General features: G+C 37.1%; 1 protein-coding gene across 1 annotated transcript; it reads right to left on the bottom strand.

The window, feature by feature from the left end:
- Positions 1–24,582: 24,582 nt before the first annotated feature.
- TUBB3 (tubulin beta 3 class III) lies at positions 24,583–45,141 on the bottom strand. The gene is made up of 4 exons (XM_053692166.1): positions 45,063–45,141; positions 31,668–31,776; positions 28,120–28,230; positions 24,583–26,252 (listed from the first exon to the last, which is right to left on the bottom strand). Exons 1-4 carry the CDS (start codon positions 45,117–45,119, stop codon positions 25,180–25,182), a joined length of 1,350 nt encoding a protein of 449 aa, XP_053548141.1. The 5' UTR covers positions 45,120–45,141; the 3' UTR covers positions 24,583–25,179.
- Positions 45,142–72,089: the final 26,948 nt, after the last annotated feature.

The following is a 72,089-nucleotide window of genomic DNA, read 5'->3' on the forward strand; positions in this document are numbered from 1 at the left end:
TATTTTGTGTATACCAGTATATTTAAGATTCTGCAGTACTAAGGCAGACCTTGTTACACCTTGCTGGTATGGAAACAGGTGCGCTAATTCAATGGAGTCACAGTGATTTCTTTTTTTTACACTTCTGCCTCCCCACACACATTGCCAATATATAAAGCACCTCTTATAGCCCTACACGAGCTATTGACTGGCTTTCTTTATACTAGATAGCACTTCAGAACTCTACATAAAGTTGCTATATATTCCATAACATGTGAAATGGCTGATGGTTCTTTATATTCTTTGTGACCCTAAATTCCTGTGAGGTACGTTCACTAATAGTTCCTATATTGTTATGCTTCGTGGCTATACTCTTTCCAATTTGTTACTGTTCTGTATATTTTTTCATTAGGAAAAACACCCCCCCCCCACCCCCATTGAATGAACCTCCTAATTTAGGAGGGCTACATATGCGGTTTCTCTTGTCCATACCGCAATCTCACCTACTCCTTTGATACTTCTTATTCTTACATAATATCATAGTGTTGACTTTACCTACCCTACTTAGGTCAGCAGGACTGATTAACATTACTTGCCAACTGAGTCTATCATTTTTAAATGTCTTTCAGTTGCCTTCTTTAAAGCTACTAGGATCAAGGTAGGGCCAATAAGTGTCCTAATGTGCCAGTTTGAAGGCTTTGCTACAGATTTGATTTGTAATCAACTATGTAATTGACTATACTGTTCTCCTCCTCTACATAGCATTCCATTAAAGTGTTGCGGCTAAAGAGTAGCCTCTTTGATTGGAGGAGTATGAATATATCCACCTCTACATATAAATAAAAATGAGGATAATAGAGTTATTGAGTACAATCTATATCTAGTTGCTCCTTGAGTAGGTGAATATCTGTAATACTGTCGAGAAATATTATTGTTTACCTTTTTTTTTTTATTTGCTTTTCCGTTTGTACATCTATATGAACCTATAGTCTTATATGTATACAATTTACTGCGATATGCAAGTTGATATCTATGTAAACTTATTTGTACTGCATTATACTTGTAATATAAGATAATCCTCAATAAAAATAATTTAAAAAAAAACTCCTGCAATGCCACATTTTATTGAGATACCCTAATTTGTACTATTTTGTATTTTAATGGCTTGCAGAAAACAATACCACCAATTGAAATGCTGTTTTACTATGTTTTCATTACACCCATTTCCATTCTGGTCCAGGCAAACTAACATTGGGATCTGAAAATGGACAAGTTGTTTTGGATTTACAAATTAGATATCTCAATGTTACAGGTTCATTTCTAGGACAACTTTTAACTTTAATTAAATTATATATCTCTAATATCAAATACTTACTACTGTTTCAAACATCTTTGTCCATGTTCTAACACACTCATTGCAGCAGTAATATCTGCTTTGCACAACCCTATAAAGATTTAAACCAATGAAAGAAAATAAAAAAGAAATGATAACCAATGTAAACTTAACTGATATCTCCTAATTCTTGTGGGGATAGAAAGAAACCGTATGTTACAGGCTCAAGAACTAGTGAATGCAGTGAGATTATAGGAGCGCCTAAAAGGCTAAGGTAAACTACAGGTTCCTTAACAATATCAGGTTCCTTAACCCCTTAATGACCACAGCACTTTTCCATTTTCTGTCCGTTTGGGACCAAGGCTATTTTTACATTTTTGCAGTGTTTGTGTTTAGCTGTAATTTTCTTCTTACTCATTTACTGTAGCCACACATATTATATACCGTTTTTCTCGCCATTAAATGGACTTTCTAAAGATACCATTATTTTCATCATATCTTATAATTTACTATAAAAAAAATGATAAAATATGAGGAAAAATTGAAAAAAACACACTTTTTCTAACTTTGACCCCCAAAATCTGTTACATATCTAAAACCACCAAAAAACACCCATGCTAAATAGTTTCTAAATTTCGTCCTGAGTTTAGAAATACCCAATGTTTACATGTTCTTTGCTTTTTTTGCAAGTTATAGGGCCATAAATACAAGTAGCACTTTGCTATTTCCAAACCATTTTTTTCCAAAATTAGCGCTAGTTACATTAGAACACTAATATCTTTCAGGAATCCCTGAATATCCCTTGACATGTATATATTTTTTTTTAGTAGACATCCCAAAGTATTGATCTAGGCCAATTTTGGTATATTTCATACCACCATTTCACCGCCAAATGCGATCAAATCCAAAAAATCGTTCACTTTTTCACAAATTTTTTCACAAACTTTCGGTTTCTCACTGAAATTATTTACAAACAACTTGTGCAATTATGGCATAAATGGTTGTAAATTCTTCTCTGGGATCCCCTTTGTTCAGAAATAGCAGACATATATGGCTTTGGCGTTGCTTTTTGGTAATTAGAAGGCCGCTAAATGCCACTGCGCACCACAAGTGTATTATGCCCAGCAAAAAAAAAAATGATAAAATATGAGGAAAAATGGAAAAAAACACACTTTTTCTAACTTTGACCCCCAAAATCTGTTACATATCTAAAACCACCAAAAAACACCCATGCTAAATAGTTTCTAAATTTTGTCCTGAGTTTAGAAATACCCAATGTTTACATGTTCTTTGCTTTTTTTGCAAGTTATAGGGCCATAAATACAAGTAGCACTTTGCTATTTCCAAACCATTTTTTTCCAAAATTAGCGCTAGTTACATTAGAGCACTAATATCTTTCAGGAATCCCTGAATATCCCTTGACATGTATATATTTTTTTTTAGTAGACATCCCAAAGTATTGATCTAGGCCAATTTTGGTATATTTCATACCACCATTTCACCGCCAAATGCGATCAAATCCAAAAAATCATTCACTTTTTCACAAATTTTTTCACAAACTTTCGGTTTCTCACTGAAATTATTTACAAACAACTTGTGCAATTATGGCATAAATGGTTGTAAATTCTTCTCTGGGATCCCCTTTGTTCAGAAATAGCAGACATATATGGCTTTGGCGTTGCTTTTTGGTAATTAGAAGGCCGCTAAATGCCACTGCGCACCACAAGTGTATTATGCCCAGCAGTTAAGGGGTTAATTAGGGAGCTTTTAGGGAGCTTGTAGGGTTAATTTTAGCTTTAGTGTAGTAGACAACCCCAAGTATTGATCTAGGCACATTTTGGTATATTTCATGCCACCATTTCACCGCCAAATGCGATCAAAGTAAAAAAAACTTAAAATTTTTCACAATGTTAGGTTTCTCACTGAAATCATTTACAAACAGCTTGTGCAATTATGGCACAAATGGTTGTAAATGCTTGTCTGGGATCCCCTTTGTTCAGAAATAGCAGACATATATGACTTTGGCGTTGCTTTCTGGTAATTAGAAGGCCGCTAAATCCTGCTGCGCCTCACACGTGTATTATGGCTAGCAGTGAAGGGGTTAATTAGGGAGTTTGTAGGGAGCTTGCAGGGTTAATTTTAGCTTTAGTGTAGAGATCAGCCTCCCATCTGACACATCCCACCCCCTGATCCCTCCCAAACAGCTCCCTTCCCTTCCCTCCCCCACAATTGTCCCCGCCATCTCAAGTACTGGCAGAAAGTCTGCCAGTACTAAAATAAAAGGGTTTTTAAAAAAAAAAAAAAAAACCGCTCTCTAACCCTCCCCTCTGCCTTATTGGGGGCCATCTTGGGTACTGGCAGCTGTCTGCCAGTACCCAGTTTGCAATAAAAAGTGCAATAAAAAGTGCTTTTTTGTTTTGTTTTTCTTTTCTGTAGTGTAGCTTCCCCCACCCCCACACAGACAAACCCCCACCACCTTGCTGATCGTTTTTTTTTTTTTAAATTTTTGACTTTAAACATTTTTAATTTTCAACATTTTCTGTAGTGTAGCGGTTCCCACCCGCTCCCTCCCCGTGCACGCGCCCGCCCCCACCCTCCCGTGCACGTGCGCGCCCCCAGCCGCCCACGATCCCGCCCCCCTTCACATAACCAGGGCCATCAATGGCCGCCACCCGCCTCCCGGTCCGGCTCCCACCCACCAACGCAGTAAGCCACCGATCTCCGGTGCAGAGAGGGCCACAGAGTGGCTCTCTCTGCACCGGATGGCTTACAAAGGTTATTGCAGGATGCCTCCATATCGAGGCATCACTGCAATAACCGGAAAGCAGCTGGAAGCGAGCAGGATCGCTTCCAGCTGCTTTCCACACTGAGGATGTGCAGGGTACATCTCAGGCGTTAACTGCCTTTTTTCTGAGGACGTACCCTGCACGTCCTCAGTCGTTAAGGGGTTAAACAATATCACCAATATTCTAAGGTGTGTGAAAAGTTAAGATGTGATCCAATGAGTACAACAATACGTAAAAACTTCTTTTAATAACAGAAATCAGATTTTTAAAATTACAAAGTTTAGATCAATATATCTCCAAGTGTAACTGGATACTAACAATACTCCAGCAATATTACAGAACTAGAACTACGTCTTAAGACGATAAACCAGATATGGCTGATGGTGGGAATTAGACCACAATATCAGATCTATTACTCAATCGTAATGGAGTGTACACAAAAAACACGGAGATCAGTATGAGCCCCAATGTTATAAGTGTGTATTTATTATTTTAGCTGGTCAATGTGGTCTCCTATTAATAACACAAAGGAACTAGATATGTGATGATATCACAACTGGTTAACAGCAACTCAGTGAATTACTAAATCACAAAAAACTGATTGTAGTCAGAAAAATTAAATTAAAAAAAAAATATATATATAAAGGATGTGTACTACCGGTGTACAGTGACAGTGAAATAAATCAAAAATCATTCATATACACACACAAAAAGCTAAATCTTAAATTACTAAGAGTGGATCAAAATGAAAAAGCAACAAAGTGAAAGAAGCATATGCATAGTACCTTGAAAGAAAAAAAAAAATTAACAACACGATCGAATACCGGTATGATCTGTTGGGGATTAATCAATTAGGTGAAAATTATTGGTGTCAAAAAACAAAGGAGTTTCAATAGATAACCAGAGCAGTCCTTTGGCTGTGTTATCTAAGATTAAGGTATTGGTCTTTAAAAAACAATAATTTTGTCCTAAAACATATTCTCGGTTATGCTAAACCTTGTAAATAAAAACACAATAATTATCTAACAGTTATAAAATCAACTCAGTGAGAATGAACATAGTCCAATGTCCAGTAAGGAAATAATCCGGGTAAAGGCCAAATGGTGTAGATAAAAAATGGTGTAGATAAAAAACAGATCTTTGAATCCAATGGTCTTCGAAAACCTGTGAAAAAAGATGTAAAGTGCACTAAACAATGGGCTTAAGGGAACTGAGTCTACTGGTAATCAACTCACCCAAATAGCCTTGGTCCTGGTAGTATATGAGCCTCACAAATCTCTCCAATTGTCTACGCGTTTCGGCCCTGTAGTGGGGCCTTTTTCAAGACTGTCTTGAAAAATTATTTTTTTTCAAGGTACTATGCATATGCTTCTTTCACTTTGTTGCTTTTTCATTTTGATCCACTCTTAGTAATTTAAGATTTAGCTTTTTGTGTGTGTATATGAATGATTTTTGATTTATTTCACTGTCACTGTACACCGGTAGTACACATCCTTTATATAAATATTTTTTTTATTTAATTTTTCTGACTACAATCAGTTTGTTGTGATTTAGTAATTCACTAGTGGTCGATTGGCCGTGAATCTGCAGGGGGCGGCATTGCACCAGCAGTTCACATGAACTACTGGTGCAATGATAAATGCCAACAGCATATGCTGTCGGCATTTATCGAAGTGCAGCGGACATGATACTCTACTTTGTATCATGTTCGCTCGCACATTAATAAATTGACCCCATAGACTTTAATGGAGATAAATGTTTTTACCACCAGTTTCTAAACTTTACTACCTCAATGGAAACTAGCCCTTCATTTTATTTGGAATTGGATAATGCACATTTTACTAGTCTAACCCTGACAGTTGTTTGTCTATAATTGGCATCAGCATGGATTTTCAGGTAAAAAACAAAAACTGCAAGTTCTCCTGACTGACGCCTCTAAATAACGCAAGTGGTGTAAGGAGTTTGACTATTGAAAAGAAAGTGTTAATGCATTCAAATGTTGTTCTGTCAAGCATGTTAATTTATTATAAAGATATTGTAATTATAACGTTTTTTTTTTGTTTTTATGTTTTTTTGATGTGTACATAACAATAATAAAAATTACAAGGTATACATTGGTAGAGACATATTGTTTGGTGAATATTCTGGAAAGTACATGTTTTCACAATGTCTTTTTGTTTCATGGCTATGACATCATGTACAGTATGTCCAGGCCTGATTGCCCAAATTTATAAGTTCAAAAAGTCCATGTGTTGTTAGACATGTACTGATTAATCAATTTCAGGAAGATTCACTCTAATATTACAACATATTTGTGTTAAACAACAATAGATAACAATAAAACAACAACAGCAAAAAAACAAATAAACGTGTTTGGTGAGAGTCTACTGAGAGAGAGAGTTTGGTGAGGTCTACTGCTACTACTATACTAGTTAATGTATGGGTGAAGAAACAGCCGCTATTCCTCGCGGTCACTTGGTACACGCGGTGTCGAGGAGTGATGACGTCACCTGTCAATAAGCAATCCTCACCATAGCCCATGAATAGCAATAGTCCATCCGAGCAATGTGCAAAGCCATGGATGCGGGACTCAACTGCCGGTAGCAACGTGTATGAAGAAAAAGGTTGCACAACGTATCCTAATAAACAATACTCAGGTTTATTCTGAAGATACAACCTAGACAGACATGGACAAGTAAGATAGTCTGATGCGTTTCACGCCCTCTAGTGGCGCTTCATCAGAGACTCAATGTCCTTGTCTGTCTAGGTTGTATCTTCAGAATAAACCTGAGTATTGTTTATTAGGATACGTTGTGCAGCCTATACTAATTAATGGTTGGTTATATATATATATATATATTTTTACATTTCTTACTTAAAATAAATCTTTATTACTTCTTCCCATGCAGCTTATATGCTTTGATACTTGTTTTGAGAATAGGGGTGCAGGGATATGGAGTGCATTTGCACTTTTATGTTCAAAATTGTCTTTCTAATTTATTACATTAATATTTAAAAATTGAAAAGATATGGACAGAATTTTACATTTACAGGGGCCGATTTATCAAAGCTTCAACTGATAATGTGCTTGAAGTCCGCATAAAATTTGACGCAAAGTTGATCCGCCATAGTTAACAAAGTGGCAAGATCGTCAAACGTTGAAATATAATATACACTCCCGCGATATCAAACCGACGCAGATCGATGCCTGTGTTATACGAGCGGAATACTGATCATCTGCCATCACATTCAACTCCATTTGACCCTCTTGACAATTTATTAAACATTCAACAGGTACGGTTGCGATGCAGCGTACCTATCGTTTAAACCGCCATCTTTGAGGCTGCAAATGCCATAGAAATCAATGGGAGTCTGTAAACTCAGAAAGGTTATGTTCAATGCTGCAAGAGAATGAAGCATATTAGATAATAAAAGTAATAAAATTGTATAGTCTTTCTAAATCAAACAATATTATTGCTCCAGATTTGGTTCGAAGTAAAAAAAGGAAGTTAGCTATATTATGTTATGTATTTATTTCAATTTTATCTCTATATCTACAAGTGCACCAAATTTGGAGCAATTCTTTGAACCAAATTTGCAGCAATAATATTGTCCCCTTGCTTTGTAATGAGAGACAAAGATGTAACATAATCCATAAGTAGTAATGTATTTCAAAGCAAGGGGACAATATTATTGCTCCAAATTTGGTGCGAAGTATTGCTCCAAATTTGGTGCACTAGTAAATATAGAGATAAAAATGAAATAAATACATAACATAATATAGCTAAATTCCTTTTATTTTTATTTTTTTGTGATAAATATATTTACAATATGTTTAAGGCATGTCTCACTCTCCACTTCGCATCAAATTTAACGCAACACTTTTTGTACCAAATTTGACGCAGTACTTAAAAACAACCCACAAACTAGTTAAATTGTCCACCCCTTTTGATTGGGAAATGCATAATCACATGATTTATAACATCAGCCAATCTAATTAAAATAAACATTTTCTACTATCACTAACAAATCAAATTGCTCGATACTTGTGTCATTGATCACTCATCAGAACTGGTAAGTGCCATTAGTTACATTGTGTATTATACTTTAAATGTGAAATTAGTATTAAAGTTAAACATTGATGATGACATTAGGACACACAGTGTAATATTTTAGACAATGATTTTAAAATTCGAATGATGTTTGATTCAATATAATCTTAAGATGATAGCTCAAAGGGATAGTCTACCTTGCATTAAACTGTCATGAATCAGATACAGCAGAAATTAAAATCCCCTCTTTACTGTCATGCTATTTTCAGTGTTTTTCTCCCTTCTCTTGAATTGAATTTTCATTAAGAAATGTCATCTTATATGCCAGACCATTTTTTAACACCTGTGTAGGGGTGGTGTTTAAAACTAGACTGCAATCAGGAGGGGTTACACAGGTGCAGAGAGCTCTTAAAATATTCATTGATTGCCAATAAATACATACGATACCCTGATTACGTTATATTCACAATTATTCCTGCTCAGAATAATAATACATTTACACTATATACATATAGTGGTATAAATAAACACAGAGATATGAAAGACAACATTGTTTAGAACAAAAAAAGGAATTTAGGGACATGTAAATATGTTTGCAAAAGATTTCTGACATAATACATATATATATACACAAGTATGTGCAAAGATATATGTACAAATTCTAGCATTAATAATAATTTCATAAAACAAAAAAACATGAGATAGGCATATCATGATTTCTAGAAATACAAATACACATTAATTTATTTGGAAATATCATATATCAGTTTTTTTATAACAGATACATAGAAAATAACTTTATATGAGATATTATTGTTTGTCCAGGTATAAATATCGCTATTTCTTGGACATTAAAAGATGAAAAATAAAAGATTAGCTTTAGAGAAATGTGCTTGTTCATGGATAGTAATGAAATGGTATAAATAAAGTTGGAAAAAACAGAGGCCTAGATTTGGAGTTCGGCGGTAGCCGTCAAAACCAGCGTTAGAGGCTCCTAACGCTGGTTTTTACCGCCCGCTGGTATTTGGAGTCAGTGATTAAAGGGTCTAACGCTCACTTTTCAGCCGCGACTTTTCCATACCGCAGATCCCCCTACGCCATTTGCGTATCCTATCTTTTCAATGGGATCTTTCTAACGCCGGTATTTAGAGTCGTTTCTGAAGTGAGCGTTAGAGTTCTAACGACAATATTCCAGCCGCCTGAAAATAGCAGGAGTTAAGAGCTTTCTGGCTAACGCCGGTTCATAAAGCTCTTAACTACTGTACCCTAAAGTACACTAACACCCATAAACTACCTATGTACCCCTAAACCGAGCTCCCCCCACATCGCCGCCACTCGATTAAAATTTTTAACCCCTAATCTGCCGACCGCCACCTACGTTATACTTATGTACCCCTAATCTGCTGCCCCTAACCCCGCCGACCCCTGTATTATATTTATTAACCCCTAACCTGCCCCCCACAACATCGCCGCCAGCTACTTAAAATAATTAACCCCTAATCTTCCGACCGCAAAGCGCCGCCACCTACGTTATCCCTATGTACCCCTAATCTGCTACCCCTAACACCGCCGACCCCTATATTATATTTATTAACCCCTAATCTGCCCCCCTCAACGTCGCCTCCACCTGCCTACACTTATTAACCCCTAATCTGCCGAGCGGACCTGAGCGCTACTATAATAAAGTTATTAACCCCTAACCCGCCTCACTAACCCTATCATAAATAGTATTAACCCCTAATCTGCCCTCCCTAACATCGCCGACACCTAACTTCAATTATTAACCCCTAATCTGACGACCGGAGCTCACCGCTATTCTAATAAATGTATTAACCCCTAAAGCTAAGTCTAACCCTAACACTAACACCCCCATAACTTAAATATAATTTACATCTAACGAAATAAATTAACTCTTATTAAATAAATGATTCCTATTTAAATCTAAATACTTACCTGTAAAATAAATCCTAATATAGCTACAATATAAATTATAATTACATTGTAGCTATTTTAGGATTAATATTTATTTTACAGGCAACTTTGTAATTATTTTAACCAGGTACAATAGCTATTAAATAGTTAAGAACTATTTAATAGCTAAAATAGTTAAAATAATAACAAATTTACCTGTAAAATAAATCCTAACCTAAGATATAATTAAACCTAACACTACCCTATCAATAAAATAATTAAATAAACTACCTACAATTACCTACAATTAACCTAACACTACACTATCAATAAATTAATTAAACACAATTGCTACAAATAAATACAATTAAATAAACTAGCTAAAGTACCAAAAATAAAAAAGAACTAAGTTACAAAAAATAAAAAAATATTTACAAACATAAGAAAAATATTACAACAATTTTAAACTAATTACACCTACTCTAAGCCCCCTAATAAAATAACAAAGCCCCCCAAAATAAAAAATTCCCTACCCTATTCTAAATTAAAAAAGTTACAAGCTCTTATACCTTACCAGCCCTGAACAGGGCCCTTTGCGGGGCATGCCCCAAGAATTTCAGCTCTTTTGCCTGTAAAAGAATAAATACAATACCCCCCCCCAACATTACAACCCACCACCCACATACCCCTAATCTAACCCAAACCCCCCTTAAATAAACCTAACACTAAGCCCCTGAAGATCTTCCTACCTTGTCTTCACCATCCAGGTATCACCGATCCGTCCTGGTTCCAACATCTTCATCCAACCCAAGCGGGGGTTGGCGATCCATAATCCGGTGCTGAAGAGGTCCAGAAGAGGCTCCAAAGTCTTCCTCCTATCCGGCAAGAAGAGGACATCCGGACCGGCAAACATCTTCTCCAAGCGGCATCTTCGATCTTCTTCCATCCGGAGCGAAGCGGCAGGATCCTGAAGACCTCCAGCGCGGAACATCCATCCGGCCCGACGACTGAACGACGAATGACGGTTCCTTTAAGGGATGTCATCCAAGATGGCGTCCCTCGAATTCCGATTGGCTGATAGGATTCTATCAGCCAATCGGAATTAAGGTAGGAATTTTCTGATTGGCTGATGGAATCAGCCAATCAGAATCAAGTTCAATCCGATTGGCCGATCCAATCAGCCAATCAGATTGAGCTCGCATTCTATTGGCTGATCGGAACAGCCAATAGAATGCGAGCTCAATCTGATTGGCTGATTGGATCAGCCAATCGGATTGAACTTGATTCTGATTGGCTGATTCCATCAGCCAATCAGAAAATTCCTACCTTAATTCCGATTGGCTGATAGAATCCTATCAGCCAATCGGAATTCGAGGGACGCCATCTTGGATGACGTCCCTTAAAGGAACCGTCATTCGTCGTTCAGTCGTCGGGCCGGATGGATGTTCCGCGCTGGAGGTCTTCAGGATCCTGCCGCTTCGCTCCGGATGGAAGAAGATCGAAGATGCCGCTTGGAGAAGATGTTTGCCGGTCCGGATGTCCTCTTCTTGCCGGATAGGAGGAAGACTTTGGAGCCTCTTCTGGACCTCTTCAGCACCGGATTATGGATCGCCAACCCCCGCTTGGGTTGGATGAAGATGTTGGAGCCAGGACGGATCGGTGATACCTGGATGGTGAAGACAAGGTAGGAAGATCTTCAGGGGCTTAGTGTTAGGTTTATTTAAGGGGGGTTTGGGTTAGATTAGGGGTATGTGGGTGGTGGGTTGTAATGTTGGGGGGGGGGGTATTGTATTTATTCTTTTACAGGCAAAAGAGCTGAAATTCTTGGGGCATGCCCCGCAAAGGGCCCTGTTCAGGGCTGGTAAGGTATAAGAGCTTGTAACTTTTTTAATTTAGAATAGGGTAGGGAATTTTTTATTTTGGGGGGCTTTGTTATTTTATTAGGGGGCTTAGAGTAGGTGTAATTAGTTTAAAATTGTTGTAATATTTTTCTTATGTTTGTAAATATTTTTTTATTTTTTGTAACTTAGTTCTTTTTTATTTTTGGTACTTTAGCTAGTTTATTTAATTGTATTTATTTGTAGCAATTGTGTTTAATTAATTTATTGATAGTGTAGTGTTAGGATAATTGTAGGTAATTGTAGGTAGTTTATTTAATTATTTTATTGATAGGGTAGTGTTAGGTTTAATTATATCTTAGGTTAGGATTTATTTTACAGGTAAATTTGTTATTATTTTAACTAGGTAACTATTAAATAGTTCTTAACTATTTAATAGCTATTGTACCTGGTTAAAATAAATACAAAGTTACCTGTAAAATAAATATTAATCCTAAAATAGCTATAATATAATTATAATTTATATTGTAGCTATATTAGGATTTATTTTACAGGTAAGTATTTATCTTTAAATAGGAATCATTTATTTAATAAGAGTTAATTTATTTCGTTAGATGTAAATTATATTTAAGTTAGGGGGGTGTTAGTGTTAGGGTTAGACTTAGCTTTAGGGGTTAATACATTTATTAGAATAGCGGTGAGGTCCGCTCGGCAGATTAGGGGTTAATACATTTATTAGAATAGCGGTGAGCTCCGCTCGGAAGATTAGGGGTTAATAATTGAAGGTAGGTGTCGGCGATGTTAGGGAGGGCAGATTAGGGGTTAATACTATTTATGATAGGGTTAGTGAGGCGGATTAGGGGTTAATAACTTTATTATAGTAGCGCTCAGGTCCGCTCGGCAGATTAGGGGTTAATAATTGTAGGTAGGTGTCGGCGACGTTGAGGGGGGCAGATTAGGGGTTAATAAATATAATATAGGGGTCGGCGATGTTAGGGCAGCAGATTAGGGGTACATAGGGATAACGTAGGTTGCGGCGGTGTACGGAGCGGCAGATTAGGGGTTAAAAAAAATATGCAGGGGTCAGTGATAGCGGGGGCGGCAGATTAGGGGTTAATAAGTGTAAGGTTAGGGGTGTTTAGACTCGGGGTACATGTTAGAGTGTTAGGTGCAGACGTAGGAAGTGTTTCCCCATAGGAAAAAATGGGGCTGCGTTAGGAGCTGAACGCTGCTTTTTTGCAGGTGTTAGGTTTTTTTTCAGCTCAAACAGCCCCATTGTTTTCTATGGGGGAATCGTGCACGAGCACGTTTTTGAGGCCGGCCGCGTCCGTAAGCAACTCTGGTATCGAGAGTTGCATTTGCGGTAAAAATGCTCTACGCTCCTTTTTTGGAGCCTAACGCAGCATTTGTTTGAACTCTCGATACCAGAGTTAATTTTATGGTGCGGCCAGAAAAAAGCCCGCGGAGCGTTAACAGCCCTTCTACCGCCAAACTCCAAATCTAGGCCAGAATATCCGCGACATTGATAACTCTTATTTATCAACAGTCCGATGCTCATCGCTCCGTACTTGACGAGCATGTTTTTGACAGACTTAAATAAACAAGGCCGTTGCATGTAGATTCGCGGCAGCGATGTCTGGCGAGCGCATGGACTCCAACGAATGCGTCAAGATTGACGCAATGATAAATAGGGCCCATAGTGTAAATTTGCCAGGCAGTTCAATGTTAAAGAGACAGTCTACCATAGAATTGTTATTGTTTTAAAAGATAGATAATCCCTTTATTACCCATTCCCCAGTTTTGCACAACCAACACAGTTATATTAATATACTTTTTACCTCTGTGATTACCTTGTATCTAGGAACCTTCTTCCAGCCCCCTGATCACATGACTGTGACTGTTTATTATCTATTGTCTTTCATTTAGCATTGTTTTGTGCTAAATCTTAAATAATCTCCTGTGCATGTACACAGTGTTATCTATATGGCCCACGTGTACTTTCAGTCTCTTTGTGTTGAAAAGAAATTTAAAAAGCATGTGATAAGAGGCAGCCCTCAAAGGCTCAAATTAGCATATGAGCCTACATATGTTTAGTTTAAACTAAGAATACCAAGAGAAAAAAGCAAATTTGATGATAAAAGTAAATTGGAAAGTTGATTAAAAGTTAAAAGTCCTATCTGAATAATGAAAGTTTAATTTATACTAGACTGTCACTTTAAATGTTGTGGATTGTGTAAACACATTTCTTTTAAATTGGGCAGTTTTGTGGGCAATTCTGATAATTTGGTTAACTATTTTGAAAAATACATACTATACAGTGTACGACAGAAAAATTACTACAAGAACAGCTGAACCAATCTTCATAAAATGTGTCATACAGAAAAATGTAATTGTCTAAAGGGTGATTTATTTATTTTTGGTTTGTTAAAAACTGACCAGTTGCGTTGAGGCATTTATGTGCAGCCACCAATCAGCAGCCAACTCCCAGTAGAGTATTTCTGCTCCTTAGCCTTCCTAGCTATGCTTTTCAACAAATGATATCAAAGGAATAAAGCAAATGAGATAGCAAAAGTAAATTAGGTAGTTGTTTAAAATTACATGCTATATGCGAATCATAAAAGTTTAATTTTCACTTTACGGTCTGTTTAATTCCAGAGTTTAAATTCCCAAACTTTCAAAAAAACAAATCAACTGAATTTTAAGAATTTGACATAAATTCAAAAATATTATTTGATTTAAGAGTCTGTCATTATCATAAATTATTACCTTAGGTTATATATTGATATACAGATATAAAGTTCACTATGGATTAGGGATAGGCAAATATGGTGAAAGTACAATTCGCTTGGTAGAACTAATAGTCCTGTGGACATTTGTTTTTGGACAAACGTAGATAAGAACGAAAATCCATTAAAATTCGGTAATCAATGTAATTTCTTTTTTTCAAATGTTACTTTTGTTTTCAAATGTTTATAATTGGATAAAATATCCACATTCAAATTTTTGAATGTAACATTTGATTTAACAAATACTTCATAATTGATACAAATATAGATTTGAATTTTTCCAGTTGGAATATTATATTTAACCCTTTCAGTGCTAACCACTGCTCTGAGCCGTCGCAGAGTTTTCCACTCAGGTGCTAACGACGGCTCAGAGCCGTCACTAGCACTCTCCCACCTTGAGGGAGATCTGGGGTATCCTGCCCGCTCCTACCCCGGCGATCGGGCCTGTATAGTGACAGGCATCGCTGGGGCCTCACGTTATTCGTGGTGACGTCACGCGCAATGACGTGATGACGTCACCACGCAACTTTATTTAAAAATGACAATGTTAAGTATAGAAAAAGGGGGCATGCTGCTTAGAAGCCTGTATCTCAGGCATCTAAGCAGCTACAGACCCCCAAGACCCACCGTTGGAAAGGTAATCGCCTAACCTTTCCAACAGTGTAAGTGTTGGGGATCTGAAAAAAAAGTTAACAAAAAATATTTAAAAACAAAAACAAACAAAAAACCTTAAAACAGCTTAGCACCCAGGTGGGAAAGTGCTTAGCACTCACAGGGTTAAAGAGAGAAATACTATTACAAATATATTGATTCAAATTTTTCCAATTTGAATATTGCATAATTCGATTTGAATTCAAATTAGAAATTCTATTACATTAAAGGGACAGTCTTCTCAAAAAATGTTATTGTTTAAAAAGATAGATAATCCCTTTATTAACCATTCCATCATTTTTGCATAACCTACACTTGTAACCTTGTATCTAAGCCTCTACAGACTGCCCCCTTATTTCAGTTCTTTTGACAGATATGCATTTTAGCCAATCAGTGATGGATGGCACACATGAACTAGCACAGTCTTACTGAGAAAAACTGTCAGACTTCAAAGGCATGCAAATCAGCCTATCTGGGTTTAACAAAGAATACCAAGAGAACAAAGCAAATTTGATGATAAAAGTAAATTGGAAAGTTGTATAAAATTGCATGCCCTATCTGAATCATGAAAGTTTAATTTTGATTTGACTGTCCCTTTAAATGAATGTTAGAATGTTGTACAAACATTTTAAATTTATTAATGTGTTAAAATTTGTTTCATTTTTGGAATGTTGCAATACATTCGCCCATACCTACTATGGATATGCACTCTCAACAGCTTCTAATATTCAACAACCAGGGTATATAATGTAGTAAAACAATTGATGGATTCAACACTTAAAAAAAATGTTCATTTGTGGAAAATATATGTACTTTACAAGTGTGAAGCCCAGCAAGTGCAAGTATTTAAAAAAATTATAAATGGTTCAGTTTGTTTAAAGGGATGTGCAACCCAAAGTGTTTATTTCTTGATTCAAATAAAGTGTAAGTTTAAAACAACTTTCTAATTACTTCTATTGTCAACTTGACTTCATTCTTGTGGTATCCTTAGTTGAAAAGCTCAGGAGCATGCACATATCTGGAGCATGATATAGCAGCAAGAAGGCTTTTCAAAATGTTCTGCATTGTTTAAATACTGCTGCCATATAGGGCTGAAAGCTTTTCTTGGAAAAACTGATGCCATATACAGTGCCGTCCACTAATATTGGCACCCTTTGTAAATATATGCAAAGAAGGCTGTGAAAAATTGCCTTTATTGTTTAACCTTTTGTTAAAAAAAAATACAAAAAAAATGCTCTCATGAATATCAATCAATTGCAAACACAACACAGGTTTATATAAAAAAAAGTTAAATATATGTGTGGCACAATTATTGGCACCCCTATGAATTCATGAGAAAAATATATTTAAAGTATATTCCCATTGATATTTTACATGTTTTAGTACACCTGGGTGACTAGGAACAGGAAATTGTTCAACCATGACTTCCTGTTTCACAGGGGTATAAATATAAGGTAACAAATAGGCCAAATTCCCTTAGTCATTAATAACCATGGGTAAGACCAAGGAATATAGCTGTGATGTGTGTCAAAAGGTTGTTGAGCTTCACAAAATGGCAAAAGCATTAAAAATGCTCATTTCCACAACCAGGGCATTAATTAAGAAGTACCAGTCAAACTGGAAATGTTATGAATCAACCTGGAAGAGGACGTGTGTCTATATTGTCTCAAGACACTGTGAAGAGGATGGTTCAAGTGGCCAAAATATCTCCAAGGATCACTGCTGGAGAACTCCAGAAGTTACTTGCGTATTGGGGTCTGAAAGTCTCCAAAACTACTATCCGACATCACCTACATCACCACAAGTTGTTTGGAAGGATTTCAAGAAAAACATAATTTATGCTTACCTGATAAATTTATTTATCTTGTAGTGTATCCAGTCCACGGATCATCCATTACTTATGGGATATTCTCCTTCCCAACAGGAAGTTGCAAGAGGATCACCCACAGCAGAGCTGCTATATAGCTCCTCCCCTAACTGTCATATCCAGTCATTCGACCGAAAACAAACAGAGAAAGGAGAAACCATAGGGTGCAGTGGTGACTGTAGTTTAATTAAAATTTAGACCTGCCTTAAAAGGACAGGGCGGGCCGTGGACTGGATACACTACAAGAGAAATAAATTTATCAGGTAAGCATAAATTATGTTTTCTCTTGTTAAGTGTATCCAGTCCACGGATCATCCATTACTTATGGGATACCAATACCAAAGCTAAAGTACACGGATGATGGGAGGGACAAGGCAGGATTAAGCGGAAGGAACCACTGCCTGAAGAACCTTTCTCCCAAAAACAGCCTCCGAAGAAGCAAAAGTATCAAATTTGGAAAATTTGGAAAAAGTGTGAAGCGAAGACCAAGTCGCTGCCTTGCAAATCTGTTCAACAGAGGCCTCATTTTTAAAGGCCCAGGTGTAAACCACAGCTCTAGTAGAATGAGCTGTAATCCTTTCAGGGGGCTGCTGTCCAGCAGTCTCATAGGCTAGGCGTATTATGCTCCGAAGCCAAAAGGAAAGAGAGGTTGCCGAAGCTTTTTGACCTCTCCTCTGTCCAGAGTAAACGACAAACAGGGTAGATGTTTGACGAAAATCTTTAGTAGCTTGTAAGTAAAACTTCAAGGCACGGACTACGTCCAGATTATGTAAAAGACGTTCCTTCTTTGAAGAAGGATTAGGACACAATGATGGAACAATCTCTTGATTGATATTCTTGTTAGAAACCACCTTAGGTAAAAACCCAGGTTTGGTACGCAGGACTACCTTATCTGCATGAAAAATCAGATAAGGAGAATCACATTGTAAGGCAGATAGCTCAGAGACTCTCCGAGCCGAGGAAATAGCCATCAAAAACAGAACTTTCCAAGATAAAAGTTTAATATCAATGGAATGAAGGGGTTCCAACGGAACTCCTTGAAGAACTTTAAGAACCAAGTTTAAGCTCCACGGGGGAGCAACAGGTTTAAACACAGGCTTAATTCAAACCAAAGCCTGGCAAAATGACTGGACGTCTGGAACCTCTGCCAGACGCTTGTGCAAAAGAATAGACAGAGCAGAAATCTGTCCCTTTAAGGAACTAGCTGATAATCCTTTGTCCAAGCCCTCTTGGAGAAAAGACAATATTCTAGGAATCCTAACCTTACTCCATGAGTAATTCTTGAATTCACACCAATAAAGATATTTACTCCATATCTTGTGGTAGATTTTCCAGGTAACAGGCTTTCATGCCTGTATTAAAGTATCAATGACTGACTCGGAGAAGCCACGCTTTGATAGAATCAAGCATTCAATCTCCATGCAGTCAGTCTCAGAGAAATTAGATTTGGATGATTGAAAGGACCTTGTATCAGAAGGTCCTGTCTTAGAGGCAGAGTCCATGGTGGAAAGGATGACATGTCCACTAGGTCTGCATACCAAGTCCTGCGTGGCCACGCAGGTGCTATCAGAATCACAGATGCTCTCTCCTGTTTGATTTTGGCAATCAGTCGAGGGAGCAGAGGAAACGGTGGAAACACATAAGCCAGGTTGAAGAACCAAGGCGCTGCTAGAGCATCTATCAGCGTCGCTTCTGGGTCCCTGGACCTGGATCCTTAACAAGGAAGCTTGGCGTTCTGGCGACGTCATGAGATCCAACTCTGGTTTGCCCCAACGATGAATCAACTGAGCAAACACCTCCAGATGGAGTTCCCACTCCCCCGGATGGAAAGTCTGACGACTTAGAAAATCCGCCTCCCAGTTCTCCACGCCTGGGATATGGATTGCTGACAGGTGGCAAGAGTGGTACTCTGCCCAGCGAATTATATTTGAGACTTCTAACATCGCTAGGGAACTCCTGGTTCCCCCTTGATGGTTGATGTAAGCCACAGTCGTGATGTTGTCCGACTGAAATCTGATGAACCTCAGTGTTGCTAACTGAGGCCAAGCCAGAAGAGCATTGAATATCGCTCTTAACTCCAGAATATTTATTGGAAGGAGTTTCTCCTCCTGAGTCCACGATCCCTGTGCCTTCAGGGAATTCCAGACTGCACCCCAACCTAGAAGGCTGGCATCTGTTGTTACAATTGTCCAATCTGGCCTGCGAAAGGTCATACCCTTGGACAGGTGTACCCGAGACAACCACCAGAGAAGAGAATCTCTGGTCTCTTGATCCAGATTTAGCAGAGGGGACAAATCTGTGTAATCCCCATTCCACTGACTCAGCATGCATAATTGCAGCGGTCTGAGATGAAGGCGCGCAAATGGCACTATGTCTATTGCCGCTACCATTAAGCCGATTACCTCCATACACTGAGCTACCGAAGGGCGCGGAATGGAGTGAAGAACACGGCAAGCATTTAGAAGTTTTGATAACCTGGACTCCGTCAGGTAAATTTTCATTTCTACAGAATCTATAAGAGTCCCTAAGAAGGAGACTCTTGTGAGTGGGGATAGAGAACTCTTTTCCTCGTTCACTTTCCACCCGTGCGACCTCAGAAATGCCAGAACTATCTCTGTATGAGACTTGGCAACTTGAAAGCTTGACGCCTGTATCAGGATGTCGTCTAGACACGGAGCCACCGCTATGCCTCGCGGTCTTAGAACCACCAGAAGTGAGCCCAGAACCTTTGCAAAGATTCTCGGGGCTGTAGCCAACCCGAAGGGAAGAGCTACAAATTTGTAATGCCTGTCTAGAAAGGCAAACCTTAGAAACCGATGATGATCTTTGTGAATCGGTATGTGAAGGTAGGCATCCTTTAAGTCCACTGTGGTCATGTACTGACCTTCTTGGATCATGGGTAGAATGGTCCGAATAGTTTCCATTTTGAAAGATGGAACTCTGAGGAATTTGTTTAAGATCTTTAGATCCAAAATTGGTCTGAAGGTTCCCTCTTTTTTGGGAACCACAAACAGATTCTAATAAAAACCCTGTCCTTGTTCCGTCCGCGGAACTGGATGGATCACTCCCATAACTAGGAGGTCTTGCACACAGCGTAGGAATGCCTCTTTCTTTATCTGATTTGCAGATAGCCTTGAAAGATGAAATCTCCCTTGTGGAGGGGAAGCTTTGAAGTCCAGAAGATATCCCTGAGATATGATCTCCAACGCCCAGGGATCCTGAACATCTCTTGCCCACACCTGGGCGAAGAGAGAAAGTCTGCCCCATACTAGATCCATCGCCGGATAGGGGGCCGTTCCTTCATGCTGTCTTAGAGGCAGCAGCAGGCTTTCTGGCCTGCTTGCCTTTGTTACAGGACTGGTTAGGTTTCCAGGCCTGCTTAGATTGAGCAAAAGTTCCCTCTTGTTTTGAAGCGGAGGAAGTTGATGCTGCACCTGCCTTGAAATTTCGAAAGGCACGAAAATTAGACTGTTTGGCCTTTTCTTTGGCCCTGTCCTGAGGAAGGGTGTGACCCTTACCTCCAGTAATGTCAGCAATAATTTCCTTCAAACCAGGCCCGAATAAGGTCTGCCCCTTGAAAGGAATGTTGAGTAATTTAGACTTCGAAGTCACGTCAGCTGACCAGGATGTAAGCCATAGGGCCCTACGCGCTTGGATGGCGAATCCGGAATTCTTAGCCGTTAGTTTAGTCAAATGAACAATGGCATCAGAAACAAATGAGTTAGCTAGCTTAAGTGTTCTAAGCTTGTCAATAATTTCAGTCAAAGGAGCTGTATGGATGGCCTCTTCCAGGGCCTCAAACCAGAATGCCGCCGCGGCCGTGACAGGTGCAATGCATGCAAGGGGCTGTAAAATAAAACCTTGTTGAATAAACATTTTCTTAAGGTAACCCTCCAATTTTTTATCCATTGGATCTGAAAAAGCACAACTGTCCTCAACCGGGATAGTAGTACGCTTTGCTAAAGCAGAAACTGCTCCCTCCACCTTAGGGACCGCCTGCCATAAGTCCCGTGTAGTGGCGTCTATTGGAAACATTTTTCTAAATATAGGAGGTGGGGAAAAAGGCACACCCGGTTTATCCCACTCCTTGCTAATAATTTCTGTAAGCCTTTTAGGTATAGGAAAAACATCAGTACACACCGGTACCGCATAGTATTTATCCAGCCTACACAATTTCTCTGGTACTGCAACTGTGTTACAGTCATTCAGAGAAGCTAATACCTCCCCAAGCAACACACGGAGGTTCTCAAGCTTAAATTTAAAATTAGAAATCTCTGAATCAGGATTCCCCGAATCAGAGATGTCACCCACAGACTGAAGCTCTCCGTCCTCATGATCTGCATATTGTGACGCAGTATCAGACATGGCCCTTACAGCATCTGCGCGCTCTGTATTTCTCCTAACCCCAGAGCAATCGCGCTTGCCTCTTAATTCAGGCAACCTGGATAATACCTCTGACAGGGTATTATTCATGATTGCAGCCATCTCCTGCAAGGTAATCGCTATGGGCGTCCCTGATGTAATTGGCGCCATATTAGCGTGCATCCCCTGAGCGGGAGGCGAAGGGTCTGACACGTGGGGAGAGTTAGTCGGCATAACTTCCCCCTCGTCAGAATCTTCTGGTGATATTTCTTTTATAGTTAAAGACTGATCTTTACTGTTTAAGGTGAAATCAATACATTTAGTACACATTCTCCTATGGGGCTCCACCATGGCTTTCAAACATAATTAACAAGTAGTTTCCTCTGTGTCAGACATGTTTAAACAGACTAGCAATGAGACTAGCAAGCTTGTAAAACACTTTAAACAAGTTTACAAGCAATATAAAAACGTTACTGCACCTTTAAGAAACACAAATTTTGTCAAAATTTGAAATAACAGTGAAAAAAGGCAGTTACACTAACAAAATTTTTACAGTGTATGTAACAAGTTAGCAGAGCATTGCACCCATTTGCAAATGGATGATTAACCCCTTAATAACCAAAAAATAATAAAAGACAAAAACTTTTTTTTTGTTTGTTTTTTTTCAAACAGTCACAATAACTGCCACAGCTCTACTGTGGCTTTTTACCTCCCTCAAAAACGACTTTGAAGCCTTTTGAGCCCTCCAGAGATGTCCTGGATCATGCAGGAAGAAGCTGGATGTCTGTGTCTGTAATTTTTGCTGTGCAAAAAAACGGCAAAATAGGTCCCTCACACTCATATTACAACATAAGTATGCATCTCTATTAATAAGCCTGATACCAGTAGCTGTCACTGCATTTAAGGCTTTACTTACATTAGTTTGGTATCAGCAGCATTTTCTAGCAAATTCCATCCCTAGAAAAATATTAACTGCACATACCTTATTACAGGAAAACCTGCCATTCCCTCTCTGAAGTTACCTCACTCCTCAGAATATGTGAGAACAGCCATGGATCTTAGTTACTTCTGCTAAGATCATAGAAAACGCAGGCAGATTCTTCTTCTAAATACTGCCTGAGATAAACAGTACACTCCGGCACCATTTAAAAATAACAAACTTTTGATTGAAGAATAAACTAAGTATAAAACACCACACTCCTCTTACGACCTCCATCTTGGTTGAGGCTTGCAAGAGAATGACTGGATATGACAGTTAGGGGAGGAGCTATATAGCAGCTCTGCTGTGGGTGATCCTCTTGCAACTTCCTGTTGGGAAGGAGAATATCCCATAAGTAATGGATGATCCGTGGACTGGATACACTTAACAAGAGAAAAAGCCTGTACTCTCATCCAAAAACAAACTCAAGTGACATCAGTTTGTCAGACACTACTGGAACTTCAAATGTGATCAGGTTCTATAGTCAGATGAAACCAAAAGATAGCTTTTTAGCAATCAACACCAGAGTTGGGTTTGGCGCACACACAGAGGTAGCCATATTGAAAAGTACCTCATGCCCACAGTTAAATATGGTGGTGATTCTTTAATGTTTTGGGACTGTTTTATTTGCCAGAGGACCTGGACATTTTGTTAGGATACATGGCATCATAGACTCTATAAAATATCAACAGATATTAAATGAACACCTAGCTGCCTCTGCCAAAAAGCTTAAAATGGGCCATGGATGGATCTTCATGCAGGACAATGATCCAAAACATAGATCAAAATCAATACAGAAAGTGTTTACTGACCACAAAATCAAGGTCCTGCCATGGCCATCCCAGTCCCCTGACTTAAACCTCATAGAAAACCTGTGGGGTGAACTGAAGAGGAGAGTCCACCAGCGTCAACCTCGAAATTTGAAGGATCTGGAGAGATTCTATATGGAGGAATGGTCTCAGATCCCTTGCCATATATTCTTCAACCTCATCAGGCATTATAGGAGAAGACTCAGAGCTGTTATCTTGGCAAAGGGAGGTAACACAAAGTATTGACTAAAAGGGTGCCAATATTTGTGCCACACACACACATATATATATATATATATATATATATATATATATATATAACAAATATTAATTATTTTTTTTATAAACCTGTGTTGTGTTTGCAATTGTTTGATAAGCAGAGTATTTTTGTATACTTTTTGAACAAAAGGTTAAACAATAAAGACAATTTTTCACAGCCTTATTTACCAAGGGTGCCAATATTAATGGAGGGCACTGTAGTTCTCCAGACGTGTGAATGCTACCTACCTACCATGAAAATTAAGTCAATTCAAATAGAAGAAAATTGGAAATTTATATAAAATTGTATGCTCTATCTGAATCATGAAAGTAAAATTTGAGGTTTCAGGTTTAAGTTTATTGGACTGTACCCTATTCTTCTGATGTGTGTAAAACTGTACTGCATGCACACATTTCTATAGGAGATGAGAAATACTTCTCTAGTCTAGTAGTCATTTGTTTTGATGAAGCTTCTTGTTCTTTGCTAACTGTAATTATGTAACATTATCTTAGCGACAGATTGAAAAACCAAAAGATTTGAGAGATTTTATCCCCCAATGTTACACTTACCTTTACAAAAAGATTTATGCTTTATTCTAATACACCGGCTAACATTACACTACAATTATAAAGTGTTTGCAAAACAATTTGTTTAATTAAAAACAAAAAAAAAGTGAAAACTCTAAACCTAACACAAAGGGAAGAATATTATTTTTGTATGTTCTAAAGCAAGAGGTCATAACCATCACTGACATAAAATTAAGGGTTAATGTAAAGAGTTTTATAATGTGGTAAACAATTAACTTTTTTAATGGTGATCTTTGTGTACCATGAACATAGCCCCAAGGTTGTGTTGCTCTACTGGAACCAGATAACAAAGCAGTCTCTGTACCAGTTCTATAATATTTTACTGTTGAATAAGATTCTGAGAAGCAAATCTATATTTAGAAAAAGCCCCAGTCACACTCATGTGTTGGACAGCAGGAAGTTTATTTGTTCTTTAAAAATAAATAATTCAATAAAACAGACATAAAAAATAAGAGCACATTAAAAATGTCAGACATGAAACATAAAAATGATAAGACACAAAGTAAGGTCTGGGTGGGAGAAGGTTCTTGCTATCTGAGGATTGTACAGTATCAGTCTGTTGACTAGTCATTGCTAATACCTTCTAAGGAACCCATAACCACAGTCTTTTACATTCAGTTAACAAAACACTTACATTGCATCTAGCTGTCTGCACATTCACCACTGACTCATTGTTTAGAAAAGGCTCTTACATCCAAACTGTAATCACCTTTGCCCTTTATTTGTTGTTACCAAAGCCATGACCAGGCCTGCCTTCTATGTATAAGAAAAGAATACTGGTATAGAGAATTACAGAACTTGATACTGTAGACCCATTGGCAGCAAAGAGTTAAATAAAGGGAATGTAGGGAGAGGATATTGGTAGATTTTGGAGGTCACTAGAATCCTAAATTAGTAGCAAACCATGATGATACAGTATGATTAGGGATCCTAAGTCTCAGGGGCACTAATGCTGGCTTCTCTAGCTACAGGACAACTTTTTACTTCCCCTGTGCTTCTGACTCCTCCTCATCATCTTCATACATCTCCCCTTCTTCCTCAGCTGTGGCATCCTGGTATTGCTGGTACTCTGAAACCAGATCATTCATGTTGCTCTCAGCCTCTGTAAATTCCATCTCATCCATGCCTTCTCCTGTGTACCAGTGCAAGAAAGCCTTACGCCTAAACATGGCAGTGAACTGCTCAGAAATACGTTTAAATAGCTCCTGGATTGCGGTGCTGTTGCCAATGAAAGTAGAAGACATCTTGAGGCCACGGGGTGGGATATCACATACAGCCACTTTAACGTTGTTAGGAATCCATTCCACAAAGTAACTGCTGTTCTTGCTTTGGATAGCTAACATCTGTTCATCTACTTCCTTCATAGACATACGTCCACGGAAGACTGTAGCTACAGTCAAATAACGCCCATGACGAGGATCACAGGCTGCCATCATGTTCTTAGCATCAAACATCTGTTGGGTGAGCTCAGGTACAGTTAGTGCCCGATATTGTTGGCTTCCACGGGCAGTCAGTGGTGCAAAGCCAGGCATGAAGAAGTGCAGACGAGGGAAAGGAACCATGTTGACAGCAAGCTTGCGCAGGTCAGCATTAAGCTGGCCAGGGAATCTCAGGGAAGTGGTGACGCCACTCATGGTGGCACTAACAAGGTGGTTGAGGTCCCCATAAGTTGGTGTGGCTAGTTTGAGTGTGCGGAAGCAGATGTCATAAAGTGCCTCGTTGTCAATGCAGTAGGTCTCATCAGTGTTCTCTACGAGCTGGTGGATAGATAATGTTGCATTATATGGCTCAACTACAGTGTCAGATACCTTAGGGGAGGGAACTACACTAAAAGTGTTCATAATGCGGTCTGGGTACTCCTCCCTGACCTTACTTATAAGAAGGGTACCCATACCAGAGCCAGTTCCTCCACCCAGTGAGTGAGTCAGCTGAAAACCTTGCAAGCAGTCGCAGTTCTCACATTCTTTCCTGACTACATCCAGCACTGAGTCGACCAATTCAGCGCCTTCTGTGTAGTGGCCCTTTGCCCAGTTGTTGCCAGCACCACTCTGTCCTATAAAAGGTCAAGGTGAGAACAGTTTAGGATCTCTGAAACCAATATGTGTAAAATGTTCTAATTTACTCTGCTATTAAGATACTTCAGTATACTGAAATTATACCACATTAAATCCTAGAACAACAACAGGTAGGTTTCCCTCTTTAAAATTTACTGTGAGTGATGTATTCATATTGAAGCTTTACTGTGAGTGATGTATTCATATTAAACCTTTGAATAAGCAACGTGACCTTACAGTAACATGAAATTGTGTTAGATTCTAATCTTACATGTATTTAATCCTAATACATAGGAACCCATCTAACAATTATTAGAATTAATTCCAGTTCAATTGTGAAATTATCCATTTATCACAAGGTTTTTAGAGGCTTCTTAGTATTTTCATATTCTACAGCTTTGACCTCTTGAAAACCCAACCTTGGCTGTTTGCATTGAATATTTTCAATATTATTTTTTAGAATGTTTAATCTACATGCCAACATGAGTGTCCAGTGGATGGGGGGGTATTACCACCCTAGCATTTTTTCTCCGTATATTTAAACATTGGGTCCCACATGAGGGATTTCTTTTTGTCTCCCACCTCCCAAGAAAAATGTATGTGGGCATCCTAGCATGTTAGAATAATCTTTTTATGGTTTGCAATCTTTTTATGGTTTGATACAATGCTTCCTCAGAAGGTTCATTTATGAGTGCAATTAAATGTATGGAAGTTTAAATTTGTTAATTATAAAATGAACCCATATAAATGACTGCACACATCTCATGGACTGACAAGGACAGTGAAGAGTTAAGTGAAAACAAACTCCATTCAAGCCTTGTAGGCCGAGAAAGGGAGAATGTCATACATTTGTGTGGCTTTGTATGTTTTATCATAAATATGCTAATTTACTTCATGTCATTTGCAATGTCCACTCTTGTGTAACCAAAAATCACAAAAATTACTAAATTCTGCTATGAAGTAAAACTAAAAAAAACAGCAAATGGCACACACAGCCTCAAGTAAAATTAATTAAAGGGATATTAAACACTAAATAAATGTTAGATAAAATGATGAATTCAAAGAAAAGATTTGAGAATAACATGTAGATCTATTTTTTAAAGTATCATTAGCTGTTTAAAAATTTACAAAATAAGTGTAAAGTTTTAGTGTCTATAAAACAATAGGAGCTGCCATGTTGTAACTTAGGTTACCTTCTCTGCTGTGGCCAATTAGAGACAGTTATAAATAGGTCACTAGAGTGTGCAGCACTTCCATTTCTAACAGGAACTGAAAAGTTCACAATGTCAGAATGGAATTACAGGAAAAGGGCACAAAATAAATAACAAAAGTATATTGCATACTTCTTTTTATATATACGATTTATCATTGTATATTACCATCTCAAATTTTTTAATGTTCCTTTAAAGGGACACTAAACCCAAAAAAAATTATTTCGTGATTCAGATAGAGCATGCAATTTTAAGCAACTTTCTAATTTACTCCTATTATCACATTTTCTTCATTCTCCTGGTATCTTTATTTGAAAAGCAAGAATGTAAGTTTAGATGCCGACCCATTTTTGGTGAACAACCTGGGTTGTTCTTGCTGATTGGTGGATAAATTCACCCACCAATAAACAAGTGCTGTCCAGAGGACTGAACCAAAACTTGTATGACTCCTTAGCTTAGATGCCTTCTTTTTCAAATAAAGATAGCAAGAGAACGGAGAAAAATTGATTATAGGAGTAAATTAGAAAGTTGCTTAAAATTGCATGCTCTATCTGAATCACAAAATAAAAAAATTGGGTTTAGTGTCCTTTTAAGATAAAATATTTATAAAGATTGCATCTGAGTATTAGTATAAAAAAAAACATCTAAGTATTACCAAAAATGAAGTTATCTGGTCTAAAAAGGTGGCCAAATGCTCCAGAGCGAACACTGTCCATTGTTCCAGGTTCTAAATCCACTAAGATAGCCCGAGGGACATATTTGTGAGCTGAAAATAAGAAACAAAATAAGTTATATAAACTGTCATACTGGTTTAGAATCATTAAAAGGACATGACACACAAATTTTCTCTTTTCATACAGTTTACAATTTTAAGAAAGTTTTCAATTTACTTCCTTTATAAAATTGGTATCCTTTGTTGAAAAGTAGGTAGGTAGGTAGGCTAAGGAATACTATGGGGGATATCTATCAAGCCGTCAACTGCAAATACGTCGGAATTCCATATCGTAATTGTTGCGAGATTGATCCCGACCTAGTTATCAGAGCCTACAGACCGGCAAAAATTGAAATTTGTGAAGTAACACAAGATGCGCTAGTCTCAATCCGACGCAGATTGATGCTTACGTCATTACAGATGTTCCAAATACACATTCGGCTCTATTTGACACCTTTTCCCAGTTATCAAATTTCTAACAGGTACGATCGCGGCTATTCCGGCCCAGCCACCCTGGAGGCCGCACATGCCATAGGAATCAATGGGAGTTTGAAAGCAGCGAAAGCTTATGTTCGATGCTGCCAGATATCCCATTGATTTCTACGGTTGAAAACAAGTTACATTTACACCTAAAACCCTAACATAAGCCCTGAGTCTAAACACCCCTAATCTGCCGTCCCCGACATCGCCGCAACATAAATAAAAGGTATTAACCCCTATCCCGCCGCTCCCCAACCTAAATAAACTTATTAACCCCTAAACCCCTGGCCTCCCACATCACTACCACTAACTAAACCTATTAACCCCTAAACCGTCAGCCCCCCATATCGCCATAAACTAAATTAAGCTATTAACCCCTAAACCTAACAACCCGCTAACTTTAAATTAAAATTACAACATCCCTATCTTAATATAAATTAAAACTTACCTGTATAATTAAATTAAACTAATTTTAAACTATTAATTAACCTAACCTAACTATTATACTCTAAAATTAAACTAGCAATTAAATAAACTAAATTAGATATTATAAAAACCTCAATAGCCACGATGTTAGGCGAGGGTATTGGTGCCTGCGAATGCAACAAAGTTGACGGCTTGACAGATATCCCCCTATATGAAAGCAGTTTTGCAAATTTACTTTTAACAATGTAATACATAAGTAAGAACACTAGATGGCAGTGCTTCCTGTAGTGATCCAGATGCATGCTACCTAGCTATAGCTAGGTATTCTCTTGAACATGAAATACCATAATAATGAAGCAAATTTCATAACAAAGTAAATTTGAAACTTTTTTTTTTTTTTTAACTGTATGCTTTGTCTGAAATACAAGAAAACACCTGGGTTTCATTTGCCTTAATGGGCATGAAACACAACATTTTTTATTTCATGATTCAAAGCAAATAGTTTTAAACAATTTTCCAATTTACTTCTATTATCATATTTGCATTATTCTATTAATATCCTTTGTTGAAGGAGCAGCAATGCATTACTGGGAGTTAACTGAACCCCTGGATGAACCAATGACAAGAAGCATATATGTGCCACCAATCATCAGCTGTCTCTCAATATTGCATTGCTGCTTTCGTTCTGAGCCTACCTATGTATGCTTTGCAACAGAGAATACTAAAGAGAACAAATCAAATAAGATAATAGATGTGGGGCGCGATCCGATATGCAGCGTAGTTTGCGGCGCAAGCGAGGGAACCCCGGCCACCCGCAGTTTCAGCTAGCAACTCGAGCTATCCTATATTCGGCGCCGTCAGATGCTAAAGTGCCGTAAGTCGGATAAACCAGCGATGTCCAGAAATCTGCGCAAGTACAAATTTCTGGAGTCGCCAGTGACTTACGGCACTTTAGAAACTGCCGGCGCCTACAAAACCTGACTAAAGTTATTAAATCTCCCGTACTGTCTAACACGCCTCCCAAACATAGCCCGACACGTCTAACCCTCTATCCGCTATCCCCCCTCACTGTCCTAACAATAAATGTATTAACCCCTAAACCGCCGCTCCCGGACCCCGCCGCCAGCTAATAAAGTTATTAACCCCTAAACCGCCACTCCCGGACCCAGCCGCCAGCTATATTAAATATATAACCCCCTAATGTGAGCTCCTACCCCGCCGCCAACTACATTAAACTACCCCCTAAAGTGAGCCCCTACCCCGCCGCCATCTATTTTAAAATTATTAACCCCTAATCTAATCCCCCTACCCCGCCGCCACCTATATTAAATTATTAACCCCTAATCTAATCCCCCTACCCCGCCGCCACCTATATTAAACTATTTAACCCCTAATCTAATCCCCCTACCCCGCCGCCACCTATATTAAATTATTAACCCCTAATCTAATCCCCCTACCCCGCCGCCACCTATATTAAATTATTAACCCCTAATCTAATCCCCCTACCCCGCCGCCAGCTATATTAAACTATTTAACCCCTAAAATACTAAACTATCCCTACCACTAAACCTAAGTCTAACCCTACAAATAGCCCTGAAAAGGGCTTTTTGCGTGGCATTACCCCAAAGTAAACTGCTCTTTTACCAGCCCTTAAAAGGGCTTTTGGTGGGGCTTTGTCACAAAGTAAACAGCTCTTTTGCATCTAATCTAAATCCCCCTACACCGCCGCCACCTATAATAAATGTATTAACCCCTAATCTAATCCCCCTACACCGCCGCCACCTATATTAAACACATTAATCCCTAATCTAATCCCCCTACACCGCCGCCAGCTATATTAACTATATTAAACCTAATTATATTAGGGTTAATATAGTTAATATAGTTATTATATTATATATATTAACTATATTAACCCTAATTATATTAGGGTTAATATAGTTAATATCGTTATTATATTTTATATATATTAAGTATAATAACCCTATCTAACTCTAACATTCTATTGTGATCTATTTAGCAGATCACAGTTGACAGGTAGTTATGCATTGCGCATGCGTTAGGTGTTAGGTTTATTTTGTAGCTAGTTAGGGAGTTACGGGGCTCCAATAGACAGCGTAAGGCTTACCACGGCTGCTTTTTGTGGCGAGGTAAAAATGGAGTAAGATTTCTCCATTTTTGCCACGTAAGTCCTTACGCTGTATATTGGATACCAAACTGCGCTGGTTTGGTATACCTGCCTATGGCCCAAAAAACTACGGGCGACGGCAGAAATATACGGGCGTAACTTCTAGGTTACGCCTTATATAGGATACCAAACCAGCGCAAATTTCAGCGTCGCCGGCATTTGCGGGCGACGCTGCATATCGGATCGGGCCCCAGAATTGTAAAGTCATTAAAAATTGCATGCTCTGAATCATGAAAGATTCATTTTTACTTTGCAGTCTCTTTAATACTACTTAGTACATTTTCTTAGTATTGTTATTGCTGCATCTTTATCTTGAGAAGAATGCATATACAAAAGGGTCATAAACTGCAATTTTTATAAACTAAAAAGGAGAGCAGACATTTTGGGAATAACTTACAGGAAGCCTCATTGTAGTACACACTGATCCTCTCTAGCTGGAGGTCAGAATCCCCAACATAGTTTCCAGTAGGATCGATCCCATGCTCATCACTGATTACTTCCCAGAACTGGAAAATGGAAAACAAAAAACAGAAGCATCTATTCAGAAATGTATATGTGGTATAAGAAGCATCTTTATTGAAGCATATATACTGTATGTGTGTAATCTAGGGAACAAAAATACTTTAGATGAGTCTTCCGTGTCCTCAATGCATTTATCTGCAAATACATCACATTTCCTTGACATGATAGGGTAGTTGTGGTTATATAAAACCAGGTAATTTACAGAAAAAAATAAATAAATACATTTATACATATATATATATATATATATATATATATATATATATATATATATATATATATATATATATTAGGGTTGCACCGATACCAAGTATTTGCATGAGTACTTGTAAAAACACGGTTCTACCATTGCATGAGTACTTGTACTCGTGCAAATGCACCGATACTTAAACCGATACCTCCAATTCCTACCCATATTCCTGTTCTGCCAATACAAATTGCTGTTATTTGTATTATTGTACGTCAGAGCAGTGCTCCAAAAGCTGCTATACTATACAGCTGGAAGCTTACCTGGGAGAGACCACTGTACCTCATTCAGACAAACCCCTGAAGTACTGGGCAGTTAATAAACTAAGATTTAATGGCCCAAAAATATCTTTCTGACCCATGCAGTAGTGTGAAAAGTGAAAGACTGTTCAGCTTAGCGTCAAACGTCCTTACTGATAGCAGAAACAGACTTATAGCTGAACATGCAGAGATGCTTCTGTTCCTTTATAAGAACTTGCCACTAACTTTTGAAAAAATATTCCAATTGCTAGATTACCTGTTATACTGCTAGATCTCATCTTGCACAATTGTGCTCAAAATATACTGTACTCTGAGGAACATCCTTAGCCAGGGCTGGACTGGGAATAAAAAGCAGCCCTGGAAAAATATGAAGACCAGCCCTATTTTCTGTTGAGTCAGTAGAATGAAAATGCCCCATTTTTCTCAAAGGGGATTACTGGAATACTCCTTCCTCAATATTATTTTCAGAATTAAATTATATTACTTTGTATCAAGTACAAATGTCAGATTGATGAGTTATATAGGCAGTGGGCACCCTACAACCCAATTGCATCTAGTAATCACCCCTTTAAATTGTAGCTTTCCAGCCCCAGCTGCTGCAGCTGTTATTTATTGCTATTAATATATTTTATTGTAATATTTTCATTTATAAACATATTCTGCAAACTTTGTGACAACAAACACATAAAACTGTTATTATTTCAAAATGTCTTTTGAGATACAGTTCATAATTATAAATAAGTGATCTTAAATCATTAGTCTGTATTGTGCTTGGTAAACTGTCATGACATAAAAAAAGTATCGGTAGTTGTACTCGGTCTTAAAAATATGGTATCGGTGCAATATATATATATATATATATATACACAGGTAGCCCTCAGTTTACGCCAGGGTTAGGTTCCGGAAGGAATAGTTGTAAATCGAGACCGTTGTAAATTGAAACCCAGTTTATAATGTAAGTCAATGGGAAGTGAGGGAGATAGGTTCCAGGCCCCTCTCAAAATTGTCATAACACCTAATACATTATTTGTAAAGCCTTGAAATGAAGACTTTAAATGCTAAACAGCATTATAAACCTAATAAAATAATCACACAACACAGAATATATAATTAAACTAAGTTAAATGTACAAAAACATTTGCTGAACAGCATTATAAACCTAATAAAATAATCACACAACACAGACTTCTCTTGCATTTTTCTGCAAACAGTTTTTTCTATGCATTCCAATCTGGACTGATTTATAGACAGGAAGATCTTGTTCCTTTAAAATCTGCTCGCTAGCTCAGGTCTGGTTAAACTGATTAATTTCAGCTTGCTTGGCTTTGCTGCAACACAAGCAGACAGCTACACCTACTGGCTAGTTTAATAAATGCACTGCTTCTCAATGCTTTTCAATAGCAGTCACATGACTGGAAAAAAAGGTTGTTATTCTGAAACGTTGTAAATTGAACCGTTGTAAAACGAAGGCCACCTGTATACTATATATATATATATATATATATATATATATATATATATATATATATATATATATATATATATATATATATATATATATATATATATATATCTCCACACATACACACAGGAGTATTTTCCTGGAGAGGATGACAGGCTGTAAACTGGAAGTAATGTACCATTCTTGTTCTGTCAGAGAATTTGGAAGGATCTTTGAAAATACTTGATTGGTATAAAGACCTATAAAGTATATCTATTGAAAACAGCCTTCATTTATTTTTATAATTCATAGTGCCAAATAAAAATACTGCATCTGTATGTTTGTGTAACACATCTGTAGAGAAATAAAGGGTTTTACATAACAAATACTCTTTACTGTTACGGACTCTGTATATGTTCCTTTCTATGTCATTAATTGTTGAGAGTCTTCTATATGCCAAACAATGTAACAGTACAATATGAAGGGTTAGGGTGAACACCTGCAACTCTCCTTTAAGGGAAAGGGAGGAGCCTACATACTTAAAGGGAAATGAAACAAATAATCTGTCGTGATTTAGATAGGGCATGCAATTTTAAACAATTTTCCAATTTACTTCTTTCATTTAATTTACTTCACTCTCTAGATATCCTTTGTTGAAAAGCATATCTAGATAGGCTCAGTAGCTGCTGATTGGTGGCAGCACATAGATGCCTTGTGTGATTGGCACTCCCATATGCATTGCTATTTCCTCAACAAAAGATATCTAAAGAATTAAGCAAATTAGATAATAGAAGTAAATTATTATTAGTATATCTGAATCATGAAATAAATATTTTGGGTTTAATGTCCCTTTAAGTTCTTGGTAATTACTTAAAGGCAGCATTTATCAAGGTTAATGCAATAAGGAAATTAAAACAAGTATGGTTCAGGGCTGCCTAAACACAGGAGATGACCAAGGATCAAACACAGGTCTGAAAGTTTATAGCAGAATGGAAAACTGGCAGATTTGATGCAAAGGTTTTTTTATGGTCTCTGGAATTATATCTTTACTAGTCCAAAAACCTGTTCATACAGGCCATTTTTTGCAGTACAGCGGTCCCACCCCTTGCTCTCTCCCCCCGACCCTCTCTTTTGCTTTCTCTCTCCCCCTCTATTTTGCTCTCTCACCCCTCTCTTTTGCACTCTCCCCATCTCTTTTGTGCTCTCTCTCCACCATCTCTTTTGCACTCTCTCTCCCCCCTCTCTTTTGCGCTCTCTCTCTCCCCCCTCTCTTTTGCTCTCTGTCTCCCCCTCGCTTTGGCTTTCTCTCTCTCCCCCATCTCTTTTGCTCTCTCTCCCCCCGCCCTCTCTTTTGCTCTCTCCCCCCTCTCTTTTGTGCTCTCTCCCCCCTCTCTTTTGCGCTCTCTCTCTCCCCCCCTCTCTTTTTCACTCTCTCTCTCACCCCTCTCTTTTTCACTCTCTCTCTCACCCCTCTCTTTTTCACTCTCTCTCTCACCCCTCTCTTTTTCACTCTCTCTCTCTTTTGCTCTCTTTCCCCCTCTCTTTTGTACCCTTTTCTCTTCTCTTTTGCTCTTTCCCATCTCTTTTGCTCTCCCCCCCTCTCTTTTGCTCTCTCTCTCTCTTTTGCTCTCTCTCTCTCTCCCCCTCTCTTTTGCTCTTTTCCCTCTCTTTTGTACCCTTTTCTCTTCTCTTTTGCTCTCCCCCCCTCTCTTTTGATCTGTCCCCGCCCCTGTCTCGCCCAGCCACGCCCTGTCTGGCCATGACCACTCCCGCCCACCATTGTCACACCGTGGATAGAGCAGTTCAGGTAGACTCTAAGGCCAGGTGTGTTTGTCCTTCCGCTGTCTCTACTGCGCATGACAGCTTCGGACAAACACACTTGGCTTATTTATATTATAGAATATAAAAATGCCCTAGGCAGTCCTTTTCAAATGAAGGGTTGGTTGCAATGAGGCCCTTAAACTTTAGAAGGAATCCTTTTGTGGGCATAGAGTGCTATGTTTTGTGATAGGAAGTTTATGTTTTCTAACTGAGATAACCTGACCATGTTTACTGAGCTGTAGCTTAAAGGGATATGAAACTGATTTTTTTTTATTTTGTGATTCAAAGCACATCATTTTTTAAAAAGTTTCCAATTTACTTCTATTATGAAATGTACTCCATTCCTATTGTATTCTTTGTTGAAGAGATACCTAGTTAGGTGCCTGGAGCAGTATATGGCAGGAATTAGTGCTGCCATCTAGTGTGCATGAAAATGGATAACATTCTTGCAAACCTTCTGCTATATAGTGCTCCAAACACATGCACGCTCCTGAGCTTTTGTCCCTGCTTTCCAACAATATACACCAAGAGAACAAAGAAAATTTGATTACAGACATAATTTTGAAAGTTATTTAAAATTGTATGCTCTGTCTGAATCACAAAAGAAAAAAATTGGGTTTCATATCCCTTTAAGTTGAAGGCTACAAGAAAGTCTATGCAAGCACAATCTTTTGTCCCCTGGTAGAAGAACGTATGACATAACAATACCTCAAATCTAAAAATGAGTAGGTTTTTGTTTAAAGGGATACTGAACCCAATTTTTTTCTTTCATGGTTCAGATAGAGCATGAAATTTTAAGCAACTTTCTAATTTACTCCTATTATCAAATTTTCTCTGTTCTCTTGCTATCTTTGTTTTAAAAGCAGGAATGCACATCTTAGCAGCCAGCCCATTTTAGGTTCAGAACCATGGATAGCGCTTGCTTATTGGAGGCTTACATTTACCCACCAATCAACAAGCATAACACAGGTTCTCAACCAAAAATGGGACAGCTTCTATGCATCATATTCCTGCTTTTTAAATAAAGATAGCAAGAGAACGAAGAAAAATTGATAATAGGAGTAAATTAGAAAGTTGTTTAAAATGGCATGCTCTATCTGAATCATGAAAGAAAAAATATGGGTTTAGTGTCCCTTTAAAGGGACATAAAACCCCAAAATGTTCTTTCATGATTCAGATAGAACATACAATTTGAAACAACTTTCAATATACTTCTATTATTACATTTTCTTTGTTTTCTTCTTATTCTTTCTTGAAAAGCAGGAGTGTGCACACGTCTGCAGCACTATATGGCAGCAGTTTTGCAACAGTGTAATACATTAGCAAGAGCAGTAGATGGCAGCACTATTTCCTGTCATCTTCTAGAGCTCCAGAAAATTGCACATTACCTATACAGATATCTCTTCAACAAAGAATAGCATGAGAATGAAGCAAATTTGATAATAGAAGTAAATTAGAGACTTTTTTAAAATTGTATTCTCTATCTGAAAAATGAAAGAAAAATGTGTGTCCTTTTGAACAAACTCCATTTAAAGGGACACTGTACTGTAATGGTTTCCCATATAATGTATACTGATTTACTTATGTTTACCAGCTGCATAGTATAAAATTGCCCCTTTGTGTTTATTCTTGCTTTTTAAATAACTGCTGAATGACATCACCCTAAAAAAAAAGAAAATCTGTAAAATCAGTACCTAAGTATTGGCATTTGTGTACAGATCCAGATAAGGAGGTCTGGTTTCCATAAGTAAAGCCAGCTATTTCAAATACAAAATAAACATAAAGCAGATATTTCCCATACATTTAAAGCAGACAACCTCAAACTTGGCCCTCCAGAGGTTTTGGAATTACATTTCCAATGATGCTCAGCCAGCATATCAGCTGGCTGAGCATCATGGGAAATGTAGTTCCAAAACCTCTGGAGGGCCAAGTTTGAGGATGCCTGATTTAAAGGGTCCTTGTACTTTAATTATTGCTCCCAGTTAATGTGTTCCCAGTGATCCATTTTACCTGCTGGTGTGTATTAAATTGTTTGCGAACAGTTCCTTTTCTCTTATTTTGTGATTTTTAATTGTTGCATGATAAGGGGATGGTTTTATAAATTGACTATGATCGTTTGACCCGCTATTGCGAAGATGAGACAGACTGATTATAAATCTGTATATAGAACTGCAGTTCTCTACAACTGCAAGCAACAGATGGAGAGTCCTGTGTTGAATGTCAAATTTTACCAATGAATACAGCTTTGCAGTACAATAGGGAATAAGGGTAACAGACAACACGCAAAGCTGTATTTTCTTTATGTGAATATGTATTTCGGGAAGTAGTTGTGAGTACACCTACTCAACGCGGATTAGATACATTTTTACATCCGTAAGCCCACCCACTGAATGAGGATTATGCAAACAATAGAATGTTACCATGCCTACTAGACGCCTTTGACAAAGCAGTGGTGAAACGCGTCAAAAATCCTGCTGCTATTAATTTGAGATACTATGCTTTAATATTTATACTAATAATAGCTACAATATTATGATATGAAGAAGATTGGGGTTACATTACCCATTGCTGTATATGCATATATTTCTAATAAATCGGGTTGTTTAATATGAGAACACGTCATGGTGATATTCACTTTTTGTAGGGGATACAGCACGGTAATACCCAGAATTTTTAAGTAATTGCCAAGGAGTACAGTGAAGGACTAGATGAGCTTATCTGATATAGACATTGATAGGGATCTTTTGTACTCGTTGTACACTAGGCAATCGGAATAATTACCCATTTATTGCTGATACCGGTCCATTATTAGTGAACTTTGCCTATGATGATAGTTTATTAACCAAACTGTATGGTAAAAGTATTGTTTGGAGAGTAGCATTTGTTTTTCATGTTTTTTACTTATATTTTAAATGTTTGTGTCTTTTAATAAAAACACTTTAAATAATTACCGGCCCCTTGGCTAATTATCTACTATAGTGTACACTCGCTCTGATTACTTAGATGTATTAGTTTGCTTATATAATGCTTATTTTTCTTTCTCTCCTATACTGTAATATAAATTGTTGCTTTTTGCCTGTAGAAACCACCACCTTAACTAAAGTATTTTCTATTAAAAAAAAGTGTGAACAAGAAGCAGAAATCAACCTCCCAATGTGGAGTGGGAGAGATTTTTGTATCTGAAATTCCTGATTTTGCTCATTGACTTCTCACCACATCCATAAATAACATTTCAATACTTAACTATTGCAGTTTGTGTAGAGAGAACTATAACAAGATCAGATCTGGTATTCAAGCAGACTTTACTCATTTAAATTGACATGTCCTTGAGAACAGTAAGCAAAACAGCTATTTAAACCCCAAAATAAACAGAAGAAACTATTTGCCATTTTATACTCTTCAGCTGGTATAACAAGTATTTTAATTAGAAACCAATTTTACAATACAGTCTCCCTTTAATTCAAAAGTTAGTATAGCAAGTCACTGGAAACACTGTTGCCCCTTACTGTTCTTGCAAATGTATAACAGTTATAAAACTGCTGCCATATATTGCACTAGTTATGTGCACTCTCCTACATGCTTTTCAACAAATGATGCCAAAATAATTAAGTAAATGATAATAGAAGTACATTTGAAAGGTTTTGGGGGTGTTTTATACTCTATTTGATTCATGAATGAAAATATTTTGTTTTTATGTCCCTTTAAAGGGATAGGAAAGTTAAAATTAAACTTGCATGATTCAGATAAAGCATGTAATTTTAAAATGTACTTTGTTCTCTTGGTATCCATTGTTGAAAAAGAATATGTCCATATCCTACACTACTGGGAGCTAGTTAGTGATTGTGACTTCACACATTTGTCGCTCACTAGATGTGTTCAACTAGCTCCCAGTACTGCATTGCTGCCCTTCTGCAAAAGATACAAAGAGAATTAAGCAAATTTGATAATAGAACTAAATTGGAAACGTGTTTAAAATTGTATGCTCTGAATCATGAAAGAAAAAAAAATTGGGGTTTCATGTCCCTTTAACGGAAACACATTTTACAGCAATGTGTACTGTAAGCATAATATTAGTGTTTAGCTTGTGAGGAGTGACTGAGGAGTTTGATTAAATATGAAAGCTCACAACCTCGTGCCCAGCAGCATGCACTATATATACAGTATGTACAAATAGACCCATCATGCTTAAGGAAAACAATTATCATAAGGAGGTTAACAAAGCAAATCCAATCAGTGTGCCGTCTCCTGGCAACACTTCCATCAGCTGAGCAAGGGAAGGGAGACAGAAGCCTGAACAAAGCAATAAGCACGATAGATTAAAATAAAACAACAGTACTAATAATTACAAACATAATATGAGAATTCAAACAAAAACATATATCTTAAAGGGACAGTAACGTTAACAGTATGCTGGGCTGTGCAAGGCAATTTATATTTTTTTTTTCCTTTTCAAGTTGTTGATTTAAAGGGACACTCAGGACAAAATTAAACTTTATTGATTCAGATTGAACATGCAATTTTAAACAACTTTCCAATTTACTTTAATTGACAAAATGTGCACAGTCTTTTTATATTTACACTTTTTGAGTTACCAGCTCTTACTGAGCATGTGCAAGAATTCATAGACTATATGTATGTGCATTTGAGATAAGGTGATAGCTGTCACATGGTACAGGAGGAAATATACATAACTTTGAAATTTGTCAAAAAAAATCTACTACTCATTTGAGGTTTAGACTAAGTGCTATTGCATTGTCTTTTTTTGCATTTGTTAATTTTGAAAATTGCATTTACTGGTCCCTTAATGTGAATGTAAATTTTGATGCTAAAGTGCCCAGTTTTTAAAATTTGATTAAAAACAGGGGCACTTTAATTCATCAAAATTTACATTTCACTTGTGTTGTGAAAAAAAACTTACCTTTTAAACTTGACCGTTGCAAAGTCTCTTCCTGGGTCTAAAATGAGGAATCCGGCTTCCTCCAATCACGGCGTTGAATCAGACACTGATTCCCCCGGAGGGGAAGCCGTGATTGTAGGATGACGACCCATCATTTCTGACGTCAGAAATGGCTTGCGACGACCGGGGAAAGCTGGAGAAGCTGTCAAGTTTAAACGGTAAGTTTTTTTTCACGACTGAAATGTAAATTTTGATGAATTAAAGTGCCCCTGTTTTTAATCTAATTTTTAAAAACCGGGCACTTTAGCATCAAAATTTACATTCACTTTAAGAGTGGGAGAATAAGAGAGCCCAGCCCATTTGGAAGATGGTTCTTATAATGTCCCTTTAAATGACTGCTATAAATTAATATATTACTGTTATGATAAGCATTAATCTAAAAATTTGGCATTTTATTTTATTAAAGGACTTTTAAATACAAAAGAGTTGCATATTCAACAAATGCATAATAAAAATATAATCTAATAACACTCAATTTAATATAAGCAGTAGATTTTTTTTTTCTGACAAGTTTCAATTTTCATTACCCCCTCTATCATGTGACAGCTATCAACCAATCACAGATTCATATATACTATGAACGTCTGCACATGCTCAGTAGGAGTTGGTGCCTCAGAAAGTTTGTACATAAAAACACTGAAGAATTCAATATTGGAAGTAAACTAGTTTTAAAGTGTCATTCGAAGTCATGAAAGTTTAAATTTGACATTAGTATCCCTTTAAAGTGTCCCTCACTGAATTTGGTATTCACATTGTCTTGTGAACGCATATGACAGCTCAGAATGAGAAAAAAAAATCATTTAAGAAATATTGGGTAGGCTTTCAAATTTTACTAAAGTATCCATCCATTCATATAGGATAAGTGTTGATAATATTAATGGAACCATTACTTGAGAACGTAGGCAAATACCAAGGGGGGTTTATTCTAATGAGTAAAGTAAGTAACCATTGTGCAGGCTACTCCCCTTACTATAAACCTGATGTTAGTGGTCACATAACTGAACAATAATAAGATGTAACCAATGCAATATTCTTTGCTTGAAATTATAAACCCAAATATTAAAAAAAAATATATATATATATATACTGTATTTATTTTTTTAGATCTTTTATGCACTGTAATTGTCTCCTCTGTTTGGCTTAGATATATTTTCTATAATAAAAGAATAAATAAACTTAGGAGTCATCTGAATTACTCAAAATACAGTCAAACAATGTAAAGGGACAGGAAAGTTAAAATAAAACTTCCATGATTCAGACAGATCATTCAGGTTTTTTTTTTAAAAATTACAATTTAATCCTATTAACGCGTTTGTTCCATTCTCTTGGAATCCTTTATTGAAAAGCATACCTAGGTGGGCTTGGGAGCAGCAATGCACTACTGGAAGCCGATTGGTGGCCGCACAAATATGCCTATTACCTTAGGCTCACCTAATGTGTTCATTTAGCTCCCAGTAATGGATTTCTAGTTTTACTCTTTAATAAAGGATATCAAGAGAACAAATACATTTGATAATTGCATATTCTGTCTTAACTGAGACAGTTTAATTTTGACTTTCTACTTCGTATATCCTAATCTATAAAATAATCAAAATCATTTAGTAGCTAGAAGGATAATTTTAGTATCTGGAGTTTTCTGGTTCTTAGAATTTGTGAGGCCTTGTAACAAACGGCAAACATGCTGCATCTGACAATTCAGCATTCAGAGGGACTTGTTAATTTCTTTATTAAGTGGGTGCAATAAGGAAGCACAAATTAGCTGCTAGTAATCATCTGATCGTCCTAAGCACGTGTGCCTCCAAATTTTCCTACCATTGTTGTGGCCTTGACAGACCAGGCTTGGTCTGCCCTGCTTTAAAAACACACATGATACAAAGATTTACTTTAACATTAGAAAGTGAACAAATCATATCTTCTGCCGCAATGGTAACATAGTGTTTGGTCTGAGGCCTAAGATAATTTCACTCATTGGTAAAAGCTGTAGCTATCAGGGCCGACTGGGAATAAAAAGCAGCCTTGGAAAATTTGAAGACCAGTCCTATTTGGTGTTGAGTCAGTAGAATGTGCATTTTTCTCAAAGGGGATTACATGGATTCTCCTTCGCCAATATGTATTTCAGAATTAAAATGTATTAGTTTGTATTAAACAAAAGTGGCAGATCATTTTTATATAGGCTCCCTAAAAACTAATTTAATTTATTAATCACCCCTTTAAATTGTAGCTTGCAGTCCCAGCTGCTGTAGCCCACCAGGACATCTCCTGGTATCCTGGTAGGCCAATCCAGCCTTGGTAGCTATCTTACTATATTATATGGTAATCATTTTTAATAAAAGGTTTAGAGTATATTACAGAATAGTATCTGTAAAACATGGAAAAAAAATCTGAGGGGCTTACACTTAAATCAAATTACTACAAAATCTAATGTGTTTAATATTTGAACAGAATCATATGAAATTTCATGAGAACAATGCCATCACGTTGGATACAATAAATATGATATTCACATCCAAATTTGCCACAGTTACTAATTTTATTTTGACTCTATTGAACATAACTCAATACGGGAACATTTTGAGGTTGATTTTAAAATCGTTTCAATGATGCACAATGCTGAAAAATGTTTTGTTCGTTCACATGATTATATGTCCTTTTTCTATTTCTCAACTAAGGTGGTAAACTGTCTAAACATACTTAAATCCTTGATAGATAAAAAATAATGTATTGCATTTTGCTATAAATAATCTGTGCGCATCTTCTGGGTGTCAGCTGTTGATATGGCTTGTATTCCCCTGGGGTATGTAGAACCTGCTGCTATCACAAATTGCCATTAGCTGGCTCAGGGGACCTGCTGAGTGATTAGTAACATCTGTCAGTCTCACCATAAAGTGTCTGCGACCAAGGATATACCACATCTCATGGTGATGTAATACAAGCATTATGTCTCTGTCTCTCTGGACCATGAGTTAAATGCTGTTATCTAATTGTCTTCATGTCTTACTCTATTATGTGTTAGCCAACGTAATCATTGTGTCTGGCAGAATGGTGAGGGTGCCGCAAACGTCTTTTGTCTGCTACACTAGCCTAGACATCCTGATGACATCACCTAATCAAGAAAGCAAGATCTTGACAATGGGAGAGTTATTGCAAGAGGGTGTGGCACAGCACAGGGGAACAATAAAAGAAGGAACTTCAGTAAAGAACAGGTTAAATATACCTGATGACGAGCAATTATAATTGTACCTGATCATAGAATGGGTGCATAAGCCTTATCAGAGCAGCTGGCTCCCTGCAGGATACTGTGCCAGTTTATTGGTTTTACACTAATCTGCTAGAGCATACACCCAATCACAGGGTCCCTCTCTCTTTGAATGACAATCAATCCTCACTATCCCTTCTCTTTATGGCTCTTCAAAAAAACAAATTCCTTTAATTAACCAGGATTTACACCTTAGCTTGCTGTTTCCTATCTGTCACTACTAGCAAATTAAATAACCCACTCATTGCTAGGGGAGCTACCGATGACATTTATAACCTTGAAAAAATACTTAACAAAGGAAACAACTTTTAAATTAACATTGTGGCCATTTGAAAGACAATGGAAGTTACAGGGCTAACTAACTCAGTCTGCTCATCAAATATGAATGCAAATTCTTGTGAACGTGGCAAAAATTGTATGCTAGCCAAGCAATAGCAAATCTCTAAATCTATTCATTGAAAAAACTATTTTGTTCAATGCAGCAAACTTGCAAAAAAAAAAAAAAATTAAAAGCATCATGCTGGTGTGTGCCTCTCCATGTGTCACTGCCACTCCTTGCCAGTGCCCCTGGTGCACACTTGTTTCAATGCAGTGCCGTCATCTATGTGTAAGTGACTGAGTGCCCTACACTCTGAGTGTATATGCACAACTATGTGTTCTGAGTAACCTCTGCTCTTAGTCTGCAGCAATGCTAATCTTTCCCTTTGTTCCTGTGCTGCAGTGATGGGTGTGGCTCTGCACCACTCTATCCCTGCTTCCCCAGCATCTAATCACATTCTAGTGACAAGAGCACCAGCCACCTGACTGCATTGTCATTCATCAAAAAAAGCCTTCCTAGAAGATGATGAGGCCTCTAATTGCTATGTATTGGGAGTGGGGATCATCACATCTCATAGCCATAGACGTACACAACTGTGGGGACCAAATTTCTATTAAAAGAGGTAATACCTATTTGTCAGCTTCTGAACACATCATTTATTACAAGAAGATATTCTAAAAAAAAATGGTTTGATGTTTGGAGAAAATGAATGTATGGTGTATAGAGGGGTGTGGCCCTTTGTTATTCCCTTTGGGTGTTAAGGGATACGTCCTGCCTATGACAATCCAAATATAGATAGGAATATATATTAAGACCATAAAGGAATTATATAACTTTATTGGATGATATACTTTTTAAGATATGTATAATTAAGCTAGCGGATAACTAAAGCTATGAAAACTAAATATTAAGGGTGTAAATAATATGACCAAGCACCCGCTGCTATATGGGGGTCCCCCAGGGTCCTACCTTGGCCCCGATCTGGTTGCCGCACTGGCCGGCCTGGATGTGTACAATCTCCCTCATTCTGGCTGCTGTCTGGCTTGAGATGCGGGTACAGGAGGCGTTGGTTCAAGGCTGCACTCCTTATGTAGCAAGCTGAGTGACGTCACCATACCAAGAACCAATCACGTCTAACCTGCGACACCGCCGCAACATCCCTGCAACATCAGTACCGTAATCGGGCACGCGCATATCACGCCTAGTAAGGCGTGAGCACGAGAATGCCAAGAACAAAGCATAACAATTAGAAGCGTGAAGGAGACGAACTGCAGAGTTTGGGCGCGGGAGCGAGGAATGGTTTTGAGCTTTACTAAGCATGCTTGATAAAGTAAAGTCGTGCACGGTAGTTTATGTTCACGGCCTCAACAAATAAATAGATGCACGCGCCCGTAAAGCGTGAAAGCAGAGCCGTAATAAAGCTTATACAATAGTCAATTTGTTAAAAATAAAGTTGCGATTAGTTTAAAATCTTAGAAAGTTTCCAAGTGTGACTTCCTCCGCAAGGCTATCATCTTTTAACTTGTAGGGACCGTCAGTAAGTGGTGGTACTGGGCCATGTAATCACTTTTGTTATAGATAGTTGACTATAGTGAGTCACTGACCACTAGCCTGTGTTGCTTCTATATACCACATTACACTATTTTAAAAGCTTCTATGATTATGAAATATTACCAACAAGGTGAACTCTTAGAGACCATTTTTCTAGGCTCAGTGAAATTTCAGTCTGCATCAGTAATAAATAAACTGGTTCCTGTAGTAGTTACAGTTCAGATGGGCCACAGAAATCTTATTCTTTTGGAACTATCAATTAAAGGGCCATGATACCCAAATGTTGAAAAACTTGAAAGTGATGCAGCAAAAGCTGACTAGAAAATATCACATGAGCATCTCTATGTAAAAAAGAAAGATATTTTACCTCAAAAGTTCCTCAGTTTCCACATCCCATTGTAAAGGATTTCTAAGCAGCATATCAGTATGTTTGTCCCGGGACAGTGGAAGGAGCAAGCATTCGTGCACACTCATGTTATTTCCCTATTTAGTTTAAGTAAGTTAATATGAAATCTCATGAGAGTTAAGTCAAATCTCATGAGATCACAGTAAAAGAGTTCATGACCGCAGCACTGCTGATGCCGATTGGCTGCTGTTCATTTCTTCATTTTTTATTTTATTTTTTACCTGCAGCTGGGAGCAGCTGAGTATAACTTTCTACACAGAACTTACTCTGCTGAGCTGAGGAGATTGTGAGGTAAAATATCTTCCTTTTTTACATAGAGATGCTCAGGTGATATTTTCCTGTCAGCTTTTTACAGTTATACTGCATCAGTTTTAAGTGATTTAGCATATGAGTATTATGTCCCTTTAATGGAGATTATTTTGGACCCAACCATTGGGGTTGCAATCCCATTGATATTGAGCTAAGACATTTAGTTGTAAACAAATTGAATGTAAAATCTAGCAACATGGATATTTCCAGAGATTCTACAATCAAGCTAATTGCTACAATGCAATCCATTTTAAAGGGAAACAAAATAGATTTTTTTTTAAGTTTCCTTATTAAAACACCCAGAATCAGGATTCTGGTCTCAGAGAGAGAGAGAGAGGACCTTTTTTTTTGGAGTCAGTTGTTGCATAAATAAATATAATATGTATTACTAGCCTAGTAGTATTAGGCCTGGGCCGGCCGCCTATGTAAAGTCTCCTCCTCTGATGCGGCCGTATATGGGGATTACACGTGCCACCATGGACTCCTCCATCATGTATGCATGCAATTATGTGTGTGTATTTGTATGTATGTGAGTGAATATGTATGTACTATGCATGTAATTGTGTGTGTGTATTTGTATGTATGTGAGTGAATATGTATGTACTATGCATGTAATTGTGTGTGTGTATTTGTATGTATGTGAGTGAATATGTATGTACTATGCATGTAATTGTGTGTGTGTATTTGTATGTATGTGAGTGAATATGTATGTACTATGCATGTAATTGTGTGTGTGTATTTGTATGTATGTGAGTGAATATGTATGTACTATGCATGTAATTGTGTGTGTGTATTTGTATGTATGTGAGTGAATATGTATGTACTATGCATGTAATTGTGTGTGTGTATTTGTATGTATGTGAGTGAATATGTATGTACTATGCATGTAATTGTGTGTGTGTATTTGTATGTATGTGAGTGAATATGTATGTACTATGCATGTAATTGTGTGTGTGTATTTGTATGTATGTGAGTGAATATGTATGTACTATGCATGTAATTGTGTGTGTGTATTTGTATGTATGTGAGTGAATATGTATGTACTATGCATGTAATTGTGTGTGTGTATTTGTATGTATGTGAGTGAATATGTATGTACTATGCATGTAATTGTGTGTGTGTATTTGTATGTATGTGAGTGAATATGTATGTACTATGCATGTAATTGTGTGTGTGTATTTGTATGTATGTGAGTGAATATGTATGTACTATGCATGTAATTGTGTGTGTGTATTTGTATGTATGTGAGTGAATATGTATGTACTATGCATGTAATTGTGTGTGTGTATTTGTATGTATGTGAGTGAATATGTATGTACTATGCATGTAATTGTGTGTGTGTATTTGTATGTATGTGAGTGAATATGTATGTACTATGCATGTAATTGTGTGTGTGTATGTGTATGTATGTGAGTGAATATGTATGTACTATGCATGTAATTGTGTGTGTGTATGTGTATGTATGTGAGTGAATATGTATGTACTATGCATGTAATTGTGTGTGTGTATTTGTATGTATGTGAGTGAATATGTATGTACTATGCATGTAATTGTGTGTGTGTATTTGTATGTATGTGAGTGAATATGTATGTACTATGCATGTAATTGTGTGTGTGTATTTGTATGTATGTGAGTGAATATGTATGTACTATGCATGTATTTGTATGTATGTGAGTGAATATGTATGTACTATGCATGTATTTGTATGTATGTGAGTGAATATGTATGTACTATGCATGTAATTGTATGTGAGTGAATATGTATGTACTATGCATGTAATTGTATGTATGTGAGTGAATATGTATGTACTATGCATGTAATTGTATGTATGCGAGTGAATATGTATGTACTATGCATGTAATTGTATGTATGCGAGTGAATATGTATGTACTATGCATGTAATTGTATGTATGCGAGTGAATATGTATGCATGCATGTAATTGTGTGTGTATTTGTATGTATGTGAGTGAATATGTATGCACTATACATGTAATTGTGTGTGTATTTGTATGTATGTAAGTGAATATGTATGTACTAGTATGTATGTGAGTGAATATGTATGTATGCATGCATGTAATTGTGTGTGTATTTGTATGTATATGAGTGAATATGTATGCACTATGCATGTAATTATGTGTGTGTATTTGTATGTATGTGGGTGAATATGTATGTACTATGCATGTAATTATGTGTGTGTATTTGTATGTATGTGAGTGAATATGTATGTACTATGCATGTAATTGTGTGTGTGTATTTGTATGTATGTGAGTGAATATGTATGTACTATGCATGTAATTGTGTGTGTGTGTATTTGTATGTATGTGAGTGAATATGTATGTACTATGCATGTAATTGTGTGTGTGTGTATTTGTATGTATGTGAGTGAATATGTATGTACTATGCATGTAATTGTATGTATGTGAGTGAATATGTATGTACTATGCATGTAATTGTATGTATGTGAGTGAATATGTATGTACTATGCATGTAATTGTGTGTGTGTGAGTGAATATGTATGTACTATGCATGTAATTGTGTGTGTGTATTTGTATGTATGTGAGTGAATATGTATGTACTATGCATGTAATTGTGTGTGTGTATTTGTATGTATGTGAGTGAATATGTATGTACTATGCATGTAATTGTGTGTGTGTATTTGTATGTATGTGAGTGAATATGTATGTACTATGCATGTAATTGTGTGTGTGTATTTGTATGTATGTGAGTGAATATGTATGTACTATGCATGTAATTGTGTGTGTGTATTTGTATGTATGTGAGTGAATATGTATGTACTATGCATGTAATTGTGTGTGTGTATGTGTATGTATGTGAGTGAATATGTATGTACTATGCATGTAATTGTGTGTGTGTATTTGTATGTATGTGAGTGAATATGTATGTACTATGCATGTAATTGTGTGTGTGTATTTGTATGTATGTGAGTGAATATGTATGTACTATGCATGTAATTGTGTGTGTGTATTTGTATGTATGTGAGTGAATATGTATGTACTATGCATGTAATTGTGTGTGTGTATTTGTATGTATGTGAGTGAATATGTATGTACTATGCATGTAATTGTGTGTGTGTATTTGTATGTATGTGAGTGAATATGTATGTACTATGCATGTAATTGTGTGTGTGTATGTGTATGTATGTGAGTGAATATGTATGTACTATGCATGTAATTGTGTGTGTGTATGTGTATGTATGTGAGTGAATATGTATGTACTATGCATGTAATTGTGTGTGTGTATTTGTATGTATGTGAGTGAATATGTATGTACTATGCATGTAATTGTGTGTGTGTATTTGTATGTATGTGAGTGAATATGTATGTACTATGCATGTAATTGTGTGTGTGTATTTGTATGTATGTGAGTGAATATGTATGTACTATGCATGTATTTGTATGTATGTGAGTGAATATGTATGTACTATGCATGTATTTGTATGTATGTGAGTGAATATGTATGTACTATGCATGTATTTGTATGTATGTGAGTGAATATGTATGTACTATGCATGTAATTGTATGTGAGTGAATATGTATGTACTATGCATGTAATTGTATGTATGTGAGTGAATATGTATGTACTATGCATGTAATTGTATGTATGTGAGTGAATATGTATGTACTATGCATGTAATTGTATGTATGCGAGTGAATATGTATGTACTATGCATGTAATTGTATGTATGCGAGTGAATATGTATGCATGCATGTAATTGTGTGTGTATTTGTATGTATGTGAGTGAATATGTATGCACTATACATGTAATTGTGTGTGTATTTGTATGTATGTAAGTGAATATGTATGTACTAGTATGTATGTGAGTGAATATGTATGTATGCATGCATGTAATTGTGTGTGTATTTGTATGTATATGAGTGAATATGTATGCACTATGCATGTAATTATGTGTGTGTATTTGTATGTATCTGGGTGAATATGTATGTACTATGCATGTAATTATGTGTGTGTATTTGTATGTATGTGAGTGAATATGTATGTACTATGCATGTAATTGTGTGTGTGTATTTGTATGTATGTGAGTGAATATGTATGTACTATGCATGTAATTGTGTGTGTGTGTATTTGTATGTATGTGAGTGAATATGTATGTACTATGCATGTAATTGTGTGTGTGTGTATTTGTATGTATGTGAGTGAATATGTATGTACTATGCATGTAATTGTATGTATGTGAGTGAATATGTATGTACTATGCATGTAATTGTATGTATGTGAGTGAATATGTATGTACTATGCATGTAATTGTATGTATGTGAGTGAATATGTATGTACTATGCATGTAATTGTATGTATGTGAGTGAATATGTATGTACTATGCATGTAATTGTATGTATGTGAGTGAATATGTATGTACTATGCATGTAATTGTATGTATGTGAGTGAATATGTATGTACTATGCATGTAATTGTATGTATGTGAGTGAATATGTATGTACTATGCATGTAATTGTATGTATGTGAGTGAATATGTATGTACTATGCATGTAATTGTGTGTGTATTTGTATGTATGTGAGTGAATATGTATGTACTATGCATGTAATTGTGTGTGTATTTGTATGTATGTGAGTGAATATGTATGTACTATGCATGTAATTGTGTGTGTATTTGTATGTATGTGAGTGAATATGTATGTACTATGCATGTAATTGTGTGTGTATTTGTATGTATGTGAGTGAATATGTATGTACTATGCATGTAATTATGTGTGTATTTGTATGTATGTGAGTGAATATGTATGTACTATGCATGTAATTGTGTGTGTATTTGTATGTATGTGAGTGAATATGTATGTACTATGCATGTAATTGTGTGTGTATTTGTATGTATGTGAGTGAATATGTATGTACTATGCATGTAATTGTGTGTGTATTTGTATGTATGTGAGTGAATATGTATGTACTATGCATGTAATTGTGTGTGTATTTGTATGTATGTGAGTGAATATGTATGTACTATGCATGTAATTGTGTGTGTGTGTATTTGTATGTATGTGAGTGAATATGTATGCACTATACATGTAATTGTGTGTGTGTGTATTTGTATGTATGTAAGTGAATATGTATGTACTAGTATGTATGTGAGTGAATATGTATGTATGCATGCATGTAATTGTGTGTGTATTTGTATGTATGTAAGTGAATATGTATGTACTAGTATGTATGTGAGTGAATATGTATGTATGCATGCATGTAATTGTGTGTGTATTTGTATGTATATGAGTGAATATGTATGCACTATGCATGTAATTATGTGTGTGTATTTGTATGTATGTGAGTGAATATGTATGCACTATGCATGTAATTATGTGTGTGTATTTGTATGTATGTGAGTGAATATGTATGCACTATGCATGTAATTATGTGTGTGTATTTGTATGTATGTGAGTGAATATGTATGTACTATGCATGTAATTGTGTGTGTATTTGTATGTATGTGAGTGAATATGTATGTACTATGCATGTAATTGTGTGTGTATTTGTATGTATGTGAGTGAATATGTATGTACTATGCATGTAATTGTGTGTGTGTGTATTTGTATGTATGTGAGTGAATATGTATGTACTATGCATGTAATTGTGTGTGTGTGTATTTGTATGTATGTGAGTGAATATGTATGTACTATGCATGTAATTGTGTGTGTGTGTATTTGTATGTATGTGAGTGAATATGTATGTACTATGCATGTAATTGTGTGTGTGTGTATTTGTATGTATGTGAGTGAATATGTATGTACTATGCATGTAATTGTGTGTGTATTTGTATGTATGTGAGTGAATATGTATGTACTATGCATGTAATTGTGTGTGTATTTGTATGTATGTGAGTGAATATGTATGTACTATGCATGTAATTGTGTGTGTATTTGTATGTATGTGAGTGAATATGTATGTACTATGCATGTAATTGTGTGTGTATTTGTATGTATGTGAGTGAATATGTATGTACTATGCATGTAATTGTGTGTGTATTTGTATGTATGTGAGTGAATATGTATGTACTATGCATGTAATTGTGTGTGTATTTGTATGTATGTGAGTGAATATGTATGTACTATGCATGTAATTGTGTGTGTATTTGTATGTATGTGAGTGAATATGTATGTACTATGCATGTAATTGTGTGTGTATTTGTATGTATGTGAGTGAATATGTATGTACTATGCATGTAATTGTGAGTGTATTTGTATGTATGTGAGTGAATATGTATGTACTATGCATGTAATTGTGTGTGTATTTGTATGTATGTGAGTGAATATGTATGTACTATGCATGTAATTGTGTGTGTATTTGTATGTATGTGAGTGAATATGTATGTACTATGCATGTAATTGTGTGTGTATTTGTATGTATGTGAGTGAATATGTATGTACTATGCATGTAATTGTGTGTGTATTTGTATGTATGTGAGTGAATATGTATGTACTATGCATGTAATTGTGTGTGTATTTGTATGTATGTGAGTGAATATGTATGTACTATGCATGTAATTGTGTGTGTATTTGTATGTATGTGAGTGAATATGTATGTACTATGCATGTAATTGTGTGTGTATTTGTATGTATGTGAGTGAATATGTATGTACTATGCATGTAATTGTGTGTGTATTTGTATGTATGTGAGTGAATATGTATGTACTATGCATGTAATTGTGTGTGTATTTGTATGTATGTGAGTGAATATGTATGTACTATGCATGTAATTGTGTGTGTATTTGTATGTATGTGAGTGAATATGTATGTACTATGCATGTAATTGTGTGTGTATTTGTATGTATGTGAGTGAATATGTATGTACTATGCATGTAATTGTGTGTGTATTTGTATGTATGTGAGTGAATATGTATGTACTATGCATGTAATTGTGTGTGTATTTGTATGTATGTGAGTGAATATGTATGTACTATGCATGTAATTGTGTGTGTATTTGTATGTATGTGAGTGAATATGTATGTACTATGCATGTAATTGTGTGTGTATTTGTATGTATGTGAGTGAATATGTATGTACTATGCATGTAATTGTGTGTGTATTTGTATGTATGTGAGTGAATATGTATGTACTATGCATGTAATTGTGTGTGTATTTGTATGTATGTGAGTGAATATGTATGTACTATGCATGTAATTGTGTGTGTATTTGTATGTATGTGTGTGAATATGTATGTACTATGCATGTAATTGTGTGTGTATTTGTATGTATGTGAGTGAATATGTATGTACTATGCATGTAATTGTGTGTGTATTTGTATGTATGTGAGTGAATATGTATGTACTATGCATGTAATTGTGTGTGTATTTGTATGTATGTGAGTGAATATGTATGTACTATGCATGTAATTGTGTGTGTATTTGTATGTATGTGAGTGAATATGTATGTACTATGCATGTAATTGTGAGTGTATTTGTATGTGAGTGAATATGTATGTACTATGCATGTAATTGTGAGTGTATTTGTATGTATGTGACTGAATATGTATGTACTATGCATGTAATTATGTGTGTGTATTTGTATGTATGTGACTGAATATGTATGTACTATGCATGTAATTATGTGTGTGTATTTGTATGTATGTGAGTGAGTGAATATGTATGTATGCATGTAATTGTGTGTGTATTTGTATGTACTATGCATGTAATTGTGTGTGTATTTGTATGTATGTGAGTGAATATGTATGTACTATGCATGTAATTGTGTGTGTATTTGTATGTATGTGAGTGAATATGTATATACTATGCATGTAATTATGTGTGTGTATTTGTATGTATGCATGTGATTGTGTGTGTATTTGTATGTATGTGAGTGAATATGTATGTATGCATGTAATAATGTGTGTGTATTTGTATGTATGTGAGTGAATATGTATGTATACATGTAAGTGTGTGTGTATTTGTATGTATGTGAGTGAATATGTATGTACTATACTATGCATGTGATTATGTGTGTGTATTTGTATGTATGTGAGTGAATATGTATGTATGCATGTAATTGTGTGTGTATTTGTATGTATGTGAGTCAATGTGTATGTACTATGCATGTAATTGTGTGTGTATTTGTATGTATGTGAGTGAATATGTATGTACTATGCATGTAATTGTGAGTGTGTATTTGTATGTATGTGAGTGAATATGTATGTATGCATGTATGTAATTATGTGTGTATTTGTATGTATGTGAGTGAATATGCATGTACTATGCATGTAATTGTGTATGCATTTGAATGTATGTGAGTGAATATGTATGCATGTAATTATGTGTGTGTATTTGTATGTATGTGAGTGAATATGTATGTATGTAATTATGTGTGTGTATTTGTATGTATATGAGTGAATATGTATGTACTATGCATGTAATTGTGTGTGTATTTGTATGTATGTGAGTGAATATGTATGTATGCATGTAATTGTGTGTGTATTTGTATGTATGTGAGTGAATATGTATGTATGCATGTAATTGTGTGTGTATTTGTATGTATATGAGTGAATATGTATGTACTATGCATGTAATTGTGTGTGTATTTGTATGTATGTGAGTGTATTTGTATGTACTATGCATGTAATTGTGTGTGTATTTGTATGTATGTGAGTGTATTTGTATGTATGTGAGTGTATTTGTATGTACTATGCATGTAATTGTGTGTGTATTTGTATGTATGTGAGTGTATTTGTATGTATGTGAGTGTATTTGTATGTATGTGAGTGTATTTGTATGTACTTGTATGTATGTGAGTGTATTTGTATGTATGTGAGTGAATATGTATGTATGTATGTAATTGTGTGTGTATTTGTATGTATGTGAGTGTATTTGTATGTATGTATGTATGTAATTGTGTGTGTATTTGTATGTATGTGAGTGAATATGTATGTATGTATGTAATTATGTGTGTGTATTTGTATGTATGTATGTAATTGTGTGTGTATTTGTATGTATATGAGTGAATATGTATGTACTATGCATGTAATTGTGTGTGTATTTGTATGTATATGAGTGAATATGTATGTACTATGCATGTAATTGTGTGTGTATTTGTATGTATGTGAGTGTATTTGTATGTATGTGAGTGAATATGTATGTATGCATGTAATTATGTGTGTGTATTTGTATGTATGTGAGTGAATATGTATGTATGTATGCATGTAATTATGTGTGTGTATTTGTATGTATGTGAGTGAATATGTATGTATGCATGTAATTATGTGTGTGTATATGTGTGTATGTAGAAAGATGTGTGTGGGTGTATTTCTGGTGTAACACTGAGAAAATCAATTACTGTTATAGTATATAAATAAAATTAACTAGATTAAATAATCAGAGACCACTTCAAGACTCAATGGTATGTCAGACTTTCTATACTTTCATGGCATATTTTAAATATTATTTATTATAAGAGTGAGAAGTTTAAAAAAAAAATCCTTGAGCAAATCAAATTTCTCTCTGTAAAGTAAACAAAATAAAATATTTATAGAAACTTATGGCTGGAATTAAGCAAAAAATTTTTGTGTAAAGAGAAATGATTGGTTCAGTGGAATGTCATTTTAGCTATGGCTTCAGTCAGACGTATGCTATAGAGAAGATGTTCTGCAAACATGATATATTAAAAAACATATTTAGGTAACAGTTTTTAAGATGTAGCCTCAACTAAGAAATCAGTTTCTAGGTTTCTGCTGCACCAGTTAAAGGGACACTAATCTTTCTTTCATGATTCAGAAAGAGCAGCGATTTTAAGCAATTTTCTAATGCACTCCTATTATCAAAATTTATTTATTCTCTTGCTATCTTTATTTAAAAAGCAGGAATTTAAAGCTTATGAGCCAGTCCATTTTAGGTTTAGCACCATGGATAGCGCTTGCTTATTGGTGGCTACATTTAGCAAACCAATAAGCAAGCATAACCCATGTTGTGAACCAAAAATGTGCCCGGCTCCTAAGCTTTACATTCCTGCTTTTTAAATAAAGATAGCAAGAGAACAAAGAAAAATTGAAAATAGAAGTAAATTAGAAAGTTGCTTAAAATTGCATGCTTTATCTGCACAATGCAAGAATTTCTTCTTGGTTTATTATCCCTTTAAGGTCCGACACCCTACCTAAAGTACAGTTAAATAAGAAGTGGTGAACGGAGGGGGGGGGGGGCTTTATGCCCCAAAATGCCCGGGCCTTTTTTTGGTCCCAGTCCAGCCCTGATCAGGAACACCCTAAAACATTTCTGGTTTCACATACAAAAGTCATAGAATACCCTACAATGCCCATTAAATGAAGTTTCCATGAGGGATTAAACTTTTCCAGAGGTACAGCTATCACATGGCTTATGTGGTCTTCTTTGCCTATATATAAACTAGCATTGCCAACAGTGCTGATCCATGTAAGGATTCTTTCTCTCATTGGAATCCTCCTGAATTATTGATTTGGTGCTTGAACTATGTAGACAAATAGAATAGAACAAACCTAAACCAACTAACTAATTGCTAACAACCACTAAATTATATGTACAGCAAGGGGAAACACTGCAAGGGCCAGAGTAAAGATTGGGTGTGTAGCAAAAACTCCCATACTTGTTTAACCCTTTCAGTCCTGAGCAGTTTCACTCCTGTGCTAGACCTGTTTTTAGTTGTTTGGCCCTCATTACATTTTTTTCTAGAAGCTGCCCACAAAAGTGATACATATTTTTTTTTTTTTAAGCAGACCAAGCATTTGTTTGCTGTATTACCATAAGATGGCAAAACACCACTATATGAAATGCTATTTTCTATGACATACACAGTAAATAGCAACACGGTGGTCAATACTTCCTAATTAGTTCAACCACATTTCTTATGGTCCCACATTTAATACCAGTTCACCTTCCAGTAACACCAAAATGTTTGTTTATATATCTATACTTTTTATTAATTATTGAAAAATCAGAAGATACATTTTATTACTTTTGTCACTCAGTGTCACCTTGTAATTTATGCAACACAATTATTTTTTTTAAAAAAAAATCACCAAACATAAAATAATTACAGTAAAAAATAATTATATATACAGGTAGCCCTTGTTTTACAACGGTTCAATTTACACCGTTTCAGAATAACAACCTTTTTTTCCCAATCATGTCACTGCTATTGAAAAGCATTGAGAGGCAGTGCATTTATTAAAATAGCCAGTAGGTGGAGCTGTCTGCTTGTGTTGCAGCAAAGCCAAGCAAGCTGAAATTAATCAGTTTAACCAGACCTGAGCTATCGAGCAGATTTCAAAGGAACAAGATCTTCTTCCTGTCTATAAATCAGTCCAGTTTGGAATGCATAGAAAGAACTGTTTGCAGAAAAATGCAAGTGAAGTCTGTGTTGTGTGATTATTTTATTAGGTTTATTATGCTGTTTAGCATTTAAAGTCTTCATTTCAAAGCTTTAAAAATAATGTATTAGGTGTTACTTATGACAATTTTGAGAGGGGCCTGGAACCTAACTCCCTCACTTCCCATTGACTTACATTATAAACTGGGTTTCAATTTACAACGTTTTTATTTACAACCATTCCTTCTGGAACCTAACCCCGGCGTAAACTGAGGGCTACTTGTATAGCAATTCACAAAATATAATTATTTTTATACTCATTCTGTTTTCCATTTATTTTAATTCCTGGAATTGTTGTTTTTGTAGGTTAGAGGAACAAGTATCTATGAACTCTTAAAGGGACATTATACACATTTTTTCTTTGCATAAATGTTTTGTAGATGATCTATTTATATAGCCTATAAAGTTTTTTTTTTTTTTTTTTTTTTTTAAATGTATAGTTTTGCTTATTTTTAAATAAAGGGTTTATAGTGTATAAGGCGCTGGACTTAAAACGCTTTTTTGCCTCCCGAAATACTGTCCTCCTGGACAGAGAAAATGTAAATAAAACAGAGAATTGTTTTCGGGGGCGCTTAGTAAGCTCAAAACGTTAAAGATATGGGTGTGATCACATTAATAATGGGGACCTTAATAAGGGTGTTCTCAAATAAATATATATATATATATATATATATATATATATATATATATATATATATATATATATATATATGGACTCTCTTCCTTTTTATTATAACATTTTTTGAAGGATGAATCACTCTTTTTTATCTTTTATTGAAAAATACACCTTTATGTATTTATTCGTGTTTGTTATAAATTTGCATAATGGTTGTTATGTTCTTTATTAGTTTTGAATATATGAAACATAAAATGTGAATTCTAATATTTATCAATTTTATCTGTACCCAAATAAATATAATGTCACATTGAAACACTTCCGGACTCTCAGTTTAAAACCTCTATATTTGTGATATGGTCAAACCAGGTACGTAATTTCTGACTAATATATAGTGAAGAAAATATGAAAATATGTGCCAATTTTATAAAAAAACTTTTACTTATTAAAAAACATTACATAAAAATCATAAAATTCAAAAATATACAATTAGCAGATTTTTCACTGTAATCTATTGTGACAAAATTGTTCCTTTAAAAACAAACAATTAAACTTTCTTCTAAGAAAACCTTTGATATGCGTAGATATTTAAAATATATTACTAAGCTTATAACTTTATGCAAATGTTTTCAATATACTTCTGCTTTAAGAAAATGGCTTCTGTGTTTTCTTACTGGACTGATAGGTAAAGGATGGTCTAATGTTACCACCTTTAATTAACCGAAAAAGTATTATTTTTAAAGAGAAAGCTGTATAGTCTCTTTTAGCAAGTGGTAATTATGTTGCAATGCCCCTTATTTTGACATATGTAACTTTGCGTGTTATTTTAGAAAAGGAAAGTCTCTCCAAATGTAACGATTACACAAAAGTCTCTCCTAATGCATATTTCTCCTTGACAATAAACTTTAGTAGTGGCCAACTACTGAATGCTTAAGTTGCCTTTTAGGACTTGCCTTAGGGAGGTGTATTAAATGATCTTTATATGATTAGTACCTTTGGTAGACTTTGTTGTAATCCTGCCCTGCAGGTAGTCTTACCCTTCCTTCGAGTAATCTTCCCTCAGGAGTTGATGTTTGTCGGTACGTTATAACAGTCAGAATTATTCCAGGTAGATGTTTTCAGACTTGTGCAAGTCTCTTATCCCTTAGACCAAATTATTCTTCCTGCTCTTTAGTACAGAGTGTACGCAGGGGAACAAGTGTCTTTACTTTTTGATTTCAGATGTTTGTTTTTCACGGCAATCCTTTTCTTTCAGGAAAAAACCTTTAGCTGCTACACACAGCTTCAAACCACCTTGTATTGCTCCAAACACAGTTTTCTCCAAGCACAGCTTCAAACACAGCTTCAGCCGGTTTCACCCTAATTGTGGGCTTTCTCAAGATCTTGAAAGTCTACCAAAGGTACTAATCATATAAAGATCATTTAATACACCTCCCTAAGGCAAGTCCTAAAAGGCAACTTAAGCATTCAGTAGTTGGCCACTACTAAAGTTTATTGTCAATGAGAAATATGCATTAGGAGAGACTTTTGTGTAATCGTTACATTTGGAGAGACTTTCCTTTTCTAAAATAACATGCAAAGTTACATATGTCAAAATAAGGGGCATTGCAACATAATTACCACTTGCTAAAAGAGACTATACAGCTTTCTCTTAAAAAATAATACTTTTTCGGTTAATTAAAGGTGGTAACATTAGACCATCCTTTACCTATCAGTCCAGTAAGAAAACACAGAAGCCATTTTCTTAAAGCAGAAGTATATTGAAAACACTTGCATAAAGTTATAAGCTTAGTAATTTATTTTAAATATCTACGCATATCACAGGTTTTCTTAGAAGAAAGTTTAATTGTTTGTTTTTAAAGGAACAATTTTGTCACAATAGATTACAGTGAAAAATCTGCTAATTGTATATTTTTGTATTTTATGATTTTTATGTAATGTTTTTTAATAAGTAAGTTTTTTATAAAATTGGCACATATTTTCATATTTTCTTCACTATATATTAGTCAGAAATTACGTACCTGGTTTGACCATATCACAAATATAGAGGTTTTAATGCTGATGATGGGGAGAAAGTCCCCGAAAACGTTTCATTAAAAAGTATTTTACTTGCTTTATCCAAAGACCTGTGAGTGCGACCTTTTTCCAGGAATATTTATTACATGTTTGCACCCAGGCAGATGACCACTGGAGGGTAACACTGTACACCGGATGGGATTTGATTATAATTATATATATATATATATAATTATTTGAGAACACCCTTATTATTAAAAACTAATAAAGAACATAACAACCATTATGCAAATGTATAACAAACACGAATAAATACATAAAGGTGTATTTTTCAATAAAAGATAAAAAAAAGAGTGATTCATCCTTCAAAAATTGTTATAACAAAAAGGAAAAGAGTCCAAATATATAATTATATATATATATATAATTATTTGAGAACACCCTTATTAAGGTCCCCATTATTAATGTGATCATACCCATATCTTTAACGTTTTGAGCTTACTAAGCGCCCCCGAAAACAATTCTCTGTTTTATTTTTAAATAACATTGCTCTGATTTTCAGACTCCTAACCAAGCCCCAAAGTTTTATGAGAATACCGTCAGCTACCTTCTCCAGCTTGCTCCTGTTTGTGTAAAGGGTCTTTTCATATGGAAAAGAAGGGGGAGGGGGGAAGTGTCTTATTTCCCACTTGCAGTGGGCTTTCCAGCTACCTTTTCAACAGAGCTAAACTGAGAGCTTCCAAGTAAGTTTTTAAAAAGTTTTATACTGGATTTTTATATCAGTATCTGTGCATTGTATTCTTTATAGTAGTGTCTATTACATGCAGTTATATGAAAATGAGTGTATACTGTCCCTTTAACATAAACAAAACTAAATGAGGCCAGTGGCTGCTGCTAGTGGGCTCCTCTTTTCCCAGAATGGATTTCATACCCCTCTGTGTTTATGGGATAGAAGCAATATGTCTAAAAGTTCAGACACTACACAAATGTCAAAATTAAACTTTCAATATTTAAAAAAAAAAAAATCCAATTCACAAATATGAAAGCAGTGTTTGCAATGTTGTACATTGTTGAAAACCCTGATGCTGTATTCTCCCTGATCTAGAGAAAAGAAAAGTGTAGGACTTAGGGACGGAGCAAATTAAGGGGGAATTTATGCTGAAGGAAGGAAAGAGTGGAAAGGGTTAAAATGGGAGTGTAGTTTGCTGACAGTGAGAGAATAAGGGGAGGAGATTCTGAAGTGATAAAAGGAAAAGTAAAACAGAAAGTAAATCACTAACCTGTTTCTTGTCTTGCAGGTGACACCATGGAGAGATCCAAAAGGTCTGCTAAGGCTCCAAGGAGGTTTGATGAAGAGGAGGATTTATCTGTAAAGAAGAAGAGGACAGTTGTTACAACAGCGGGTGATGCAGTGGTCTTCTGTGACCCCCCCTATTTTTTCTACGCTGTCTTCTGTACCTATTTCTATTTCTTCCCCTGCAGTATTTTCTGCTGCTGGGGCCTTTCCTGTTACTACAGCTTTTCTCCCTATCTATTCTATCCCTGTTTCTAGTCCTTCTTCTGGGCCTATCTTTTCTGCCCCTGTCTCCCTTCCTAGCCTGGTTTCTTCTTCTGCTATATCTTTCCCTACTCATACCTTAACCCTGGGGCCTCTGGACTTTCCCACCCGTTTTTCTGTCCCTAGCTTTTCTGGACTTTCCCTCCCTGCCCCCAGTGTTCCCCCTCCTAGGTCCCTGTTGGCAGCATTTGCCTCGGACCTTGTGAGGGGGGCAGCAGATGACCTGCTGTTACAGTCACCGGAGCTCCGCTTTTCTCAGCGGAGCCCGGTGAGATCACCCTCGCCAGCATTTATCTCTGGCCAGCAGGGCATGGAGGGTAGGTCGGGGGCTCCGTTCTTGGAGCAACATGGCCATCCGGGTCTCTCCTCCCCTGCTGCCTGCTCTGCGCGCGCGCCCGACTTTACTCCGCCCTCCTCTGTCCCGTTCACCATCTTGGATCCGGGGTCGTCGCAGTTTCAGCAAGAGGAGGCGGCGGATATGTCGGGTGCGGGTACGGTGCAGGACGCAGGTGGAGCGGCTTCCATCCAGGTAAGAGGGGCACCGCAGGGAGGCAGGGGGTCCCGCGGGTCTCTTACCCGCTCAGTTAGGGCTGATGCTGTGGGTGTTAGGGGAGGGAGGGGTCGGAGCATTAAGAGGGGGGCAGGTGCGGTAAGGGGTGTCGCAGGACGGAAAACTTCTGAATCAGGCATAGATAAGCCTGTTGCCCCTATGCAAGAGCAGTTGATGGGGCTGGATTGACAAGTGTGATACATGCGGGTGCAGGCGTAGATAAGCTTGTTCCCCCTAGGCAACGGGCATTTCAAGGGAAAGAAAGTTTAAATTTGGATGAGAGGGAGTTAGGATGTAAAGCAGTAAATAACATGAGAGCTGTTGCAGGCGTAGATAAGCCTTTTCCCACGAGACAAAAAACAGTGAAAGGGCCAGTAGGGAATTTTGTAACGCCTAGGAGAAGCTTGGCAAGTGTGAGAGTGGGGCACATGGATTTAATGTCTAGTCTTTAAAAAAGGCTGCTAGCCAAGAATAGGGTTAGGTGATGTAATGTGGGGACTGGTTTTTCTGTGGAGGTGGCTGGGGGGTCCGCTGGGCTGTCTGCTTCTGCCTGTGGTGCTCCCTCTGTTTCTTCTGTTTCGCAGGTGGGAAACAACAGCAAGCCCATGGAGGTGGTGAATAGTGGCGTGCAGGAGAGGGCTATGTCAGCACACAGTGAGGCAGCTTCTGGAAGCAGGACGGCAGTGACAACAGCAGGGGCGACAGCTGCAGCAGCGGTGTCTGGAAATGGTAAGTTGATGATTGCACCACACCTTAGGGAGAGTGAGTCCTCCACATCTGGGGATTCGGATAGCTCCACAAGCCTTAAGGATGAGGGACATAAGAAGTTGTTTAAAAAAATTTGTAAATTGGTGGGTAAGACGCCCAAGGTGGGTAGTGTGGGCAAGGGGCCTTTAGGTAGCGAAGTCGTGGGGTCTTCCAGTTTGACAGTAGGGCAGGAGGCTAGTAAGGGAAAGAAATCCAGGGTAGCAGGGACAGCAGACACTTATCCCTGCATTATTAATTCTTTGCATTCCCATTTGAAACCTAAGATAGGTAGAAAAATTAGGGAAGGGCGCTATGTTAAAATTTTCTAATTATCCAGGGCAGCGTATCAGGTTAGGGAAATGGCAGAGGATGGGACGGGCGATAAAAAGATGAGGAGGCCTGAGACCTATCAGGAATGGATGAGGTGCTTTAGAGTGCTTGCATCTTGCTATATAGAAGCAAATCCAAGCCAGGCCGTGAATATACTGAAATATATGGAGGTCATTGACGACATCCATGAGCGTGGGAAGGGTACTGCTTGGCGTCAATATGACGCTCAGTTTCGGCGAACGTTGGAGGCGAATCCAGTCCTGACGTTTGGGATGAAAGAGATGGACTTATGGTCCAATCTGGATCTTATGGAAGGGTCAGCGGCGGTTGCTGAGAAACCTATTGGTTCTGGACAGCAGAGTCGCTCGTTTCGTAAGAGAGGGGGCAGGGAATGTTGGCGGTTTCAGGAGAAACTGTGTGACAGGGGTATGCAGTGTCTTTTTAGGCACGTATGTATATATTGGGGGGGGCACACCCGGGGAATGAATGTACTCAGAAAAGGGACAGTTTTAGTGGCGAGCAGCAATCCGGGCAGGGGCGCGTTCTCCGGTGGGCACCGTAGCAATAATTAAGGTTCTATGATGGTTAAGGAAAGGGGTATCCTTAAGATCTGTTGTTGTTTGAAGTTGTAAAGTTAGGCACTACAGGTGTTCAAAGTTTTGAGTTGATTTGTAAAGGTTGGTTGTGACGTTTGTTGGGGTGAGTTAGTTTAAGTTTGGGGTTTTTGGAATAAAGGTGTTAAATATGCCGGCGGTGGAGAGGGACGTAACGCTTGTCCAAACATATTTCTGGCAGGTGGCGAATTTTGGGGAGCAGCGTTAAGACTTCTAAAGGGTGCATTGGCTCCTAGGACTTGGCAGGCTTACAGCGTTGCTTGGAGTGAGTGGGGTAAATATTTGAATGTTTATAACGCCACATGGAGGACTCCTTCGGTGGCATTGTTTATTAGTTGGTTAGGAGCGCTGGAGATGGCGGGGGTTTCTCCTGGGGCTATAGGAGGGAAGGTGGCAGCAGTTGCGTTTTTCTCAAAGTTATATGGGGTGGAGGATGTAACCAGGAGCTTTATAGCTAGGATGGCATTGAAGGGGGTGCGTAGACTAGGGGGAAGAAATAGGGATCTGAGGGAACCAATTACCAGGGCTTGGTTGGCGCAGCTGATAGGGCAACTAGATGAGGTTTGTGATTCCAAGTTTGAGGTGTATTTGTTTGCAGTAGCATTCTCTTTAGCATACTTTGCGGCTCTCAGGATAAGCGAGTTAGTGTCCAGATCCAGAAGTTTACAGGGTACAGGTCTGTTGAGGGAGCATGTGAGGTTAGAGGATGGGGCAGTGTTGGTTTTGGTTGCTAGATCTAAGACAGATCAGGCAGGGAAAGGTAGATGGTTCAACTTGCTGTCGCAGGTGGAGCCGTCTATTTGTCCGGTACATCTATGCAACAGATTCATGGCAGTTAGGCCCGATGTGAGTGGCCCCTTTTTGGTACATGAGGATGGCTCTTACTTACTTACTTATTGGGGTGGAACCCGGCAGTCGTGGCACCTCATTCGTTTCGTATAGGTTTGGCCACGGACGCTGCTATGGCAGGGCAGTCTGAAACGCAGATAAAGGAGTTGGGGAGATGGTGTGGTGTGGAGACACATGGCTACCAGGAAGGCGGGTTTCCGGGTGAAGCGGAAACTTAATAGGGATGTAAGTAGGGTTGTATTGGCAACAGGAGGTAAAGTGGTGGCACTTGAGAACATCAAGATTGATGATGTGGGTCTGTTTAGAAGGGATCAGGTACACCTGTCAGATAAGGGTACAGACTTGTTTTTGGAGAATATCAGGCAGGTCCTGGCTTCCTGTTTGTGTTAGTGGGGGCAAGAGTACCGTGTCCTCTTTTGGGGTGGCAGAAAGGGTTGTGGCAACAAGGATAATTCTTAGGACAAGGATAGAAGGAAGGGACAGTGAGCGTTGAGGACCCTAGTCGCCGAGGGGCTAGGGATTGGTCGACTCGCTGGGCGATCTTCCTTGAGAGAACAAGTAGGCGGAACGAGGGCGTCCTTATTCCCAGGGCGGCCACACCCCTGGGTTGTTAGGACAGGGTATCTTGCCAGCTAGTAGCAGTTGTTATTTATTTAATTATTTAATTCTGTTAATAAAGCAACCCCTCCCCCCATTGGGGGAGGTTGGTTTTTCTTCCCAACCCTGAGTGTTGTGTCTTTATTGAGGGTATGGGTTATTAAGTTGCTGGGTTTGTATATCTTGTATGGATTCAGGTAAGAAATTTATCCCCTTAGAAAAGTGTAGGACCTATTTAGGGATGGAGCAAATTAAGGGGGAATTTATGCTGAAGGAAGGAAAGAGTGGAAAGGGTTAAAATGGGAGTGTAGTTTGCTGACAGTGAGAGAATAAGGGGAGGAGATTCAGAAGTGATAAAAGGAAAAGTAAAACAGAAAGTAAATCAATTACCTGTTTCTTGTCTTCCCTCCCAGCCCTCCCTGTGGTTTATGTGATTCCTTTACAGGCGCTGATGCAGATGGACGGTGATTCGTGATTTAAGCTGGCTTAGTTTCCCTTGGCAGGGGGTTGCATAGTCATGTGGACCTTTGTAAGCCCAAGGGTGGTAATAGTAGTATGGGGTCTCCCGTTGGGACTAACAGTCTTTTGGCTGGGGGACCAATGTCTATCCAGTTTGGAGACCCCGCAACCCGGTAGGTAGTTGGGAGTTTGCATGGCTTCATGCTTTCTCAGGGCGGAAAGGGGTGTGGCAACAAGGATAATTCTTAGGACAAGGATAGAAGGAAGGGACAGTGAGCGTTGAGGACCCTAGTCGCCGAGGGGCTAGGGATTGGTCGGCTCGCTGGGCGATCTTCCTTGAGCGAACAAGTAGGCGGAATGAGGGCGTCCTCATTCCCAGGGCGGCCACACCCCTTAGTGGGTTGTTAGGACAGGGTATCTTGCCAGCTAGTAGCAGTTGTTATTTATTTAATTATTTAATTCTGTTAATAAAGCAACCCCTCCCCCCGTTGGGGGAGGTTGGTTTTTCTTCCCAACCCTGAGTGTTGTGTCTTTATTGAGGGTATGGGTTATTAAGTTGCTGGGTTTGTATATCTTGTATGGATTCAGGTAAGAAATGTATTCCCTTATAATCAGAAAGAGCTCTAGTAAAAATGTAACATGTCTAAATGTAAAATAGCAGGTTATGCTGATTGTTAGAACATCAGTTTATGCAACAGGGGATATGTGTGGGAGCATGCTCTGATTATTTTCCATGGGACTTCCAATACAACTTCTGATTGGCTGTACTACCCACTTTCGCAAAAGATAAACAAAATAGCTAAGGGATAAGGGTGGCAAATAACCATAGATAAAAGCAAATCTGTTGAGGTGCTAAAGGTATAATCCCTACATTATTTCTAACATATTTATATGAACCTAAAGCTCATATATAGTGCTATTAAATGCATGGGTGATTAAAGGGACACATATTTTGGGTACAGTACATGGATACTACTTACCATGCTGTTTTTTTTCCTCCTATGCCTGCAGCTCTCTTCAAAACATTCTCTTATTTTCATCCTTTACAAGTGTTTAGTGAATCTTCGTATCTTCAAACTGGGTGCCGCCATCTTGGATTTTAAGTATTTTCACACCCTTTGACAGAAGTGATGCACATTCACAGATCAGTGATATTGTTGTCTTTTTGACAAGCTTTATTGCGCACTTAAGTTTGCCATGCACAGTACTGATTGAAAGTTGTACAAATTTTGCAGTGCCTGCATAAATCTATATTATTCATGTTGGCTTCTTATATTTGCTATGTAACCCTTAAACTGAGTAAAAAAAACCTGCACAAATGTGAACCATCCACTTTATATTGTGGAAATGGGAGAATAGAGGGGCGCCTCATGTGTGTATCAGTATACCAATCAATCAGATATAAGGTAAAGCCAAATGGGTACTCACATTAGGCCCAAGTACACTTATGTACTGGTAGATACGGGCTGGTAGCTTGGGGTGTGCCAGCTAACCCTCTCCAGGCGTAGGTTGGTCAATGCAAGGGGATCCTGCCACACTCAGTGTGAGTTAGAAGTAGGTTGCAGCGGTTGTGACTGCTCAAGAAGGTGATAAACCAATGCAGCCTATGGGAGTGAATATCTTGTCACTGAACGTGCTTCAGGACATCCAGATTAACCACAGGCTTTATCTGTATAGAGGTTGAAAAGTTCAGAAGCTTACAGTTTAAAGGTCTGTGAAGGCGATAAAGCCTGTGTTTAATCTAGATGTTTATTTATTTATTGGTTTATCACCTTCTTGAGCAGTCACAACCGCTGCAACCTACTTCTAACTCACACTGAGCGTGGCAGGTTCCCCCTGCATTGACCAACCTACGCCTGGAGAGGGTTAGCTGGTACACCCCAAGCTACCAGCCCGTATCTACCAGTACATAAGTGTACTTGGGCCTAATGTGAGTACCCATTTGGCTTTACCTTATATCTGATTGATTGGCATACTAATTCTAAGAATTTAACACCCCCCCCCCACGACCCCTGGTGACATCACAAGTGATACACCTTTAGGGGAATCATATAAGTATGATCAGGAAGTGCATACAGGCAGGATTTTTTGGTGTTGATCTTGCTTTATTTCATGCAGAATAGCATTTTGGATATAATCTTCCTGCATTATGGTATAGAGTAGCCTCTTAAACAGCTTTAGCAGGTACTTATTTCATTCAATGTTGCATTTATGCCTTATAAGTATTTGGCTCTGTTCCTTAATTAGACACATAAAACACATATTACACTGCAGATATTATATTGTGTGATGTATATGCTTTTCACTATTTTATGAAATTGATAATTATGCTTGATTTTTGGCATTATTTAGAATCTGAGATTTAGATGAATTAGTTATTTGCTCATGTTGTGTATGGGTTGCCATGGCAACGTAATGGTGCCTTTTTCACTAGGGGGTGGTGTTATGGTCTATTTAAACAGTGTGATTCACTTGTTGTTTGATTGAGGAAGGGTAGAGTATCCACAAAACTTTACACACATAAAAGTTACTACTTTAAAAGGACCAGTAATCGCCACGTCCCCTTGACCACACCCCCACTGGCACCGCACCAGGTGGTCCCATTTTCACCTCTAAAAATTATGGTAAGCCTAATTATATATATATATATATATATATATATATATATAATTTTATATGGTATTTGAAAGGCATTTGGTTGAAAGTTATTAACCTATCGAGCGCCCCCTCATTACCCAGTATATTTACACTTTATATTGTGCTAACCTAAACAAAAGTGCAAGGTACAACAGTAAAAAAAGCCAGTAAAATCCCTTATCAGTGAAAGTGCACTGATTCTGTCACAGGATGCAACAATATATGGATTCCAAGATGGTGTTGCCCAGTATAAATCTGCAGAGCTTTACCAGATGGCTTTTGTAGCGGGTTAAAATAGGAAAACAGCTTTAAAAAGAGCTGCAGCCATAGGAGGAAAACAATATCATGGTGAGCAATAACCATATAATACTGTAATTGTAGTTGAATGTCCCTTTAATGTTCTGTGTTGGCATATGTGTAGTAGTTTAAGAGCAGATGACCAAAGATACAGATTTCAGTTACCTAAACCAGTGGTAGCTGACATAAATTAGTTATTATTTTTAAATAAAAGTGAGGGATATTATACTGAAGACTCATATATAATATATACTATTCGGCAGATATTCTCAAAACAGTCTGTACATCCTTAAACAGATATTCTGTATTTTTCATAAATATATATTTGCATGTTTATAAAGGGATATTCAATATCTCCAGGCAGTGTTACTAATGGCTGCGCAAAAGTGATACACAAACGGCCCGATATTAAAATATGTGCAAATATTGCGCCTGCGTTAACTTTCGCGCATATTACAAACAGAGTAAACATCCCTGCACAAGCACAAACTAAATTTGCGCTTGTTGGGTTAGGACAATTGAAGACCCACGTAAACGGTTAGGGCAAAAATCAATACTTCATAAATACATTTAAAATTAACAGTTACAATCATATATACACTATTTAATAAAAAATTTCACATAAATATTCATAAAAAAGTTATAAGGGTTAAACGGTATATGGTATATGACAAGGTATTTGAATTGATAGGGCTATAATGTGTGTATATATATATATATATATATATGTATATGTGTGTACATATGTATTTATGTTTATATGTGTACTTTGTAGCCCTTTCCACTCAAATACCTGAAAACATGAAAAATAATTTGTATTCAATTTTAATGCTTAAAGGGACACTGTACCCAAAAAAATTATTTCGTGATTCAGATTGAGCATGACATTTTAAGCAACTTTCTAATTTACTCCTATTATCAAATTTTCTTCATTCTCTTGGTATCTTTATTTGAAATGCAAGAATGTAAGTTTAGATGCCGGCCCATTTTTGGTGAACAACCTGGGTTGTCCTTGCTGATTGGTGGATAAATTCATCCACCAATAAAAAAGTGCTGTCCAGAGTACTGAAACCAAAAAAAAGCTTAGATGCCTTCTTTTTCAAATAATGATAGCAAGAGAATGAAGAAAAATTGATAATAGGAGTAAATTAGAAAGTTGCTTAAAATTGCATGCTCTCTCTGAATTACAAAAGAAAAAATTTGGGTTCAGTGTCCCTTTAATGTGTTTTACTGTAAATATCTTACATTCCAATGTTCTTCGCATAGGGGATGGATATATATATATATATATATATTTATATATAAAATCATTCAATATTTATACACAATTAATTCATTATACAGACATATCAACATACTTATGATTATTTTTCAGATAGACTAAACATTGGCTCATTAAAATAAACTTCTAAAATGTACAGTCAGCAATATTATAAATAACTGGTAGACATAATTTTCTATGGTGGCACATTCACTTTAAATGTTTATTTATAGTCTTCCACCTACCACACCCAGCAAGAACAAAGCACTCCTTGGAGGGTCCATTTGATTTGAGGAGGGGGGGGGGGCTGATGATGCTGCTAATTCAGTCTAGTCCGTCCCTGATACTGTGAGCCTGTGGAATATTCCCTGTGTATTGTAGGACATAAGACACACTTTTGGGAAGAGGGTGAGGCAGATGTTTAGGGGGATGGGAAGGCTCGTCATTTCTGTATTCTTGAATCATGTTTCTATGTTAGGCACACAATACCCAGACCCCTATGCTACCCTGTATCACAGCTGTACTTACTGACAGATCCTCAGAATGTTATTTGTACTGCAGCACAGCATCTATATGCCTAACACATCACCCACAATGTAGACACTACTGTTTCTTTATATATAGAGAGAAGTGTACAATATATACACAATCACATCATGTGTTTTCTTTGGTCTGTTTTCATGTGAATTTAATGTTTGAAAAAATAGTAGATTGTTATATGTATTGTAATACTTGGGGGGGAAAAGTTAGTTTTGGTTAGTGGATTATTTTGAAGGCAATACCAAGTAACTGAAGTATGAAATGTGTACTATAGGTAAGTATGCAAAACAGCTAGAAAGTGAACACATATAATTCATTGGATTATGCAAATATGATTTATTTGATTTATGCAGAAAATTATTTCCTGAACTCATTTATCAAAAGGGAATTGTACATTTATGAGGATATAGTTTTACAGTAGAAATGGGCCTGGAGAACAGGGATATAAATCACTTTGCCCAGGCAATACAATTCCAGCAAAGCCCCCCATCCCACACACACATTTTCACCCCTTAATACATATATTGACTGTCTGATACACACTCAAAAATGTTTATACCTAATTTCAGAATAAACTGACCTGGACACTTCTTGTGGTGTGGGATTTAAAGTATGATGTTAGGTTTGACAGTGTTTTTTTCCATTGTGTGGCTGTCAGTTATATTCACAGAATAATAATTTAACCACAAAGCCATTACCACTGAGCTTTTGCACCTCACTTAGCCAACATCAAACTTCAGAGCAGACCCCTGGCCATGCAGCCTCTCTGTCAACCACATATTGACGTCTAATCAAACCCTTTGCCCTGCAGACCCTTGGTTAGTTGCACACACACATTGGATCAGGCTCCTGGTTCTGCACATTTGCCTAGATTACGAGTTGTGTGCTAAACAGGGTGCGAAAATAACGGCAACAAAAATTTGCGTTATTTCACTCTCCATAGCGCTGCCATTACGAGTTACGGAAAAGCCTCCTTGTGCTGTGCGTTATGGTGTGTTAAGCTCCATACCGCACAAAAGCCAAGGGCTGAGTTTATGTGCTTGTGCACGCTTTCCCCCATAGACATAAAAAACTAACACCTGAAGTGCAGAATGGAGATCGCCGTAATGCAACCCCATTGATGTCTATGGGGAAAAGAAAGTTACATTTAAACCTAACACCCTAACATAAACCCCTAGTCTAAACACCCCTAATCCGCCACCCCCAACATCGACAACACTAAATAAAGTTATTAACCCCTATTCCGCCGCTCCCCGACATCCCTGACACTATATAAACCTATTAACCCCT

Source organism: Bombina bombina, chromosome 1, assembly GCF_027579735.1.
Source record: "Bombina bombina isolate aBomBom1 chromosome 1, aBomBom1.pri, whole genome shotgun sequence".
Taxonomy (NCBI): Eukaryota; Metazoa; Chordata; class Amphibia; order Anura; family Bombinatoridae; genus Bombina; species Bombina bombina.

Coding starts and splice junctions, on each gene's coding strand:
- TUBB3 (XM_053692166.1), bottom strand. CDS start 45,119: ATGAGGGAGATTGTACACATCCAGGCCGGCCAGTGCGGCAACCAGATC. Junction 31,777..45,062: donor GCAACCAGATCGGGGCCAAG/GTAGGACCCTGG, acceptor TCCATTTTCCAG/TTCTGGGAAGTAATCAGTGA. Junction 26,253..28,119: donor ACCAGATAACTTCATTTTTG/GTAATACTTAGA, acceptor GACCTTTTATAG/GACAGAGTGGTGCTGGCAAC.